The sequence below is a fragment of the Lactuca serriola genome, chromosome 8 (assembly GCF_051521515.1).
Source record: "Lactuca serriola cultivar US96UC23 chromosome 8, Lser_US96UC23_V15, whole genome shotgun sequence".
Lineage (NCBI taxonomy): Eukaryota > Viridiplantae > Streptophyta > Magnoliopsida > Asterales > Asteraceae > Lactuca > Lactuca serriola.
Window position 1 is genome coordinate 268,558,383 of NC_136415.1, and position 72,089 is coordinate 268,630,471.

Sequence of the window (72,089 nt, forward strand, 5' to 3'; positions counted from 1 at the left end):
TACATCTTCTCCTTTTTCAGGATTTCTAGCACTTCACGTAGATGCTTTTCATGCTCCTGCTTGCTTTTCGAATAAATCAAGATGTCGTCTATGAATACTATCACAGATTTATCTAGGAATGGTTTACAAACCCTATTCATCAAATCCATGAAAGCTGCTGGGGCACTGGTTAGTCCGAACGACATAACCAAAAATTCATAGTGTCCATATCTTGTTCTAAACGCAGTCTTTTCGATATCCTACTCTCTCACCTTTAGTTGATGGTATACCGACCTAAGATCGATCTTTGAGAAATAGCTCGAACCCTATAACTGATCGAACAGGTCATCGATCCTTGGCAACGGGTACTTGTTCTTTATCGTCACTTTGTTCAACTCTCTGTAATTGATACACATTCTCATGCTCCCGTCTTTCTTCGTTACAAATAACACAGGGGCTCCCCAGGGCGATGAACTAGGTCGAATGAAACCTTTGTCCAATAATTCCTGAAGTTGTGTCATAAGTTCTTTCATCTCTGTTGGTGCTAATTGATATGGACCTTTTGCTATCGGCGTCATTCCTGGTAATAAGTCGATACGAAATTCTACTTGTCGATCAAGAGGCAATCCAGGAAGATCTTCGGGAAAGACTTCTGGATAATCACACACCACCAGAATATTCTGCACCTCCTTCTTTTCCATCTTAGCATCGATCACGAACGCTAGATATGATGTACATCCCTTGGCCAAACACTTTCTAGCTTTCATTAGGGAAATGATTCCAGAATTTACTCTGCGTTTGTCTCCATACACCATAAACGACTCTTTCCATGGCGGGTTTACTTTTACTATCTTCTTTCTACACAATATTTCGGAATCGTTGGCACCAAGCCAATCCATTCCTCGTGGAACTTGTTCCCATCCAAGTCAATGAGGATGTTTTTCATTCGATGGCTAACAGGTACAAACTTGCCACTAGCAATCTCGACTAATAAGGCATTAACTAGCCTATCAACAGGCAAAGCTAGCTTTCTACCAAATTCATGCGATATAAATGAGTAATTGGCTCCAGAATCAAATAAAATTTGGGCAGGCAATTCGTTTACAAGAAAGGTACCTGAAGCGACGTCGACTTCTTCTTTTGCAGCTTCAAGTGTCATCTGAAAGGCTCTCGCCTTCGGCTTTGGTGGTCGATTGGGCTTTGCTGCATCCTTCCTCTTTGGACAATCTTTAAGAATATGCCCTACTTCATGGCACTCAAAACATACTCTCTTGTCGGACGGAAACACGTTGTCATAATGCCCAGTCTTTCCACATTTGAAACAAGTCACCTCCTCACTACATTTCCCAGAGTGCTTTTTCTTGCACTTTTCACACCATTTCACTTCACCTCCTCCTCCTCCAAACTTCTTGGACTTAGAAAATTTGCTTTTCTTGTTAGAACCTGAAGTTCCTTCAAATTTTCTCTTTTCACCAACTTCTGTTATCTCCAAACCCTTCTCTCTGATCTGAACCTCAACATTCTTAGCAGCCCAGATGGCGGCTTTCAAAGTGGTTGCTTGCTTAACCATAAAACCAAAGTCCTCTGGTAATCCGAGGGCAAACTTGTTGACCTTAGAGAGTTCAGTTGGAACTAGATGAGGAACAAGTTTCATCTTTTCCATAAAACTAGCAGCGTATTCAGTAACGCTCATCTTTCCTTTCTTTGAATTCTGGAACTCATTGTTGATTTCCAGAAGATCCTACTCAGAGCAGTACTGCAATTTCAGTTGTACCACAAAATCTTCCCAAGATATCTTACTAGCTTATCCCTTGGGCATCGAATCAGCTAGTAACTTCCACCAGCTCAACACACCAGACTTTAACAGAGGAATTGCAAGTGCGGTCTTTTGTTTGTTGCTGCACTCGCAACTTTCAAACATCATCTCCATTTCGGAGATCCAATTCAAGACTTCCACCGGTGTCGGACTCCCAGATAGACACGGTGGTTTAGATGCAATGAAATCTTTGTATTTGCATATGCGTCCATCAACTCCTCCATCCTGGTTGTTTTGTCTAACTATCGGTGGGTTGGCTTGACCAAGAGTCCCACTGTAGTTCCCTCCTACTGATTGCCCTTCATTCAATACGGGTTGTTCAGCAGGCATCGTAGTCTCTTCCCTATGTTGTTGTAGTAATCTCCTTGTCTCCTCCATCTGGTGATCTAACATCATCTGCGTCATTGCTTGTACCCCAGCCATCGTCATTGGCTCAAGTGCAGCTCCTACAACAAGTACTTGCTCAACTACTTGAGGTTGAGGTTGTTGATCCCTGTTTCCATTTGCATCTGCAGCTCCACAATGAGTTCTTTCCATTACAATCTATATAACGAATAAGGCGAATTTAGGTCTTTATCCTTGTTAGACATGCAATTCCCTTATCACTCCGGAACGTTTACATGTTAGCTCTAATCTTGTAATCATACGCTTAGAATCCTACACACATAAGGTTTCTAGATCCGGTCGGCAACAGACCATAGATCCGAACAAATAATGGCACACATGGCAAACACATAGCATTTAGCACATAAGCGCATTTTAGGCATCTTTCCGAAAATAAACTAGTGCTCATGTCTAAAATATGGTAGACACTCATCTCACAATCATCACTTAGAATTCTAAGTTTAAGTTTAGAAATCGTAGGATATTTCTTAGTTCGCTTAAACTAATGCTCTGATACTAACTATGACATCCCCTATTTTCTCGGCCAGAAAAGACCGATTTAATTTATGCTTTTTAAAATAAAATTAGAGAAATCTTTTTAAAATATGTTGCGAAATTGGTCCCCAAACAACATATGATAAAAGTTTATCAAAACCCTTCATTAAGAAGGTATATATTTTCCATATATATCAAAACCTCGGGATGTCATGTTCCGATACAGATCGAAAGCATAAACAAGACATTATAAGCCTTTCAACAGTTATTTACAACTACTGGCCTATAATCTAAAAATCTCTCATCGTCCTCCGACTATGCTCGGGGTCCACTACCTGTAACATAAAAAGCTGAGTGGGTCAGGCTTGGGAGCCTGGTGAGCATATAGGGTTTTCAACCCACAATAATAATAAACTTACTAAGTTCATCAATCAACAATAACCTTGATTACCCGTTCCCGTTATCCTCACTTTACGTCCCTAAACATTTATCATAAGGGGCCTAGCCTAAAGAATATCATCGGGATGGACACTACTGCTAAGGGGTTTCCTCAGCCATACATGTCCTAATGGCAACCATGAGGGGGATGGAGTACAGTGAATGAACGCTCTTAGTTCATTAACACCTACAGGTTGCGGACCTGCTAATGTTTCCCACTGGACTGTCTAGAAAGTCCATGGTCATCATCCAAACTCTGCTAGATGACTGGATCTCAAAACACATCGAGGCCTCTCATCACTTTTATTTTATCACACATCACTATCTACCCATGTTTTACCCAACATATTTGTAGATAAAAATACATATACAGTTTAAAACTTGTATAAAACATCAATTCAACAGTCACCTCAGTTAAACAATTAATATAATTACACGTATCACGTATGTCATATAAAATACTTCATATCTAGGTGTAAGATGAAGGTGACTATACACTCACTTGATTTGATGACAATCGGGCATCAATTCATTTCCTAAAACGATCGTTTCTAATAAAACCGAGAGTTTTATTGAGAAACCGGGCTCTGCAAAAATCGGGCTTCGAAACCGAAAAGATAAATTTTCCGGGCTTAATATTGATACCGGGGCTTAGGGGGATGATAATATGAAAGAAATATGGAGAAAGGGGCTAAAAATGACAAGTTTTCAAAACACCCCCGGGAGGTCTCCCACCTCCAATTTATAGGGGCCGAAGCTCCTGATCCAAACGCTGAGAAGAGGCCACTCATCGCAGATCCAAAGCTCGCAGGGGAAGGCTCGCACGTGGGCTGGCATGGCTCGCACCAGCGAGGGGCTCGCTGTCGCCTCCTGATTGGACCGCGGTCTAGTTTGAGGCTTCGGACGTGGCTCCTCCTGCGAAGCTCGGACACGAGGAATAGAACACAGATCGAACCTTCACTGGACCACTTCAGATAAGGCCATGTGCTCGGATGACTCAGCAGCTCGGATGACTCAGTAGGACATGTGGCGCATGCGAGATGAGGGTGACGTGGCAACTCGTGACTATGCGAATTTTCTCGATTTTCGTGCTAAAACTTCTAAACTCCATAACTTTCGCATACGAGCTCCGTTTTTGACATTTTTTATATGCGCGTGTAGCTAAAATTACGCTCTACAACTTCCGTTTAGACTTTGTTGGCTAATTTTGAATTTAATTTTTATATTATTATTTTTAACAAACCGGGACAGGAAATCCGTTAACAATTCATTACTTCTTCATCCGACGTCCGTTTTCGTCAGACTTTTTACCGTTGTGCTACTAATGACGAGACCTTCAATTCTCGGTTAGGTTGTGTCGGCGAAAAACCGCTCTATCTAAAATTCGAGTTTCTAGCTGTCTACTGCTAAGCTGAAACTTCGAAAAATCATAACTTCCTCATACGAAGTCAGATTTGGGTGTTCTTTTTATCGAACTTCTCGGTTTGAAGAATACCATTTATTTCGTTTAGATTACTAAGGCTAAAATGTAGTTTATCAACAACTCACTTTTTACGACATTCAGCACCATGCCGGTTTTGTCGCGAAACTTCGACACGTCATAACTTCTTCGTTATAACTCGGATTTTGGTATTCTTTATATCCCCAAAATCCTTGTTTCGACCACTACAACTTTATGTAAAGATATCGGGCTTATCTCACACTTTGATTTTGACACTTATTTTTATTCTTAATTAATTAAGCCCTAATAATTAAGCATAAAACACATAATTCACATAATATTCACATAATTCCTTTTTCATTTCTTCAAAATGAGTTACAAAGGTTAACCTAGACTATGAACTTAATATAAATGCCTAGGCTAGAAACACGAGTGTTACAATTCTCTCCCCCTTAGGATGATTCCGTCCCCGGAATCACGTATCACCAAACAACTGCGGGTAGCGACTCATCATGTCACTCTCCGTTTCCCAAGTGAGATTTGGTCCATTCGTATGTTTCCAGCGCACAAGCACTAAATCAACCATCTTGCGTCACAACTTTATAGTCTTACGGTCAACGATTGCCTCAGGTTCTTCGAGCAACCTCTTGTTTTCATCCAACCTTAACTCAGAAATTGGAATTATGTCGGGCACATCTCCCGTGAACTTTCTCAAATAACACACATGAAAGGTGTTATGAATACCCTCTAGTTCTTCTGGTAACTCTAGCTTGTAAGCTTGATTCTCGATCTTCTGAAGAACTTTGAACGTTCCAATAAACCTTAGACTTAACTTTCCCCGTTTCCCAAATCTTATAGGTCCCTTCCACGGTGAGACTTTAAGTAAGACCGAATCTTCAACTTCAAAGGTTATCGGTTGTCTTTTCTTGTCAGCATAACTCTTTTGTCGATCTTGAGCAGCTAACATCCTTTCCCTTATCACTTTCAACTTTTCAGCAGTCTGATTGACTATTTCAGGTCTCATAAACTGCTTTTCCCCAACTTCCAGCCAACATGACGGCGTTCGACACTTTTCCCCATACAAAGCGTAATAAGATGCCATCTTAATGCTTGAGTGGAAACTATTATTATAGGAGAATTCCACTAGAGGAAAGTGTTCATCCCAATTACCTTGGAATTCTAGGGTACATGCTCTCAGCATATCCTCCAATGTTTGAATCGTTCATTCTCTCTGACCATCGGTTTGTGGATGGTATGATGTACTCAAACACAACTTGGTACACAATTCCTCTTGTAGACTCCTCCAAAACCTGGAGGTAAAACGGCTGTCACGATCGGGTACAATCATTAACGGAACACCGTGAAGCCTCACAATTTCCTTCACGTAAGAATTCGCAAGTTTATCCATAGACCATTTCTCGTTGGCAGCTATGAAATGCACACTCTTAGTGAAGCGATCAACGACCACCCAAAGCATGTCGTGACCATTCCTTGTTTTGGGCAGTTTAGTCACAAAATCTGTTGGGCTGAAAAGAGTTTTGATGTTGCGTCTTTTGGGCTCGGTAGATTAGCCTTTTATTCTCCGGTTTGGGCCTGTCCAACCGAGAGCCTTTTATGTATAGTATTTAAGTTAATGCTTGCATGCATATTAGGTTAAGATTCTAGAGATTATCGAAATAGCGATTGATCAAGAGTATATTATTTTCCAGTAATCGTTCTTGTAATCTTCCAATCCTTTACAGTTGATGTTCTTAATCGAGCTCTTCTAAGGATTTTATTTAATCATTCGACACGATTGATTCAAGCTGTTTTGTTCTTAATATTGCGTTCTGCTTTGTTTTAATATTGTGTTCTTGCTGTTTCATATTCATATACTTGTTCAAGATCTAATCGATCTTCATAGATTAAAAGTTGTTTTAATCCCATCAATTGGTATCAGAGCAGGAGGCTGTGTAATCGATACACATCTTTTCTGTGAAAAAGATTTCCATTAGGGTTTTCCGCAATCATCGATATTTATTGAGCCGTCATCTTAATTGACGTATCTTAGTATTTATTGTTTTGCCCTAATCTGCTTTATTACAAGTCTGATCTTTGAACAGGTTATTACGATCATAATGGACGCAACGCAATCAAACCCTATTAATATTTCCAATAGCATCGGTTCGACGACAAAGATTCCAATCTTGTACACCCATGACTATGAAGTATGGGCGCATCATTTTGAAGATTACGTGATTGGATCGGAGGACAATGGTTTTCTCATATGGGAAGCCATCATCAATGGACCGTTTTCTCATTCTGCTACATCCAGAATCATTAAGACGCAAAAAGAGTACAACGATCTGCTTAAGGACGTGACGAATATTGCGCAAGATGAAAAAGATAAATTTCAGTGCAATATTAAGGCACTAAGGTTGATCAGATTCGCCCTTCAGTCCGATACATTCAGACTGGTCAGCTCATGCACTACGGCAAAGGAAGTGTGGGACAGACTTCGCGAACTGTATTCCACAGACGAAGATCTTGAACATTCTATTCAAACCTTGCTTCTATCTGAATTTGGTGAATTCAGGCAAGGGGCCGAAGAAACAGTGACCCAGACGTTTGATCGCTTCAATCATCTTCTCAGCAAGATGATCAAACACGACATTGAAAGGAAGCTCATCGAACAAAAGGTTACTTTCTTGAACCGACTGCGATCTGAATGGAGAGCAGTTGTTTCCACAGTCAAAGCCCATGAACAGTTTAAATCTTACTCCTTGGCGAAACTGGTGGGTATTCTAAAGTCCCAAGAGAAGATTGTGGGTCAAGAGAAGAATGTTGTCTCAAGTCTTGGTTCGTTGGCCCTCCTATCCAAAAGTAAAGCCGTGATGGAGGATGAAGAGCTCAACTTGGAAGAATATGACCTCTCAACTGAGGATTATGCCTTGATGGTATCCAATCCTAAGAGGTTCATAAAGAAGAGATTCCCCAGCAACAAAAACCGAAACTGGCAGGGGAGTTACAGTTCTGAAAAGGTGAACAATGAACCGAAAGCTGAGGAGCCCAAAAAGGAACCGAAAGCAGATGGCGATTCCGGAGTAAGCTGCTTCTACTATGGTGGCAAGAACCACTATGCTAAGGACTGTGTTCTTAAGAAGATGGCTGAAAAGGACGATGGAAAGGATGAGGAAGTCGTGCTGCAGAAGAGATTGGATGAGTTGAGAAAGAAAAAGTCTACCGCTAACCCTTCTATTAATGCTCTTATTGTGCAGGGTTCGGTTAATGACGATGAGTTCGGTAGCACCGAAGTTTGGTCTACTGACTCAGAAGACGAAGAAGTGAGGAAGCCTTCTCATGGAAAGGCTTATATGGCTAAGGAGGAAAGCAGTGGTGGAAAATGCTTCATGGTGTCTGGCGTATCTCAGATGAGGGGATACAATACCGATGGAGGAAGCAATGGACCGAAGGTGCAGGAGGATATGTGCTTTACGGCCAAACCACTCAGCCAGCAGTTCAATGAACTCGATGAACTGATAAAGAAGGTACAATCTGCTTTTATTTCATCTAAAGTACCACCATCCTCTTACGAGAAACAACTAAAAAACGTTAACACAAGAATTTCTCATTTAGATAGTAGCTTAACTCAAACTCGAGTCACCAATTCTAACCTGACTGATCAATTAAGCAGGGTGGCGTCGAAGAGTGAGGAGCGGCGTATGTGGATTGAGTTAAAAGAGTCGGAATTAATTAAAGTTAAAGACGAAAACATTTATTTACAGAGAGACAATTTGAAATTGTTGAAACAACGAAATGTTTTTTGTTTAATAGCTAAACGTTTATATTCCAATATTACTCAACTTCACTTGGACTGCGAGATAGGCCAAAAGATCCATCGTATGATTTTGCCCTTCCTAGAATTTAAGGAGGATGAAATCGATGCCGAAGCTTACAATTGTGAGAGTGTGATATCGTCTGATGATGTCAACCCAACTTATAAAATCGGACTGGACAAAATTGAGTCCTTCATTAAATCCAAAGACCACAAGGTCATGCTCAAAAATCTTTTGGATGAAAATGACAGACTTAAACTGAGAACCGAAACTATACAAAAGTTTGACTCTCTAAACGCCAAAGTAAGCTCAGAAAATAAAATCGATGTTGAAAATGCATCTGAGCTTAACGAGGACGAAAACATGAGTGAAATTTCTGTAGAGGATACGGTTGACTGCTCAGAATTTGTTAAAAGCGAAACTGAAAACCACAAAAATCTTATTTCTGAAAATTCTGTGGAATTCGCTAGATTGTCCCAACAAAAGTCCCCGAAATTAGTAGAAAAAGCTGTTGTGTATCAAAAGGTCAGGACCACTCCAAATCAAGTATACAAGGTGACTGGAGTAACCGAACATCAAACAGCTGAACTCACAGCTATTGTTAACGAAGACAATGCTGATGGCTGTGATGAGTATTTCTGGGAAGCTCCTATTGATAATGGAAACGAAACCGTCGGCCTATCTAAAAGAACCTCTTGGATGAAGAAAGGGAGGTACATACCTGAACCCTTGAACAAGCCTGATAATTTCAGTGAACCAAGTACAAGTGGTACAAAAGATATTCCTCAAGAGGTTGATAGTTTAGCAAAAGAAGACATTCCTTCAACACCTACAGCTCGATGCGAAACTTCATCAGATACTCCTTCCACTTCCTCAGGGCATACTGAATCTTCTTCAGATATTCCCTCTGCTCCCTCGGCTCAAAGAAAAACTCCTGAAGTTCAAAAGAAACCAGCCAAGGTGACATCAAAAACGAAAGCGAACGTTCATCATCAACCTAAGCAGATGAGGGATAAAAAGATAGAAAGGAACCTAAGATACAGGAAAAATCTTTCTGAAAGGAAACAATTATGGCACTCACAGAACGCATACTATACACACAAGGACAAGAATCTGAAGTATGAAAACAATCCTGTACGAAAGCCTGAAAGTTCCACTAACCGAAAGTCAAGGTTCGGTTCGCAAGAAGATACCAACCGAAAGTCAAGGTTCGGTTCGCAAGCAGATATCAACCGAAAGTCAAGGTTCGGTTCGCAAGAAAATACCAACCGAAAGCCAAGGTTCGATTCTGAAAAGGACTTCGACCGAAACCAAATGTTCGGTTCCAAGAACAACTCCAACCGAACACAGGGGTTCGGCTCCGAAATAAAAAAGGAACAAGACTCAAAGGTTAACCCCACCAACGATCAAAAGCAAAAGGGTCACCTAGAGTCATCAGCAAGGAAGACTTCTCCATCCAAATCCAAATCCTCTCTTTCTAATTCTTCTCGTTCTTCTACTTCCAACCATTCATCTCCATCTTGCTCTAACGCTAATTCCGTTGGTTCTCAAAAACCTCATCCATCTGCTGAACAGAAGGGAAAGCAAAAGATCAATGAATCCAAACCTGAGTCCAAAGCAAACAAACCCAATCTTAACAAAATAAAAGTCTACACCATTAAAAAGAAAGATGAAACAACTCTAATTAAAAGAACATATCTAGTTGACATCTCTCTTACTATTCCCGTTCCCATGAAAATCTCACATGGACCCAAGAAACTTTGGGTTCCTAAATCTGCTTAATTTTTGCAGGTTATAAGTGACGAGCAGTTTGACGAAGAATGGTACATCGACAGTGGCTGCTCGCGTCACATGACAGGGAGGAAAGAGGAGCTCAGGGAATACAGATCTCTTGCCAATGGTGGCAACGTTAAGTTTGGAAATAACTCTTTCGGCACCATAAAGGGATATGGGATGATAACGAATGGTGATTTTACCATAAGGAAGGTGGCCTATGTGGAAGGACTTCAACACAACCTCATCAGTGTATCTCAGCTTGTCGGAGGTACAGGTCTCAAAGTTTCATTCGATGATGAAGGTTCTGAAATCATAGAGAAAAAGACAAAGAAAGTGATTCTGAAGTCAGAGCGAAAGGGTGAAATGTTTCCTATGAACATGAAACCCATCAAAGGAAACCCAGCCATATGTCTGCTATCAAAAGCTCAATCCGACGAAAGCTGGTTGTGGCACAGAAGACTCTCTCATCTCAATTTCAAAGATATCAACCGACTTGTCACTGGAGCTCATGTTAGGGGTCTTCCATTGCTCAAGTTTGACAGAGAGCATTTATGTGCTGCATGCGAAATGGGAAAGCAGAGTCGTCAAAGTCACCCATCCGTAATTAATACAAAAGTTGTTGAACCACTCGAATTGCTTCATATCGATTTGTGTGGTCCTTCATCTATTGAAAGCATCGGTGGTAGCAAGTACATTCTTGTTATCATTGATGACTTCTCTCGATTTACATGGGTGTTCTTTCTAAAGCTCAAATCTGAAGCGACTCAAAAGCTGAAAGTGTTTATCAAGCAAATTGAAGTCCAGCTCAAGAAGGTCGTTCGCAACATCAGGAGCGACAATGGTCTCGAATTCAAGAACAGGGAGTTTGAAGATTTTCTTGCAGAAAAGGGAATTAGCCATAATTTCTCAGCTCCCTACACACCACAGCAGAACGGGATAGTCGAAAGACGAAACCGATCTCTGTGTGAAGCTGCCCGAACTATGTTAAGTTTCGCTTCCTTACCTCTTTATTTTTGGGCTGACGGTATTTCTGCTGCTTGTTATACACAAAACAGGTCCTATCTCAACAAGCGATTCACGCTCACACCATATGAGATATTAAACAACAGGAAGCCCAATGTGAAATTTTTCCACGTTTTTGGCTCAAGGTGTTTCATCTTTAACTCTAAAGAGCACCGCAACAAGTTTGATGTCAAAGCCGACGAGGGAATTTTTCTGGGTTACTCTCTCACATCCAAGGCGTACAGGGTCCTAAACAAACGATCAAGAAGGATTGAAGAGACATACTATGTGACCTTCGACGATAACTACGTCAAGAAGCTACAGGCCATAGATGACACTGTCGGGGAAATATTTCCTCAAACTGGCCAAGTCACAGTCTCAATCGCCAATTTGTACAAGAAATTTCTGGAACTCTTTGATGAACCGGAAAAAGCTTCTCTCTCCGAAGCAGGTGCAGCTGACAACAAAATAGATCATATGAAGCAGATTGTCGAAGATGCTGCAAGAAGAATGCATGAAGGAGAATCACCCACTGATGACTCTCCAACCAAAAATGCTTCAGTCGAGGGGGAGCCAAGTTCTCATGTTGAGGGGGAGCAAAGCTCTACCACTTCACCCGAAGGTCCTTCTCCAACCGAAGGTGCCCCTCCAAACGAAGGTGCTTCAATGCCTGAAAGTCCAGCACCGCAAGAAACCCCTGAACCTCATGTTTCTCAAGACTCATCAATTGAGGGGGAGCATGATGATATGATGCTTGATTTTGATAGTCAATCTGAGCCAGAAGAGTTGATCAACGCTGAACTAGATCCAACCTTCGATCCGAATTACCCTCCTCTTACAAAATGGACCAGAGATCATCCTATCTCTCAAGTAGTTGGTGATGTATCTGAAAAGGTTCTGACCCGATCTCAACTGAAGGCAAAACAGACATCCTTATTCTCAAAGGTTGAGTTTTGTATGTTTAACTCATTTGTATCGAAAGTTGAACCGAAGACAGTGAACACTGCCCTCGATCACTCTGATTGGGTTCAAGCAATGCAAGACGAACTGAACGAGTTTGAAAGGAACAAAGTCTGGCGCCTCATTCCAACTCCTCCAGATGCTTCGGTTGTTGGTCTCAAATGGGTTTTTAGAAACAAAATGGACAAGGAAGGTAATGTCATAAGGAACAAGGCTCGTCTGGTTGTCAAGGGATACTGTCAGGAGGAAGGGATAGATTACGAAGAGACGTTCGCTCCAGTAGCTAGGCTAGAATCGGTTAGAATATTTCTGGCCTATGCTGCTCACAAAAACTTTGAGGTCTTCCAAATGGACGTCAAGTGTGCATTTCTCAATGGAGAACTTGAAGAAACTGTGTATGTGGAGCAACCTCCTGGGTTCGTGAACGAAAAGTATCCAAATCATTGCTATATTCTGGATAAAGCTGTGTACGGCCTCAAACAAGCTCCGAGGGCCTGGTATGAAACGCTTACAAAATTTTTAAAGATGTCCAAATTCAAACAAGGTTCGGTTGACCCAACCTTCTTTCGCAAAAAGGAAGGTAACCACCTTATGATAGTTCAAATTTATGTCGATGACATCATCTTTGGCTCTACGAATCCCAACTTAACAGCTGAATTCAGAAAGTTGATGGAGACTAAGTTTGAAATGAGCTCAATGGGTCCTATTAATTTTTTCCTTGGTTTAAATATAAGACAGGGACCTGAAGGCATCTTTATCAATCAGGAAGCTTACACGAAGACTCTCTTAGCAAAGTTTGGCATGATGGGAGACTCAAAAGTCAAAGTCCCAATGGCATTCGGCACCAAGCTTACCCCTTCTCTAGACAAACCGGCTGTCGACATCACGCTCTATCGTCAAATGATAGGCTCACTGATGTATCTAACTGCTAGCAGGCCTGATATCATGTTTTCTGTGTGTTATTGTGCTCGATTTCAGGCTAACCCACGCGAACCTCACATGCTGGCAGTGAAGAACATCCTACGCTATCTCAAGCGAACCGCCTCCTTAGGTCTATGGTATCCATCCAATTCAGGCTTCTTCGTTCAAGCCTATTCTGATGCTGACCTTGGAGGATGTGGACTCGACCGCAAAAGCACAACTGGTGGCTGTCAATTTCTTGATGGGAAGTTGGTCAGCTGGCAATCCAAGAAACAAACATGTGTGTCGCTGTCTACTGCTGAAGCGGAATACATTGTCGCTGCATCCTGCACATCACAAGTGATTTGGATCCAGAGTCAACTTCGAGACTATGGACTCAATATGAAGAAGATCCCTCTATATTGTGACTCTGAAAGTGCAATTAGGATCTGTCATAACCCGGTGCAACACTCTAAAACCAAACACATAGCACTGAGGTATCACTTCATCAAAGATCATGTGGAAGATGGAAATGTCGAAGTTCACTTCGTAAGAACCACTGATCAACTGGCTGACGTCTTTACCAAAGCTCTTCCAGAAGCATCGTTCAATAAAATATTGCAAGGGCTAGGAATGATGGAATCAGAGTCAGTACCTCACACTACCTCTCAATCTCAAACGTAAGAAGCGAAACCAACCGAACGTTCGGGTTCGGTTCAACCATTTCACTCGCTCATTACTTCAAAGGTAGTTTTTCTATGTTGTATATTTCTTGTGCAAAATTTGTTTTTCTTTATGTAAAAAGTTTTTTCATATTGCATATCTAAACTCCTTGGTTTCTTAAAAAATTTTCCAAAACCGAAACCTCCAGAAGGTTCGGGTTCGGTTTTTCAAAATTTTCAAGAATCGAAACCAACCGAAGGTTCGGGTTCGGTTTTTCAAAATTTTCCTGAACCGAAACCAACCGAAGGTTCGGGTTCGGTTTTTCAAAATTTTGTGCAACCGAAACCAACCGAACGTTCGGGTTCGGTTTCCCAAAATTTTCTACACCCAATTCCAACCGAACGTTCGGGTTCGGTTTTTCTTTTTCACCAAAATTTTTTTTCTTTTCGTATTTTTTTTTATTTTCACTCTTTTATTTTTATTATCTATCACAAATCCAAAAATATTTTTTTCTAATAATATCAAAGATCCAAATTTTTTTTTTTATTGTGTGCTAATTTGTTTATGGGAATATATTCGATGCCTTACTTAAGTGTCCCTAGAAGCATGCTGCTGTATGTGTCCCAAGCCTCATAAGATTTTGAATAATAGCCTTCATGACCTGGTATACACAAACCTTGTCTTCCCAATAAGGCTAACTCATTTATTCTAATCGTGAGCTACCTCACTCTTTTCTCACATGAGTTCAGAGTCTCCTGCTTGGTCCTTTTGTTCGCAGCAGAGGTACTATGTCATCTTACACCATCCCCATTACACTTCTCCATAACATTCGTTTCATCACAGTAACCCTTGAGACTCTCAGAAACTACCACTGAGGTTTATGGTTACACAACATCTGTGTTTATGATCTTAGCTTCGTGCCACTACGAGCTGAGTGAAACCCAAAATTCAACACCAACGAATTGACGGTGACCAATTAACTTGATCAAGTTTTCACCAATGGATTGACGAATGTACCTTCATGAAATCTCAATTTCTTTTCTTTTTGCGTGGTTCCAATGAAATTGTTACACACCATGACATTTCTTCCCTAGGGATCCAGTTTTAAATTTTTATCTGAGATTTCATATTAATCCAAGCCACTACAAAATCAACTCAACCCTACTTGTTCAACAGACTACACCGGTCTCACAAGTACTTTGTTCACATTCGTTCTTATATCAAGAATTGCATTGTTGAATCAAAGTGAAACCACCATTAATTAGCCTAATTAAAAGAAGCCTTTCAACATTTCTTAATAAATGTTTGATCGTAATTCAACGGGATTCCACACTAACACTTTGAGGTTCTTCTGGACCTTGAAGGAAGAGATTCGTGCCCGGGATCATCAGTTTCGTGTCCTTATGGACATCACAGATTATCCTAAAAAGAGTTGCTTTACTTCTTTATTTTTTTTTACACTCTTTGCACGAAAATCCAAGATTTTCAAAAATTCCGTTACTAATTATTTTACAGGCTGGATATTTACTGGATGGTTACAAATGAAGTTGTGGTCAAAAATAAGCCACGTGGATCATTAATTGGAAACAACTGATTAAAAAGGGGAAAAGACAAAAAGTTGCTGACTCGGCGGGAGTTAAATGGATAGAAATTCAAACGACGGTAATAAGGAGGGCGCGTGAATTTGAAACGGCCGCGCTTTTTCTAACACTTGAGGACGCGTGTGCAATATCGAAGCGTCATATCTCTGAAGTTACAGGCGCGTGTGGAAATGGAAACGATTTCTTTCTCTGAACCGGCGCTTACCGGGCGGCGTGATCCTAGGAATCTGACACTCTCTCTCCTACGTGATCATCGCACGTCCCAACTGTCACCAATCAGTCACTCCAAAAAACCCGTTTCGTATTTCCATAAGAGATTTGAAACGATTTTTCTCTCTCCTATCACCTACTATAAAAACCCATCAACACCACCTTTTACCTCTTTACTGCCCCATAATTTCCAAAGCAAAAATACTTCCAAACTCTCTCCCGGTTATCTTCTTCTCCAAACCTGCAACAATGGCTGAATCCTCTTCCGTCCATGCTACTTCTCAGATTCTTCCAATCCGTCCTCAGCAATGCCTCGTGATTGATCTCAACCCACTGGCGTATGATTCTTATATGTCGCCGGTCATCGAATGTCTCAAATACTCCCAGCTTGCTCCTGCACTGTCACGGATTGAAACGGTGCCAATGGTGGCCTTATCTTAGGTCTACGCAACGGCTTACTACGACAAGGCCGTCGACAGGGTCTTTTTCGAAGTGGCGGAACACAAGACGTCGATTTCTCGTCCCCGCTTTTGCACCATGCTTGGGTTTGCTGCTGACCCATCGGGTGTTCACCCGGAGACGATTCCGGTTGGTATGCTCTACAACATGTTCTACAACATGGGCTACACGGAAGTTCTTACCTCCGTCGCAAGGTTCAAGAAGTCCTGCCTACCGCCCCAGTGGAATGGGTTATTCACAGTTCTCTTCAAGGGACTGTCAGAAAGGAGCTTAGGATCGGATGGAGCCAGTCGTCTTTTCCTGTCAATTATGTATGGGGTGTACAACGGGATCAATCTGGACTATGGATTTGTCCTTTGGCAACAACTGATTCAGAGCCTCTCTTCCTCTTCCCGACACTCCGAGGTGTCGCTGGCCCGGTTCTGGATCTTGATCACCAGATGGGCTATGGACAAGTTTAACGTTCCCACAGCCGACGGTGCACCGATGTCTTCTATTGGTACCTTTCATACCAAGAAGATCATCGTATCCGATGCATCGAAATTCTCCTTCATTGGCTCTATCCCGGAGTCGATGTATGCTGATGTGCCAGCAGATAGCAGATTGATCAGAACGATCAAGGATTTTCGCCAAACTGGTCCGAGGGAACTGACACCGGACATGCTGCGATCAATTCATGATGCTGACAAACCGGTGGCCAGGGGCAAAAAGGGTGACAAGGGAAAGCAAGTGTCCAAAGCTCCAAAGGGATCTTCTCCAAAGAAGCGTAAACAACAGAAACCTGCTTCATCCCACAACCGAAAAGGAGGAAGACCCAACCGAAACGAAAGTTCCTCATACCCTCCTCTTCAAGCGAATCTGAAGGTGGGAGTTCGGACTCTGAGGGCTCACAAGGAGACGAATCTCCACAACGAGGCAACACACCCCCTCGGTCCCCAACCCCGGAGATGGAACTTCCCCAATCCCCAGTTCCTTCCCCTCCACCCACAATACCTATTTCCATTCCCACCATAAACCCTTCTATACCACCAACCTCATTCCCTATACCTCCACCCATATTCACCACATCAACCGAATCACCACCTGTAACCGAAACCCCTCCCGTAACCGAACCTCCACAAACCGAAACCCATACACCACCACCACCCGAAACTAACCCCCCACCCACCCAACCTGAACCAACCAAACCCACAACACCCCCAGCTTCACCACCACCTCAATCTCCAGAAGACGCCGATGGCGATGATCAATACCTTGGTGGTGATCACATGAACTTTGATTCGGTCTACTATAGTCCGTTTCAAGTTCAGAGTGATGAGGAGGATGATGCTCCAGTGACAAAGAAGCATCTCCGCGAGCTTAACAAGAAGGTTGATCAACTTCTCGCCTCCTCTTCCAACCAGCAGTCATCCTTATCTGAAGCTGCCCTTCAGAAGATAGTTGATGCCTTCTCCAGGGCTCAACATGACTCAGTGGCCTCAGCTACTGCTGCTATAGACGCCTCCACCCGAGCCTGTGAGGCAGCGACCGAAAAAGTTGATAAACTATTCTCCGACGCTTCTGACCTGCTGAAGTCTCTGCAGGAAAGCGCCAATGCCACAAAGACAACTCTGGAACCGATTGTTCAGCAATTGGCCAAGTTCGTCTCGACGGAGTTGACTTCGTTCGCTACCCTCCGACAAAATATCAGCGACGACAACTCGGCACTCCGTGCCTCCATCGATGCCCGTCTGGCAAAACTACAAGAGGATCTTGCGGCAGAGAACTCTCTGATGGACGTTCTGGCGAGTAAAACAACTGCCCTAAAGGTCAAGAGCACGCAGCTTTCCAACTCCGAACAACAATTGGAAGCTCTTCGATCCGAGAGGGAAGTCATAAAGACGTGTGTTTCGGATGTCCACGCCGCTCTATCCAACATCCTGGAAGCACACGACCCCATCCTTAATCATTCGGTGAGGCGCACCCTCGCTGAAAAGCTCTCCCCGGCCATGGACCTCTTAAGCAAAATTGAAGGCCTTCCGAGTTTCGTGTCCATTCCGAAACAAGGGGGAGAAGAGAAGAAAGGATCGAAACCTCCTCCGTCCTCCAAAGCTACTCACACAACCGAACCAACCCCAACTGGTCATGCCTCGGGTTCGGGTGTGAAGAACAAGGGCAAAAACATAGCAGAGGGTGGAGATGAAGATGAAGATGAAGATGAAGACAAGGAGACCATTGCCGACTTGTTGAAACGGAAAAACAGTCGCAATGCTGAAGGTGATGCCAGTCGTGTGGCGCGTGAGGCTGAAGAAGCCGAACGAAAGCAAAAAGAAGCCCACGATCTCCTTGAGAGCCGAAAGTTGCTCTTCCCTGCCTGGACCAGGGATCGTTTGATAAAAGAGGCCATAGAGACTCCAAGCATACTATGGCTCGAGCCGGTGATATCGTTCGACTGCAACAACACCATCGATTCGCAGTTCGATATGCCACTAACTCGAAAGGCGTTCATCTTCCACGCCTTCTCTAATATTTTTGAAGTCCCGCATCCGAACGATGAGCTTGACAGGGAGCTCATTGACTTCTACCTGGAGGCCGCTCGCCCTCAATACCTTACATGGAGCGCCCAGAAGATTGTCAATGTTCGGGTGATGAAGCCTTTTGTCGTGGGGAGATTCACAAACGTCAAGTTCAAGCTTATCCGAGGATCTGCAAGAACTGCTCACATGATCTCTCTGGCGGATCTGCCCAATCTGAACCCTCACGATTGGATAGTCTTGTACAATATCCTGCTGACAAACGAAGCCGAATATGGTCCCATCCTAGACTATGTCAAAAGGATGCTGGCATGCTATATCATGGAGGTGGCCCTAATGGATCAGGAGGTTGCCACAGTTTTTAAGAAGAAACCGAAAGTCAAGCCTGTGGGATCGGCCAGTGATCTGAATCAAATGCAAATGGGCAAGATAGATTCGAGGCGAAACTCTGTGATGTTCACTAGAGCCGAAGGACAGAAATGTCTCTTCGCTTTAGCTGACAAACATCTTTACACTACAACTTGCTTGGAGCACATCTTATTCATCATCAAACAGTGAAAAGACAATTCGGCTGATGATATCAAGTACTTCAATGATATGATCAATTGGTACATCCGGTTTAGACAGACCATCCTTTCCATAACCAAGTGTCTGTTTAGTACCGTGAAGAAGAAGGTACCAGCTTCAGCCGCCGGCCCAAGTAGGAAGTGAAGGTCTCGCTCCAAATTGACGCAAAGGGGGAGATTGTTGGGCTGAAAAGAGTTTTGATGTTGCGTCTTTTGGGCTCGGTAGATTAGCCTTTTATTCTCCGGTTTGGGCCTGTCCAACCGAGAGCCTTTTATGTATAGTATTTAAGTTAATGCTTGCATGCATATTAGGTTAAGATTCTAGAGATTATCGAAATAGCGATTGATCAAGAGTATATTATTTTCCAGTAATCGTTCTTGTAATCTTCCAATCCTTTACAGTTGATGTTCTTAATCGAGCTCTTCTAAGAATTTTATTTAATCATTCGACACAATTGATTCAAGCTGTTTTGTTCTTAATATTGCGTTCTGCTTTGTTTTAATATTGTGTTCTTGCTGTTTCATATTCATATACTTGTTCAAGATCTAATCGATCTTCATAGATTAAAAGTTGTTTTAATCCCATCAAAATCCATGGTGATGTCTTCCTATTTACCCATGGGTACGGGTAAAGGTTCTAAACTCCCATACGGTTTCTGATGTTGTGCCTAAACCCTAGCATAAGTTACACACTCAGCCACATACTTAGGAACATCGAGTTTCATCGTCGGCCAACAATAATAGGGTTTTAGATCCCTATACATTTTTGTACTGCCAGGATGAATCGAGTACATGGTCTTGTGAGCTTCTTCCATCAGAAGATCTCTTACTCCGCCCGTCTTAGGTACCCAAATCCTCTCTTGGAATACATTCAACCCTTGGTTGTTTGTACCGAACACTAACGTTTTGCCCAAACGTTCTTCCTTTCGGTCATTTTTCTCTAAAGCTTCCTCTTGAGCTTTCTTTATACTTTCCACAATTGTCGAGACAACTTCAATTCTCAATGCTCTTGGCCTTTTCTTTTCAAGGTTTACTTTCTGACTGAGAGCATCAGCAACAACATTTTCTTTACCAGGGTGGTAAAGTATCTCACAATCGTAGTCCTTGAGTAACTCTAGGCAACGTCGTTGCCTCATGTTCAATTCCTTCTGATTAAAGAGATATTGGACACTCTTATGATCAGTGAAAAGTTTACACTTTGTGCCATAAAGATAATGCCTCCATATCTTTAGGGCGAATACTACCGCTGCCAACTCCAAATCGTGAGTGGGGTAGTTCTTTTCATGTTCCTTCAATTGCCTCGATGCATACGCTACGAATTTATCCCTTTGGGTTAGAACACAACCTAACCTAACTCCGGATGCATCGCTATAAACAGCGAAGTCATCAACTCCTTCAGGCAACGAAAGAATCGGTGCTTCACACAATCTCTTCTTTAACCTCTCAAAGGCTTCCTTATACTTCTCATTCCAATCATAAGTAGCTCCTTTGTTGGTCAAAGCTGTTAATGGAGTAGCAATTGAAGAAAAGCCTTGGATAAACCTTCTTTAATATCCAGCTAATCATAAAAAGCTTCGAATCTCCGTAGGGCTCTTTGGTTGTTCCCACTTCATCACAACTTCAATCTTTGCTGGGTCAACCATTATTCCTTCTTGGTTAACCACATAACCTAAAAATTGGACTTCTTGAATCCAAAATTCACATTTGGAGAATTTTGCATACATCTTCTCCTTTTTCAGGACTTCTAGCACTTCACGTAGATGCTTTTCATGCTCCTGCTTGCTTTTCGAATAAATCAAGATGTCGTCTATGAATACTATCACGGATTTATATAGGAATGGTTTACAAACCCTATTCATCAAATCCATGAAAGCTGTTGGGGCACTGGTTAGTCCGAACGACATAACCAAAAATTCATAGTGTCCATATCTTGTTCTAAACGCAGTCTTTTCGATATCCTACTCTCTCACCTTTAGTTGATGGTATACCGACCTAAGATCGATCTTTGAGAAATAGCTCGAATCCTGTAACTGATCGAACAGGTCATCGATCCTTGTCAACGGGTACTTGTTCTTTATCGTCACTTTGTTCAACTCTCTGTAATTGATACACACTCTCATGCTCCCGTCTTTCTTCGTTACAAATAACACAGGGGCTCCCCAGGGCGATGAACTAGGTCGAATGAAACCTTTGTCCAATAATTCCTGAAGTTGTGTCATAAGTTCTTTCATCTCTGTTGGTGCTAATTGATATGGACCTTTTGCTATCGGCGTCATTCCTGGTAATAAGTCGATACGAAATTCTACTTGTCGATCAAGGGGCAATCCAGGAAGATCTTCGGGAAAGACTTCTGGATAATCACACACCACCAGAATATTCTGCACCTCCTTCTTTTCCATCTTAGCATCGATCACGAACGCTAGATATGATGTATATCCCTTGGCCAAACACTTTGTAGCTTTCATTAGGGAAATGATTCCAGAATTTACTCTGCGTTTGTCTCCATACACCATAAACGACTCTTTCCCTGGCGGGTTTACTTTTACTATCTTCTTTCTACACAATATTTCGGAATCATTGGCACTAAGCCAATCCATTCCTAAAACTATGTCGAATCCATTTAACTCGATAGGCAATAATTCCTCGTAGAACTTGTTCCCATCCAAGTCAATGAGGATGTTTTTCATTCGATGGCTAACAGGTACAAACTTGCCACTAGCAATCTCGAATAATAAGGCATTAACTAGCCTATCTACAGGCAAAGCTAGCTTTCTACCAAATTCATGCGATATAAATGAGTAATTGGCTCCAGAATCAAATAAAATTTGGGCAGGCAATTCGTTTACAAGAAAGGTACCTGAAGCGACGTCGACTTCTTCTTTTGCAGCTTCAAGTGTCATCTGAAAGGCTCTCGCCTTCGGCTTTGGTGGTAGATTGGGCTTTGCTGCATCCTTCCTCTTTGGACAGTCTTTAAGAATATGCCCTACTTCATGGCACTCAAAACATACTCTCTTGTCGGACGGAAACACGTTGTCATAATGCCCAGTCTTTCCACATTTGAAACAAGTCACCTCCTCACTACATTTCCCAGAGTGCTTTTTCTTGCACTTTTCACACCATTTCACTTCACCTCCTCCTCCTCCAAACTTCTTGGACTTAGAAAATTTGCTTTTCTTGTTAGAACCTGAAGTTCCTTCAAATTTTCTCTTTTCACCAACTTCTGTTATCTCCAGACCCTTCTCTCTGATCTGAACCTCAACATTCTTAGCAGCCCAGATGGCGGCTTTCAAAGTGGTTGCTTGCTTAACCATAAAACCAAAGTCCGCTGGTAATCCGAGGGCAAACTTGTTGACCTTAGAGAGTTCAGTTGGAACTAGATGAGGAACAAGTTTCATCTTTTCCATAAAACCAGCAGCGTATTCAGTAACGCTCATCTTTCCTTTCTTTGAATTCTGGAACTCATTGTTGATTTCCAGAAGATCCTACTCAGAGCAGTACTGCAATTTCAGTTGTACCACAAAATCTTCCCAAGATATCTTACTAGCTTATCCCTTGGGCATCGAATCAGCTAGTAACTTCCACCAGCTCAACACACCAGACTTTAACAGAGGAATTGCAAGTGCGGTCTTTTGTTTGTTGCTGCACTCGCAACTTTCAAACATCATCTCCATTTCGGAGATCCAATTCAAGACTTCCACCGGTGTCGGACTCCCAGATAGACACGGCGGTTTAGATGCAATGAAATCTTTGTATTTGCATATGCATCCATCAACTCCTCCATCCTGGTTGTTTTGTCTAACTATCGGTGGGTTGGCTTGACCAAGAGTCCCACTATAGTTCCCTCCTACTGATTGCCCTTCATTCAATACGGGTTGTTCAGCAGGCATCGTAGTCTCTTCCCTATGTTGTTGTAGTAATCGCCTTGTCTCCTCCATCTGGTGATCTAACATCATCTGCATCATTGCTTGTACCCCAGCCATCGTCATTGGCTCAGGTGCAGCTCTTACAACAAGTACTTGCTCAACTACTTGAGGTTGAGGTTGTTGATCCCTGTTTCTGTTTGCATCTGCAGCTCCACTATGAGTTCTTTCCATTACAATCTATATAACGAATAAGGCGAATTTAGGTCTTTATCCTTGTTAGACATGCAATTCCCTTATCACTCCGGAACGTTTACATGTTAGCTCTAATCTTGTAATCATACGCTTAGAATCCTACACACATAAGGTTTCCAGATCCGGTCGGCAACAGACCATAGATCCGAACAAATAATGGCACACATGGCAAACACATAGCATTTAGCACATAAGGGCATTTTAAGCATCTTTCCGAAAATAAACTAGTGCTCGTGTCTAAAATATGGTAGACACTCATCTCACAATCATCACTTAGCATTCTAAGTTTAAGTTTAGAAATCGTAGGATATTTCTTAGTTCGCTTAAACTAATGCTTTGATACTAACTATGACATCCCCTATTTTCTCGGCCAGAAAAGACCGATTTAATTTATGCTTTTTAAAATAAAATCAGAGAAATCTTTTTAAAAGATGTTGCGAAATTGGTCCCCAAACAACATATGATAAAAGTTTATCAAAACCCTTCATTAAGAAGGTATATATTTTCCATATATATCAAAACCTCGGGATGTCATGTTCCGATACAGATCAAAAGCATAAACAAGACATTATAAGCCTTTCAACAGTTATTTACAACTACTGGCCTATAATCTAAAAATCTCTCATCGTCCTCCGACTATGCTCGGGGTCCACTACCTGTAACATAAAAAGCTGAGTGGGTCAGGCTTGGGAGCCTGGTGAGCATATAGGGTTTTCAACCCACAATAATAATAAACTTACTAAGTTCATCAATCAACAATAACCTTGATTAGCCGTTCCCGTTATCCTCACTTTACGTCCCTAAACACTTATCATAAGGGACCTAGCCTAAAGAATATCATCGGGATGGACACTACTGCTAAGGGGTTTCCTCAGCCATACATGTCCTAATGGCAACCATGAGGGGGATGGAGTATAGTGAATGAACACTCTTAGTTCATTAACACCTACAGGTTGCGGACCTGCTAATGTTTCCCACTGGACTGTCTAGAAAGTCCATGGTCATCATCCAAACTCTGCTAGATGACTGGATCTCAAAACACATCGAGGCCTCTCATCACTTTTATTTTATCACACATCACTATCTACCCATGTTTTACCCAACATATTTGTAGATAAAAATACATATACAGTTTAAAACTTGTATAAAACATCAATTCAACTGTCACCTCAGTTAATCAATTAATATAATTACACGTATCACGTATTTCATATAAAATACTTCATATTTAGGTGTAAGATGAAGGTGACTATACACTCACTTGATTTGATGACAATCGGGCAGCAATTCATTTCCTAAACGATCGTTTCTAATAAAACCGAGAGTTTTATTGAGAAATCGGGCTCTGCAAAAATCGGGCTTCGAAACCAAAAAGATAAATTTTCCGGGCTTAATATTGATACCGGGGCTTAGGGGGATGATAATATGAAAGAAATATGGAGAAAGGGGCTAAAAATGACGAGTTTTCAAAATACCCCCGGCAGGTCTCGCACCCCCTATTTATAGGGGCCGAAGCTCCTGATCCAAACGCTGAGAAGAGGCCACTCGTCGCAGATCCAAAGCTCGCAGGGGAAGGCTTTCACGTGGGCTGGCATGGCTCGCACCTGCGAGGGGCTCGCTGTCGCCTCCTGATTGGACCGCGGTCTAGTCTGAGGCTTCGGACATGGCTCCTCCTGCGAAGCTCGGACACGAGGAATAGAACACAGATCGAACCTTCACTGGACCACTTCAGATAAGGCCATGTGCTCGGACGACTCACAGCTCGGATGACTCATTAGGACATGTGGCGCATGCGAGATGAGGGTGACGTGGCAACCCGTGACTATGCGAATTTTCTCGATTTTCGTGCTAAAACTTCTAAAATCCATAACTTTCGCATACGAGCTCCGTTTTTGATGTTTTTTATACGCACGTGTAGCTAAAATTACGCTCTACAACTTCCGTTTAGACTTTGTTGGCTAATTTTGAATTTAATTTTTATATTATTATTTTTAACAGACCGGGACAGGAAATTCGTTAACAATTCATAACTTCTTCATCCGACATCCGTTTTCGTCGGACTTTTTACCGTTGTGCTACTAATGACGAGACCTTCAATTCTCGTTTAGGTTGTGTCGGCGAAAAACCGCTCTATCTAAAATTCGAGTTTCTAGTTGTCTACTGCTAAGCTGAAACTTCGAAAAATCATAACTTCCTCATACGAAGTCAGATTTGGGTGTTCTTTTAATCGGACTTCTCGGTTTGACGAATACCACGAATTTCGTTTAGATTACTAAGGCTAAAAAGTAGTTTATCAAAAACTCACTTTTTACGACAATCAGCACCGTGCCGGTTTTGTGGCGAAACTTCGACAGGTCATAACTTCTTTGTTATAACTCGGATTTTGTTATTCTTTATATCCCCGAAATCCTTGTTTCGACAACTACAACTTTATGTAAAGATATCGGGCTTATCTCAAACTTTAATTTTGACGCTTATTTTTATTCTTAATTAATTAAGCCCTAATAATTAAGCATAAAACACATAATTCACATAATATTCACATAATTCCTTTTTCATTTCTTCAAAATGAGTTACAAAGGTTAACCTAGACTATCACCTCAATATAAATGCCTAGTCTAGAAACACGAGTGTTACACCTTAACACTCTTGTCAACCCTTTTCCTTTTCATTTTCTTTTCATTATTTCTAGAATCCATCTTATTTTTCCTCTCAACAAAATCATCATCACTTGTTGTTGGATAAGGTGTCTAAGTCCGTAACTTATTTGGTATATGCTTGACCCGACCCGGCATGGTCCATTTGGGTTACACTTCACCCAAACTATTTATGGATAATTTTATGAGAGTTGTATACTTACGATTTATTAATATATTATAAGTTATAATACATTAATATAAAGTCATGTTACTTAATTAGTTTTAATCTTGAATTAATTATGAATTAATTTAGTGATTAAAAGGAAGACTAATTAAATCATGGGCTATTATATTTATATGGTGTGGGCTAACACTCATTAGGGAATGGACTAAGCTTATATGGAAGTCCATGGATGATCCATTGAGCTTTTAACAAATGGGTCCTTGCAAGAGGAAAAGACATGGGCTATTAGGGTTTCACCCTAACCATGCATAATATATAAACAAGCTTATGTTGCATGAAAAGACCCTAGTGTGTGTGTAATAGTGGTGGCCGATTTCTAAGTGTTAGGATACTCTCTCATACATTTTCCAAGTTTGTGGTGATTTGTGATTTCCATTTGAGGCATTCACATTATTGCTGCTTGGCTCTCAAACTCCAAGGAATCAACAATCAACAAAAGGTTTGTAATTCATCTAGTTCTTTTATGTTTAAAAGTACCCCATGCCATGCTAGATAGGTTATAAACCTTGGAAAATAATATTTTGCATGTAGACAAACATAGATCCAAGGTTTATTAGGGTTGCATGTACACTTAGGAAGTGTTAGAATGCTCAAAACCCAATACTTGTATCATTATTATATGATTTTCCATTGTTTGTCTTTCTGGGTAATTCTAGTTTTCATCTCGTACTAGCTACCCCTTTCTTCCCTGCATTCATCATAGAATTCTTTCCTTCAACTACACGTATGCTAGATGACCGTGCACATTGTTATCAAAATAATCATTCTTACATTTTACAAATTTTATGAACAGATTTATCCATGAATTATTTTAATCATAACAGAATAAACATTAACTTACTCACATATTAAGAAATGAATACACATTCATAACAAATTAATCAATACAATTTGTATACACCCAATTTATCCATGCATTCGTGTAATAATTGTTGGATTAGTGTCTAAGTCCATAACTATTTTGTTATGTACTTGACTCGATTGAGCATGGTCCTTTTGGGTTGCCTTCACCAAAGCAACTTGATAGGATGAATTATGGAGAGAGAGGATTAATTATGATTTATTAATATATTATGAAAATAATATATTAAAGAAGAAATCATATTGTTTAATTAATATTAGTCAATAATTAATTAAGAATTAATTTTGTGGCTAAAATATATTAATTAAATAAAGGGGACTGGAACTGTCAATTGTGTGATAGTTGAATATTAGGCTAATGAACTCCATATTAGAGGAGTTAACGAATTCTATGGGGAAACCTATTAGAAATCGTCCAAGACCTCTAAGGAGGGAGTCCATGGGCTGCTTAGGGCCTAAGCAGTCAAATTAGGGTTTCGTTGTTAGATAACCCTAATAGCCTCACTATTTAAGGACCCCTAGGGCACCAAAAACGTGGCTAACTGATTTCCTTAGGGTTTCTAGACGTTTTGGGTGCCTCTCCTCTTCTCCCTCTTCATCTTTATTGCTTATGGTGTTTGTGACTCCATTAGAGGTGCAACACTTGAGGCACTAAGCTTTCAGAAGCCAATTACATGAAGGAATAGATTGCTATTGCTACATAACAGACAAAGGTAATATCTAAACCCTAATTTCGTTCATAGTATGCTAGACCTAGGGTTTGACAGCTTTGGATGATTATTGCATGTACAATTAGATAAACCTAGATCCAAAGTTTAGGGTTTCGCATTTGCACCATAGGATTGATGTAGTGCTCATAACCCATCAATCATAACACACTAGACAATCACTTAATCATTCTTACATTTTACAAATTTTATGAGCAGATTAATCCATGAATTGTTGTAATCATAACATAATAAACATTAACTTACTCACATATTCAGAAATGAATACACACTCATAACAAATTAATCAATACAATTTGTATACACCCAATTTATCCATGAATTCATGTAATCATAACACACTAGACAATCACTTACTCACATATTCACAAATGAATACACATTCAGTATAGATTTCTCATTCACTTCCACATTCATTAAGTCACCATAAAAAAACAACAAATATCATATTCACCACTACTCCTGCACCCATTCATACACGCATATACATTGCTTAACTTATTAATTTGCAATATCAAACTATGGCCCTAGAAGTAATACCATACACTCCTACATTGATTTAATGTTGATTTTTTTTGCATGATTACACACATTCGACCAAGAATACACATTCATTAAAGCATCAACATAACTCCACAAATTAAGTATTACCATCATTAAACAACACAAATTACTAACCCCTACATAACAATTACATAAACGCATCTATATTATTACAATTTTTATTTTCCAATACAGAGGTATGCGCGTAACAGAAATACAAATTTCAATATAAATCATGTAAAATAATTTATAAATTTGAAGCAATTTAGAGTTAACGTATACCATTTAAGGTTTTATGTACTCTTTTTTTCAAGCTTAAATCACACTAATGTTTAGAGTTTAATCAAACACTCTATCATATACTCTTGATTCACATTCAAATACGCATTCAAACAAAACAGAACCTTAGCTTATATCACAAAACAGCAAAATAATGTTTCCAGAAAAGTAAACCTACTTTCACAACCCAAAATACATTTAGTACCAACTACTTGTTCCACAAAAAAACTTCTAATTTACCGACAAACAACGAAAACATCCTAATCCCTCAGAAAACCCTAAAACAAAAACCCTAATTCTGATCGTAGATCAAAAACCAAAAAATTAATCTTTATCTTACCTGATTCAATGTACAAGACTTCTTCTTCTTCTTCAAGATCGATAGCATTGTTAGCCGTATTTGTAAACTTTGATTGAAAACCCGCTTCCATCATTCTTGGACTTTTTCTCTAGCTATGTGCTCTCGTCCACCTTATATCGCTTAACTTTTATAAGATAAAACAATTAACCTAATATCTTGGCAATTATTTTGAATATACTGTGACGATCAATTCACCCAAATGGAAACGATTTGGATAGATTTTTCCGCAAGGGTTTATCGGGAACAGTTGGCAATTTAATAGTATTACCTTTTTTATGAATATCGGATGTTACATATATCTGATTAAAGAGCTAAATCACTGTTGAATATTACCTTTATTAACAAAACACGTTAGAATATATATAAATTAGGAATACTTAATCTTGACCCTTAAATACAACAAATCTAATAGCTAAAATTAGTCTTCATGTTCTCACATAAAAAAGTGTTCTCAATTTTACCTAACCATATATATATATATATATATATATATATATATATATATATATATATATATATATTGGAGATAGTTCAAATAAAAACAGTAAACAGTGTGAGAACGTAAAAACACTATTTTATGTTATTATTCTACAATGATATTTCTATCCACAACTTTATATCATTATTCAACAATGAATAAATGAATATTCGCATGTTAAAACTAAAATTAGAATTTACTATAAAAATACACATACATAAATTTATAATAAAATAATAACATTATAATGAATATATGAATAATCAAATATTAATATTCATAATATAATTACTTCAACAATACATAATACAATATTTATTACAGAATAATAACATAAGCATAGTAATTTTACGTTCTCACACTATTTACTGTTTTAATATATATATATATATATATATATATATATATATATATATATATATATATATATATATATATATATATATATATATATATATATATAATTTTATGACATTAAAAAAAGAATTTACCATGGTTCATTTAGAGGAACCTGATATTACTAATCATCAATAATTCACCTATAGAATTATTACAATTATTGTATGATGCAGATGAAAAAATACATAAATTTAATCAATCAGTATACATGGTTTCTCATCCAATAAACTGCGTCGATGTGTATACTAATGTCAAAATAGCAGAATACTAGACATTGAATATGATCCATGTAATCAATGTTCATATAACGACAATCAATATCCAAAGAGGGTTGTGATTGATATCTCCATGAAGACCCTCGGATCGAAAGAGGGAAAGTCGCCCGAGATCCTGGATCTCAGCCTGGATAATTTGGTGGCAGAGGAAGTCATTAAGAAGTTGATATCTTTCTCGCAAGTTGTTAGCAGTTGTAAATTTCTTTCTTTCTTTTTTGATTTGTAATTTACTAAATGCACTCTTTCTCATGTGATGGATCATGTTACTCTCTTGCACCATTCGGTTAATAGTTTTATTTTAATAAATAGTTTTATTTCGGCAATTATGGTTTAGGGTGTTGAGTTTAGGTTTAGTTTGTTGGTTCAAGAAATTGAAACCAATTATTGTTCAATTTACTTGGTTTGTTATAATTGGTTTTCCATTCATTGTTCAGTTAAACAAATAATCGTTTTTCCATTCTTAATTTGATTAAACAATTTAACATATTGCTTAAATATATGTATGAAGTTGTTGAGTTATCTTGTATGCTCTTCTTTGTGAGATTCTTTCTTTTTATTGATGAAAATAGTCCTAACCTTTTCAAGCATACTAAAAATTCAATAGTTAATAAATTCTCGTTTATACACTTCATCTTTTTCTTCTAGGATGTCGAAATGTACAAGAAAGATAGTTTTGCATATATGATTATCTATAAGACATTAGATGAAGGGTTTGGCTCGCCATTTCCACTATTTGACTCAATATCAACCTAACTACAGCCACGGGGACCATTATTGTAATTTTTTTCTGTCAACCAATCTAATTACTAAAGTAGATGACCATTTCATAAAAGTAAAATCACATATTGCCATTTCATGAATATTTGAGAAACAAAATCATTTTTCTTTAAAACCCGCATCAGACCTGATATTAATAAACATAAAAAAACAATTTTTGAAAATGCAATACTATTAAAACTGACATTTTAGAAAGTATGTTGCTACAAATAAACATCAAAAATAATTTTTTTAAAAGTACAATATTATAAAAACTTCCATTTTAAAAAATATGTTGCTATTACTACTTCAAATATTAAAATAATTGAAATAACTTTAAAAGGAATTTTTAAAATATGTTTCTGTTTAAAGAGTCAATTTAGAAAGTACATTCCTATTTCAGAGAACTTTTTGACTTTACATTATACTTCACCACACATCAGAGATCAAACATGGTATTTGTTTTTTTTACCTTGGAACCAGACCTAATTTTTTTAACCTCACATTAGACATTTAGACTTGCTATATTTTTCTAAACCAGTATTCTTTTTTTTTTTGTCCCCATTGAATCTTGCATTACACACATCAAAGTAAAATATTATTGATAATATTAGAGACCTTTTATATTTATAAGCAGTTATTAGCTTAATTACTTTATCAATTATCTAAAATTATAAATATAAACAATAAATATGATAAACATAAAACATAGACAATGCTATTATAGCATATACCTTGATTAGTTAATGACTTCTCATGAGGCTAGATCTGAGGTGCACCCCCACCCAAACCTTTTTGTTTGCTGGAACCTCCAGGAAGATCTTGATTAGTGACTTCTCTGGTTCTCCCTTCTCTAATGTAGAACCTACTCTAAGAAAAATTTAAAGAACTCATCACTTATTATGTTTTTTTTATTGTTGTAGGGATCAAAACGTTGAAAGTGCGGAATCGAAATAATATAAGTGTGTAAGGAGTCGAGATCCAAATGATTTTGACTCTGTATATATTTACAAGGCACTGTTTGTATTCGATGCTAGAATGTATAGTCTTTGTATTTTTTTTGTTGAGTCTCATGTACCCTATAAATAGGGTAAGTACTAGAGTTGAGAGTAACTTTTGTGCTCTTCAGTTTGTAAACACTCTCAAAATCTTTGTACTTTCTTCAGACTAATACGAGCCAATCAGATCATATGATGTGTTCTTACTGCTCTCTTTGATTATTTTCGTGTTCGTTTATCGATTCTAACTCACAGGAATTGGTATTTGTAATGCCCCAAATTTCAAATACCAATATTAACTTAACATGGTCTCAAAACTTCTAAAATTCGAAAATTTAATTACTAATGTCATTATTAATAATAATAGCGGAAGCAAATAGAAAATTTAAGTAAACACTTGGTGCGCTACGTCGTCCTCAAAACTTGCCGCCTTCTTCAAGTCTGAGCCTTATGCGTTCCATTCCTGCTGTCACTTGCTACATTATTCCATGGGTTGCGTGCATTTAAAGATTCTAATGGGTAAGCCTAGAGCCTAGTGAGTTCGTGATTTTCATGCATATTGGCGCCAGTAAAATAAAAACAATGCAACAATTTATAAAATATAATTTTTTTCATTTCTTTCCACCCTTGGTGACGCATTAGGGAACTACCGTCATTTCCAGGGAACAAGTCCCTCCGTCGGGCACAAAAAATATGCGTACGACTAATTAATCAGAGCGTAAGCTCTTCGCCGCATACTGACACCCTGTACGACGACTAATAATAAGACCATGTAGTTAATACACCTGTTCCCTATATATGTCACCCACCATTTTCACCCTTTTATATGAAATAATTCATAAAAATTCACACAAATATTCATAGCAATAACAACAGTAACATGTAGTTGCAAATAATTTAGAATCAACGTTTCATGCAAACAACCACAAAATTCACACGAAACTCACATTGTTGTCTGTTAGGACTTAACCAGAGCTTGTCGCGCTACCACACCCTACATTCCACCACAAGTATTTTCTAAGGCTATAATCCTGTAAAACATCCTATGTTTTTATTTTGGTTCAACCATCAACATGTATCATTCGACGACTCAATAGTTAGAAATTTATGTTAATTATGACATGCGTAATAACCATTTCAGAAAATATACTTTAGATATTATAATACTTCCCTTCACAAAATAAATACTCCAAAATGATTAATAAATAAATAAGTAAGCGACGTTAAAACATTTGAAAACATCATTTGTAATATCCAAAATTATTTTTAACTATATATTATCAAAGTGCAGGGCTAAAGCCGAACTATGTTAAACTATGTAACTTCAAAAGAATCGGCAAGTTTATAAAACTCAGGGGTTCTATCTGAAAATTTCAGTTTCCTATATGATAGTGTAAAATAAATAGTTTTAAAAGTTGAGGGGCTAATATATACCTTTTGCAAACAAGTAAATAAAAAGAAGTGTGCAGTTGCTTCGCTATCATTACTGACCTTTTTTTTCTAACCACTAACGAAGAAAAATAAATAAATTATAAATAATAATAAACTCTTTTTTTTTCTAAAGGTACGGCACACGTTGACTCACTTATGTACCATACCGAACTAGCTTTCTTCCTCGAGAAAATGACTCTTGAGGGTAATTAACTTTTGTGTTTGTACTCATTTGGTCTCTTTTTTTTTTTGTATTCAATATACCATCGAACTTGTTGTTGGTGTTTACCATAGCCCTTTTGACCGGCTTTTGACCTGTGATAGTCGGTTAAAGGGTTATGGTGAACACAAACAACAAGTTCGATGGTATATTGAGTACAAAAAAAAAGGAAAGGGACCAAATGAGAACAAACGCAACAGTTGGTTATCCTCCTGATTCATTTTCCCTTTACTCATTTACAACAAATCCCACATCATCTCCTACTGATATTAATGACTTTATGAGATTCATTTTTGCTTCTCTTCAAAACATAACCTACGAAAGGACATTATTCATACATGTACAACTTTGTAATGCACTTGAATATTTATTAGGGGAATCTTGACTAAGCAGATGCATTTCATGACTACATTTACATTTCCAATCAAATGATTTATCGTATCATGGATTCTAGACAAGTCTAGAAACGAGTGGAATCACAAGTGCTGTGATTTTTGAGTTTCCTTAGCTTTAAGATCGAACTCATGGGATAAGATACAACATCAATATGTACAATATCATGCTGCTTTTGTAGACACATCACCATAATATTGTACATATTGATGTTGTATCTTATCCCATGAGTTTGATCTTAAAGCTAAGTAAACTCAAAAATCATAGCACTTGTGATTCCACTCGTTTGTAGACTTGTCTAGAATCCATGATACGATAAATCATTTGATTGGAAATGTAAATGTAGTCATGAAATGCGTCTGCTTAGTCAAGATTCCCCTAATAAATATTCAAGTGCATTACAAAGTTGTACATGTATGAATAATGTCCTTTCGTAGGTTATGTTTTGAAGAGAAGCAAGAATGAATCTCATAAAGTCATTAATATCAGTAGGAGATGATGTGGGATTTGTTTTAAATGAGTAAAGGGAAAATGAATCAGGAGGGTAACCAATTGTTGCGTTTGTTCTCATTTGGTCCCTTTCCTTTTTTTGTACTCAATATACCATCGAACTTGTTGTTTGTGTTCACCATAACCCTTTGACCGGCTATCACAGGTCAAAAGTCGGTCAAAAGGGCTATGGTAAACACCAACAACAAGTTCGATGGTATATTGAATACAAAAAAAAAAGAAAAGGGACCAAATGAGTACAAACGCAAAAGTTAATTTCCCTCAAGAGTCATTTTCCCTTCTTCCTCACCCGACACTTCTTCTTTTTTTTTTATCTTTCTTTTCTGCCATTTTTATAAAACTGGAAAGCTTTGAAAAATCTTGTAAAATATAATTGTAAAATCACCATTAAGTATCACCACTTCTTGTTGACACATTATCATTAAAATTTAACAAATAAAGTCACAACCATACGAATTTCAGGGTTCATTGTACCAAAAGATTCACTCTCAAGATGTTTATCAAATTGCTATTGGTTTGATCGAATTGAGACAGCAGGTTGAACCAAAATATGTTTACCATGAATATACATCTATCTAAGCTTTTATATTAAGCTTAATTTGAGTAACCATACCTTAATTTCACGAGGAACTCCGAAAATCTTCAATAAATTTCACACCCGATTTCTCATTCAAATCTCAATCGTTTCTTGCAATTCTAGTGGGGTTTCCACCAGAAATTTCGAGCTTTATATATTGCCTGAGGTTTCATCGGTTACTATCCCCCAGTTGCTCGAATTTATGGCGTAATTAAGGATGGCGGTTTCTAGACATAATACCTCATAATTAACATCTAATTAACCCAATAATTTTGAAGTAATCATTCTTTATATATAATCTGATTATATGCATTATATATTTTTATTTGACACGAGTTATTACAAACTTCCCCCCTTAGAAAAATCTCGTCCTCGAAATTTTGAATTAAGCAAATAAATGAAGATATTTAGTCTTCATATCCCGCTCGGTTTCCCATGTCGCATCTGAACCTTTATGATACCTCCACTGAACTTTCACTTGTGGTATCTCCACATTCCTTAACTTTCTGACCTTTTGATCTATAATTGCGACGGGTTCTTCGCTATATCGTAACTTCTCATCAACCTTAATTTCTTGAAGTGGTACTTCCATGGTGGCATCTACTAAACACTTCTTTATATTAGAGACGTGGAACGTGCTATGAATGCCCTGCATTTCCCTTGGTAGCTCCAATCGATAGGCCACATCTCTAACCTGTTCCTTAATTACGAAGGGTCGAACATAGCGGGGACTTAAATTCCCTTGCTTACCAAAACGCACAACGCCCTTCCATGGGGATACTTTTCAGCATGACTTTATCACCAACCTGGAACAGTATTGGCTTTCTCCATTTATCTGCATAAGTTTTCTGCTGATCCTGAGCAACCTTAATGTTATCCCTAATCGTTTGGATTTTATCGGTAGTTTGCTAAATGAGTTCAGGTCCGGCCAATTGTTTCTCCCCGACCTCATTCCAGCATACACTTCCTACCATATAGAGCCTCATATGGTGCGACTTTTATACTTGTGTGATAGCTATTGTTGTATGCAAACTCAATTAGCGGCAAATGAGTTTCCCACAACCCTCCAAAATCAATAACACAAGACCGTAACATATCTTCCAAGGTCTGTATTGTCCATTCACATTGCCCATCTGTTTGCGGATGGTATGTCGTGCTGAATTTCACTCGAGTACCCATTTCTCGTTGGAAACTACCCCAAAATGTCAACGTAAAGAGGCTATCCCGATCCGAAACAATAGACAATGGAACTCCATGTAGTTTCACTATCTCCTCAACATACAACTTAGCTAACCTTTCCAACGGGTATGTCTCCTTAATCGGAAGGGAGTGCGCTGATTTGTTTAATCTATCCACAACTACCCAAATCACGTCATGACCTTTCGGTGTCCTTGGTAACTTAGTCACAAAGTCCATTATGATGTGGTCCCATTTCCACATTGGAATATCCATTGTCTATAGCTGACTGTAAGGCCTTTGGTGCTCAGCCTTCACCTTCAAGCACATCAAACACCTTTCAACAAAATAGGTTATATCCTTCTTCATCCCTGGACACTAGTAAGATCTTCGTAGGTTTTGATACATCTTTTCTTCTCCCGGATGGATTGAGTACTTTGACGTGTGCGCTTCCTTGAGAAGTAAGTCATGCACATCACCCACTCGTGGTACCCAAACCCTTCCTTGGAAGCATTTCAAGCCATGATTATCCTTTTCCAATGATTGTATTACCCCTACCACACCTTCACTTTTCCACTTCTCTTCTTTCGAGGCCTCCTCCTGACTCTTTCTCAAATCATCTAGTAAGCTGGTGGTTACACTAATCTTCATCATTCGAATTCTAGGTGGTTCTCTTCTTTCCTTACGACTTAGTGCATCAACTACAACATTTGCCTTCCCTGGATGGTACAATATCTCACAGTCATAATCTTTTAATAGCTCCATCCACCATTGTCGTCTCATGTTCAAATATTTCTGATCAAACAAGTATTTCAAACTCTTGTGATCTATGAAGATCTGACACCTTCTCCCATACAAATAGTGCCTCCAAATCTTTGAAGCGAACACTACGGTGGCCAAATCCATATCATGTGTTGGGTATTTACGCTCGTGCACCTTCAATTATCGTAAGGTATAAGCAATCACCTTACCGTGTTGCATTAAGACACACCCAAGCCTAACATGGATTCATCACTATAAACAACAAAGCCATCATTTCCTTCTGGTAACGATAATACTGGTGCACTGCTAAGCTTTTCCTTTAAGACGTTAAATGCATTATCTTGCTCTGGCTTCCACTCAAACTTTACATTTTTCCTTGTCAAGGTAATTAGCGGTGCAACTATCCATGAGAAGTCTTGTATAAACCTTCAATAGTATCCCGCCAACCCAAGAAAACTTCAAACCTCTGATGGGGTCCTTGTTGGTTCCCATTTTTCAATCGCCTCAATCATTGTTGGTTCCACCTTGATACCATTCCGTTTACAACATGTCCCAAAAACTGGACTTCCCAAAGCCAAAACTCGCACTTCAAAAATTTGGCAACTAATTTTTCCTTCCTCAATAAGCTAAGTGTTAGCCGTGGATGTTGCTCATGGTCCTCTTTACTTTTAGAGTATATCAAGATGTCATCGACAAATACAATTACAAACTTGTCTAAGTATGGCTTGCACACCAGGTTCATCAGATCCGTGAACGCAGCTGGTGCATTGGTCAAACCAAATTGCATTACTAGAAACTCATAATGATCATACCTAGTTCGAAAGGCTGTTTTCGACACATCTTCTTCCCTAACCTTCAATTGGTGATACCCCGACCGCAAATCGATCTTTGAGAAGTAACTTGCCCCCTGAAGTTGATCAAATAATCATCAATTATCAGTAACAGATATCGGTTCTTTATAGTCTCCTTGTTTAACTACCTATAATCAATGAACATTCGCATTGTCCTATCCTTCTTCTTAACGAATAGTACTAGTGCACCCCACGGTGAGGTGATGGGCCGAATAAGACCCTTGTTGAGCAGATTTTGAAACTGAGCCATCCATTCCTTCATTTCTGTTAGTGCTAACCTATAGGCACACGAGCTATCGATGCTACTCTTGGAATAAGATTGATTCGAAACTCCACTTGCCTATCTTGTGGCAAGTTAGTTAGGTCGTCAGGGAACACATCTTGGAACTCGCGTATAGCTGGTATATGTGTTATTTCAGGCTTGTCCTGCTTAGCATCAAGAACATATGCCTAATAACTTCGGCACCCTTTCTTTAGATAACGAGTTGCCTTAGCCACTGATATCAAAAGAGAGTCCTTAACTCGTCGGTCACCATAAATCTTTACCATTCCTTTTCCTGGCACCCAAACTTGAACAATCCTATTTTCACAATCTATGATCGCTTGGTTTTTCAACAACCAATCCATCCCTATGATGTCAAAATCACCTAGGTTATAGGTAATAATTTTAACGGTACTATGCAACCGTCTATTTCGATAGAGGAATCATCATATTCCTCCCTTACTACTACCTAATGATCATCAGCAATTTCTATTTCTAAGGCATGTTCTAGAGTCTTTGCATTCCTACTGTAACAACCCGAATTTCCAGGTATCTTTTATGCTTATGATTTTGATGTTTTGTGAGGAGACTCGGTGAGTTGGAGCTCAGACTCGCCAAGTAGGATCACGGTTCTGGACGCGGGTTTGCGCCTGGACTCGGCGAGTCCAAGGTATGGACTCGGCGAGTCCGCATTGTTTAATGAAACCCTAATTTCTCGGGTTTGGGACCTATTTAAAGGGCCTTTAGGCCGTCATTTGTGCTCAACAGTCCCTTGAGTGAAACCCTAGCGAGTGTGAGCGTTTGGAGCAAAGTAGGAAGCCATTATTGACCTTGGAGGTGTCATCTTGCAAGGGAAAGGAAGACTTAGCTAAGGGAAAACAAGAGGAGCCATTTCCTGAAGGTTTGAGGTCCAGAACATCACATTTGAGGTACTATCTTCGAGCTATTTTCAGTTATGTTGATGTTTATATTGATTGAGGGCTTATTGAGCCTTTTGTGGCTAGATCTAGTGCTTCCTTGGTCCCTTAAGCGAATTAGACTATAGATCTGGACCCTTGGAGGTCCAGAGTGTCCCTTTGCCCAAGCTTTTTATGAATCCATGGGGGTTTTGGATTGAGATCCTTATGCCTAAGGTCAAAACACCATTTATGAGTCATGGGGTGTATTATGAACACCAAGATAAGGACTTTACGTGATGAATAAGCTTAGGGAGGCCAGATCTATGAATTGTTGGAGCGGATCTGACCTCAGAAGCAAGTTTGAGTTGATGCATGGCATGGACTCGCCGAGTCCGATGAATAGACTCGACGAGTAGCATGAAGATTGTCCTAAACCACTCAGTGAGTGGTCCTGCCGAGTTATAGGTTGACTCAGCGAGTCAGGGCGAGTTAGAAGTTGACAGGTGGACTGATTCGAACTGGAACTCGCCGAGTTGTTCTTGAGACTCGGCGAGTTGAGTTGGGGTGGCCCCACGATTCTTACCAGGTGGAACTCGTCGAGTCAGGGGAATACTCGACGTTTTGAAAAGGGAATCCTAGAGAGTTGGCGAAGACGTCTATACTCGCTGAGTCGCCCTAGTGCACTCACCGAGTCCGGTCAAAGTTGACCGTTGACCGTTGACCAGAGCTGACTGGTGTTGACTTGATAGGGGTAGTCAACCTTAGTGGTAAAAGTGTTAATTAGAGACATATGATTGTTATAGGGGGTTTGTAGCTCGGAGGATCGAGCGAGTGATTCCAGGATTTGCGAGCTATCGAGATTCACGAGGTAAGTCTTCTCACTATACTATACCCGGAAGGGTTGACTGTGTGACCGGAAGGTCAGATATGATATGAGATATATGTGTTATGTTTGATAAGTTAACCGTTATATGTTTCATGTATGATATGCTTGATATGGGCCGGAAGGCATTATGTTATGGGCCGGAAGGCGAATATGTTATGGGCCGGAAGGCATTGTATTGTGGACCGTAAGGTTGGTGTGGGTAGGACCAGAAGGTTTATCCAGTTGGGACGGAAGTCCCCTAAGACACATGGACCGGAAGGTCAGGGCCTAGAAAGGCGTATGTGTGTAGGTGGTATTTTGGGGAACTCACTAAGCATTTATGCTTACAGTTGTTGTGTATGTGTTTCAGGTACTAGCGAGGACCGTGGGAAGGCGCCGGCGTGATCTGTACACACTGATGGAGGATTTATGATCTTGGGATTTATATGATCTGTATTATGACATGATACATTGGATTTTTATGCCTTATTTTAATGGAAATACATTTTTAAGAAATGAAAAAATTTGTTTTAAAATTTCCGTTGTTACAAGTAGGTATCAGAGCCTTGGTTTGAGGGATTCGGGTACACCTTCGGATGTAACTGAACTCAAACCGAGGATTTGGTGTGGGTAGGACCGGAAGGTTTACCCAGTTGGGACGGAAGTCCCCTGAGACACATGGACCGGAAGGTCAGGGCCTGGAAAGGAGTATGTGTGTAGGTGGTATTTTGGGGAACTCACTAAGCATTTATGCTTACAGTTGTTGTGTATGTGTTTCAGGTACTAGCGAGGACCGTGGGAAGGCGCCGGCGTGATCTGTACACACTGATGGAGGATTTATGATCTTGGGATTTATATGATTTGTATTATGACATGATACATTGGATTTTTATGCCTTATTTTAACGGAAATACATTTTTAAGAAATGAAAAAATTTGTTTTAAAATTTCCGTTGTTACAAGTTGGTATCAGAGCCTTGGTTTGAGGGATTCGGGTACACCTTCGGGCATAACTGAACTCAAACCGAGGATTTGAGGAAAACTTTTAAAAAACAGAGGCATAATATTTTTATAAAGGATTTTGTGGTAAACAAGAATGAAGCAGTGTATACGATCAGCCAGCGCCCGAACGGTAAAAATCCCCAAAATACCCTTACAATGTTGTGTTATGAAATATGATATGATATGCATGCTAGAAGACTAGGTATTCATATTAGGACTAGAGTGGCCTGATTTGTGATGCCTTAGTCTAGGGAAATCTGTTACTATGAGATGCTTCGAGAGCGAGCGGATAGTAGTGCATGGCAAGAGTAGAGTACTCAGGATCCGAGGTTTGGGGAGGAGGACTTGGGATGAATACTGATGCGGTGTAGTCGGTAGTATTGGGCCCGTACTACCGAAGGCACCGGGTCAGTGGGCGACCTAAGTAAGAATCCCAGGGTATCGGAGACTGAGTAGGGTTGCGTTATCGAGTGCGATTATGCTCGATAGAGTCTCTGATATTTCTATGTTGTATTTCAGAGACATCATGGTTGGACCACGCCACAGACCTAGTACGAGCAGTGTGAGCGACGAGGAGATTCGTCAGATGATTCATGAGGAGGTGGCTGCAGCGATCCGGGCTGAGATTCCAGAGATGTTTGGGTCTATTAAGACCACTCTGATGGAGACCTTTGATGAGCGGTACGCCGCGTTGACTGAGGCTGCAGCCGCTGCAGCTACCGCAGTTGTGGCCGCTGCCAGACCACAAGGAGGTGACTCGTTGCTATTTCGGGAGTTCAACAACACGAAGCCACCTGAGTTTGACGGGACGCAGGATCCGATCGCTGCGATGAGATGGATTGCTGATATTGAGGGATGCTTCTACACTTGTTCATGTCCGGAGCATCTGAGGGTACGGTTCGCCTTGAACCAGCTCCGCTTGGGAGCAAAGGATTGGTGGAAGTTCGTGACGGCGAACTTCACTCTGGCAGAGGTTTCAGCTGTGACATGGGAGAGGTTTACCACTATGTTCAGGGACGAGTACGTTCCCCCGGTGGAGAGGGAACGGTTGGTTCAGGAGTTCTTGACCCTCAAGCAGGGTAATGATTCTATCACGGTGATCACGCGGAAGTTTCATGAGAGGGCGATGTTTTGCCCCGAGCAGGTGTCCACGGAGCAGGTTCGGATGAGCCGGTATTTGGGTGTGTTGAGGAGGGATATCCGGGAGTTCGTATCGAACTCGACATATCATACTTTTGCTGAGCTTCAGGCGAATGCCAGGAAGCGCGAGATCGAGTTGGAGACCCAGCCAGGGAGGAGGCCGAGTCTCAACGGGTGGATCGGCGGCCGGCTCAGTCTCAGCCGGCAGCCAAGCGGACTAAGTCCGTCGATTCGAGGACGGGAGGTCAGAAGGGCCGCACTTGCGGAAAGTGCGGCAAGGGTCACGCGGGGACATGTCGATCAGGTGCTTGCTACAAGTGTGGCAAGGAGGGGAACATTGCTAGGGATTTCCCCAAGGGGTTTATGGTTTGCTTTCATTGCAACCAGACCGGCCATCGGAAGGCCGAGTGCCCTCAGCTTCTCCAGGGATCTACACCTGCTGCTAGGGCTGCTGAGACTCGACCAGTGAAGGCCGAGGCCCCAAGGGCTCGCGGGAGAGCTTTCCAGTTGACCGCGGAGGAGGTCCACGCGGCGCCTGACGTTGTGGCTGGTATGTATTCTTTCATGTAATTATTATTCTTTATGGGATGTTACGCTTATTTAATGTTTATGCGTAGGTACTTTTCTTGTGAATTCTGTACCTGCTTTAGTGTTATTTGACTCGGGTGCGAGTCGGTCTTTTGTATCTCTGGCCTTTAGTCAGCATATCAGTGTTAGTCGTGAGGCGTTGAGTCGGCCTCTGAGGGTTTCCATAGCTGACGAGAGAGTGATTTGTGCCACGGAGATACTCCGGGGATGTGTGTTAGAGATTTTCGGGGTTGAGTTTCCGATTGATCTGGTCCCTATTGCGATGGGTGATGTCTGTGTCATTGTGGGCATGGACTGGTTGAGCAGATTCAATGCAGTTATCGACTGCGAGCGTAAGCTGGTGACCATACGAGACCCTAGTGGGGGAGTTCTTTCGGTGTACGGCGAGGGTACACGTTCGGGATTAGCTTTTTGTTCGGCCGCTAGGGCGAGGCAGTGTCTACAGCAGGGCTGTAAGGATTTTGTGGCGTATGTGATGGATACACGGGTGGCTTCCGTGAGGCCGAGTTCAGTTGAGGAGGTTCCGGTGGTGCGTGAGTTTCCAGATGTTTTTCCCGAGGAGTTGCCGGGTGTGCCTCCTGTGAGGCAAGTAGAGTTCAGTATTGACTTGGTTCCGGGGTCCGCGCCTATTGCTAAGGTGTCTTATCGTCTTGCACCTCCAGAGATGCAAGAGTTATCCTCGCAGCTTCAGGAGTTGCTGGGGAAGGGGTTTATTCGGCCGAGCAGCTCGCCGTGGGGAGCGCCTATCCTGTTCGTCAAGAAGAAGGATGGTTCACACCGGATGTGCATTGATTACCGGGAGTTGAACAAGCTGACGGTCAAGAACCGTTACCCATTATCGAGGATCGACGATTTGTTCGATCAGTTGCAGGGAGCATCTTGGTTCTCCAAGATCGATTTGAGGTCTGGATATCAACAGGTGAGAGTGCGGGATGAGGACGTCCAAAAGATAGCGTTCAGGACGCGTTATGGGCATTATGAGCTTATGGTGATGCCTTTTGGGCTCACCAATGCCCCGGCTGTGTTCATGGATCTCATGAACCGAGTATGTAGGCCGATGTTGGATCGGTCGGTGATTGTATTTATCGATGACATTCTGATATATTCGAGATCTAGGGAGCAGCATGAGGAGCATTTGAGGGAGGTCCTTGGGGTTCTGAGATCGGAGAAGCTTTATGCAAAGTTCTCCAAGTGTGATTTCTGGTTGCGGGAGGTCCAGTTCTTAGGACATCTTGTTAACCAGGAAGGGATACTGGTCGATCCGGCCAAGGTTGAGGCGGTGATGAGTTGGGAGGTGCCGAAGTCACCCTCTGAGATCAGGAGTTTCCTAGGGTTGGCAGGGTATTATCGGAGATTTATCAAGGATTTCTCCAAGATCGTAGTGCCACTCACTAGATTGACCCGGAAGGGTGTTGCTTTTTCGTGGGGACCGGAGCAGCAGTCCTCATTCGAGACACTTCGCCAAAGGTTATGCAAAGCCCCGGTATTGGCTCTCCCGGAAGGGATGGAGGACTTTGTGGTATATTGTGATGCATCGATTTTGGGGGTAGGAGCAGTGCTGATGCAGAGAGGACATGTGATAGCATATGCATCGAGGCAGCTGAAGCCTCATGAGACGAGATATCCCACCCATGATCTTGAGTTAGGGGCAGTAGTGTTCGCCCTCAAGATTTGGCATCACTACTTGTATGGGGTTCGGTGTACGATTTACACGGACCATAAGAGTTTGAGGTACTTGATGGATCAGCCCAACCTAAATATGCGACAGAGAAGGTGGTTGGATGTGGTCAAGGATTATGATTGTGAGATCCTGTACCACCCAGGCAAGGCTAATGTGGTAGCCGATGCGTTGAGCCGCAGGGCGGAGAGCACTCCACTGCAGGATGTATGTTTGAGATTGACCGTGATGACTCCGGTATTGGATGCCATTCGTGGGGCACAGGCCGAGGCTGTGCAACCTGAGATACAGAAGAGGGAACGACTTGTTGGTTTGGTATCAGGATTCGTTACGGATGGTAGAGGGCTTATGACTTTTCAGGGTAGGATTTGGGTACCGTTTGTGGGCGGTACGCGTACTATTTTGATGGAGGAAGCGCATCGATCGAAATTCTCGATTCATCCTGGGGCTACGAAGATGTATTTGGATTTGAGAAAGGAGTATTGGTGGCCCTGTATGAAGAGGGACATCGCGTGGTTTGTTGAGAGGTGCTTGACCTGCCGTAGGGTTAAGGCCGAGCACCAGAGGCCGCATGACAAGTTGCAGCCATTGGAGGTTCCCGAGTGGAAGTGGGAACAGATCACTATGGATTTCATCACCAAATTGCCGAGGACTGCCAGAGGAGTTGATGCAATTTGGGTGATTGTAGACAGGTTGACGAAGAGCGCTCACTTCCTTGCCATCAGTGAGAGTTCTTCGGCAGAGAAATTGGCGGAGGTGTATGTGAGGGAAGTAGTATCTCGGCACGGGGTGCCGATCTCGATTGTTTCAGACCGTGACGTGCGTTTCACTTCCAGATTTTGGAAGAAATTTCATGAGGAGTTGGGTACTAAACTGCATTTTAGTACCGCATATCATCCCCAGACAGACGGTCAGAGTGAGCGGACAATTCAGACGCTTGAAGACATGCTTCGAGCATGTGTGTTGGATTTCAGGGGTAGTTGGGATGCGTATTTACCCTTGGCAGAGTTTTCCTACAACAACAACCATCATTCGAGCATTGGTATGCCACCCTTTGAGCTGTTGTATGGGAGGAGGTGTCGGACCCCCATTTGTTGGGGAGAGGTTGGGCAGAGAGTGATAGGCAGTACAGAGATCGTGCTTCAGACGTCAGAGCAGATTCAGCAGGTCAGACAGAGATTGTTGACCGCTCAGAGCCGAAAGAAGAGTTATGCAGACAGACGTCGGTCCGAGCTTGAGTTCCAGGTCGGCGACCTTGTTCTCCTGAAGGTCTCTCCTTGGAAGGGAGTGATTCGATTCAGGAAGAGGGGCAAGTTAGGGCCCCGATATATTGGTCCATTCCGTGTGATCGCGAGGGTAGGTCGGGTAGCCTATCGTTTGGATTTGCCAGCAGAGTTGGGGCAGATTCACGACACTTTTCATGTGTCGCAGCTGAGGAAGTGTATAGCCGATGAATCGGCAGTGGTTCCATTAGAGGATATTCAGGTGGATGCGAGCCTGAATTATGCTGAGAGACTAGTGGCCATCAGAGATCGGAAGATCAAGGTTCTGAGGAACAAGGAGGTACCCCTGGTGTTGGTTTAGTGGCAACATCAGAAGGGATCAGAGATGACCTGGGAGCCGGAGTGTGAGATGCGTGAGCACCATCTGGAGCTATTTTTAGAGCGAGACTTCGAGGGTGAAGTCTAGTTCTAGTGGGGGAGAGTTGTAACGGCCCGGATTTCCAGGTATCTTTTATGCTTATGATTTTGATGTTTTGTGAGGAGACTCGGCGAGTTGGAGCTCAGACTCGCCAAGTAGGATCGCGGTTCTGGACGCGGGTTCGCGCCTGGACTCGGCGAGTCCAAGGTATGGACTCGGCGAGTCCGCACTGTTTAATGAAACCCTAATTTCTCGGGTTTGGGACCTATTTAAAGGGCCTTTAGGCCGTCATTTGTGCTCACCAGTCCCTTGAGTGAAACCCTAGCGAGTGTGAGCGTTTGGAGCAAAGTAGGAAGCCATTATTGACCTTGGAGGTGTCATATTGCAAGGGAAAGGAAGACTTAGCTAAGGGAAAACAAGAGGAGCCATTTCCTGAAGGTTTGAGGTCCAGAACATCACATTTGAGGTATTATCTTCGATCTATTTTCTATTATGTTGATGTTTATATTGATTTAGGGCTTATTGAGCCTTTTGTGGCTAGATCTAGTGCTTCCTTGGTCCCTTAAGCGAATTAGACTATAGATCTGGACCCTTGGAGGTCCAGAGTGTCCCTTTGCCCAAGCTTTTTATGAATCCATGGGGGTTTTGGATTGAGATCCTTATGCCTAAGGTCAAAACACCATTTATGAGTCATGGGGTGTATTATGAACACCAAGATAAGGACTTTACGTGATGAATAAGCTTAGGGAGGCCAGATCTATGAATTGTTGGAGCGGATCTGACCTCAGAAGCAAGTTTGAGTTGATGCATAGCATGGACTCGCCGAGTCCGACGAACAGACTCGGCGAGTAGCATGAAGATTGTCCTAAACCACTCAGTGAGTGGTCCTGCCGAGTTATAGGTTGACTCAGTGAGTTAGGGCGAGTTAGAAGTTAACAGGTGGACTGATTCGAACTGGAACTCGCCGAGTTGTTCTTGAGACTCGGCGAGTTGAGTCGGGGTGGCCCCGCGATTCTTACCAGGTGGAACTTATCGAGCCAGGGGAATACTCGACGTGTCGAAAAGGGAATCCTAGAGAGTTGGTGAAAACGTCTAGACTCGCCGAGTCGCCCTAGTGCACTCGCCGAGTCCGGTCAAAGTTGACCGTTGACCGTTGACCAGAGCTGACTGGTGTTGACTTGATAGGGGTAGTCAACCTTAGTGGTAAAAGTGTTAATTAGAGACATATGATTGTTATAGGGGGTTTGTAGCTCGGAGGATCGAGCGAGTGATTCCAGGATTTGCGAGCTATTGAGATTCACGAGGTGAGTCTTCTCACTATACTATACCCGGAAGGGTTGACTGTGTGACCGGAAGGTCGGATATGATATGAGATATATGTGTTATGTTTGATAAGTTAACCGTTATATGTTTCATGTATGATAGCTTGATATGGGCCGGAAGGCATTATGTTATGGGCCGGAAGGCGAATATGTTATGGGTCGGAAGGCGTTGTATTGTGGACCGTAAGGTTGGTGTGGGTAGGACCGGAAGGTTTATCCAGTCGGGACGGAAGTACCCTGAGACACATGGACCGGAAGGTCAGGGCCTGGAAAGGCATATGTGTATAGGTGGTATTTTGGGGAAATCACTAAGCATTTATGCTTACAGTTGTTGTGTATGTGTTTCAGGTACTAGCGAGGACCGTGGGAAGGCGCTGGCATGATCTGTACACACTGATGGAGGATTTATGATCTTGGGATTTATATGATTTGTATTATGACATGATACATTGGATTTTTATGCTTTATTTTAATGGAAATACATTTTTAAGAAATGAAAAAATTTGTTTTCAAATTTCCGTTGTTACACCTACCCAGGCATTTGCAAAAAGTAGTAGACATAAAATATCTATTTGCACGAGAATCAAATAATACCCTAGCATGTATTCAGTTTACTAGGAATGTACCTATCACCCCCATCCAGTGTCTCCTGAGCCTCCTGAGCCGTCATGCGAAAAGCTCTAGCTTTTGGTCTACTAGTGTCAGCCTTTTTATCTGCCGACTGATTGTCTATTATTTTGCCTTGATTGTTTCTACCTTTACTCTGGGGACATTCCGACTTGATGTGGTTGGGGGAACAACACCTGTAACATACCCTTCCTGTCTTACATTCTGTAGCTATGTGCCCTGGCTTCCCACACTTGTAGCAAACTTTTTGATTCATGTTACACTCCCCCTTATGATAATAGTTGCATTTCGGGCATTGCTTTACTCCGGACCCTTAATCAACCTTATGTTCTTGACCTGAATTCTTACTTTTCTTGGAATCATTATTCGTACCATCCCATTTTCTTTTCCCTAAAGCCCTGTCTTCAATTTGACGATTCTTCTGACGTTCACGACCTTCTGCAGCATCTACTGCCGACAGGAAAGTACCCGGTTTCTGAATTTGCACAAATTCACGAATAGCTGTTCTCAATCCCCATATATGGCATTCCACCCTTCTTTCTTCTGTAGATACGTAGAATTCAGCAAACCTAGCTTTCTTCGTGAACTTAGTGATGGGTTTTAGTATACTACAACATCCTATGGTACACATACAACCCTAAATACCTTGGATCTATTATTTCACTAATTATACATGCAAAAGGAGTTTCCAAGGCATTAAACCTATAACTAGCATGCAATTTGTCATAAACAATACAAGATACTAGTTAGAGTAACATACCTTTTATGTGGCTTGAAGTCTTGATGTATTTGGTGTTGCTTGAAACACTTTGGCCTTTAAGAACATAGTGCCCCAAGTGTTGCACCTCAAATGGAATCACAACTCACCTATGACAAAGGTGACTCTTGAGAGAGAAACTCCATGCACCAAAAACACTATCATTCTCTAAGAACTTCATGTAGAACTATAAGTGGCGATTTTGCGCAATGCACTACATAGTTATATGTGGGATTTCAAGGGTCATGGGTATAACCCAAATCCATGCCCATGGGTTTTATGATCCATGGTTGATGTGACATCCCCAAAATCTCAGCCAGAGAAGACCGTTTTTCATTTATGCTTTAAAAATATTTTTAGAGTAAATCCTTTTGAATTGAAAGAGTTGTGGAATTTGTTCCCAAAAACAAAACATGATAAAACAATGTTTACCAAAGCATTTCATAAAAGAAATGTATTTTTCATTATATAATCAAAACTCGGGGTGTCATGTTCCGATACAGACCAATAAGCATAAACGATAGCATTACAAGTCATTCAACAAATATATACATATACAGACTTGTAAACAAAACAACTGATGATTCATCCATCTCATGCCCTCGCGCCACTTCCTGTAATACAAATAAAACTGAGTGGGTCAGGCTTGGGAGCCTGGTGAGCATATAGGGTTTTCAACCCACAATAAATAATCATATTTAATTTTCACCAACCAACAATAACCCAATTACCCATTCCCGTTATTCTCACTTATGTCCCTAAAACAACTAACACAAGGGACCTAGTCTAAGAATATTTCATCAGGGCGACAACACATGCTTCGGGGGTACCTCAGCAATATAAGTCAAATAAGGCAACCATGAGGGGGATGGAGTACAGCAAATGAACACCCAAGTTCATTAACACCTACAGGTGGCGAACCTGCTAATGTTCCACAAGACTGTCTAGAATAGCCAGTGGTCGTCATCTAAACTCCGCTAGATGACTAAATCAAACAACAACGAGGCCTCTCATCTGTTTATTACACACCAACTATCTACCCATGTTCTACCCAACATATTAGTAGATAAAAATATACATTTTTATACATAGTTTCAAAACCTGTATAGCATGCTCGATCAATACATTTTCCACATAACAAATGAGGCACACACACATAACACGTATTTCATAGAGAAAATAATCATATCTATAAGATAGAAGAGAGTGAATACACATTCACACATAACACAACCAAATATATAAACATAGCACATATTTATTTAAAATACTTTATATTATTGTATTTGGAAGAAAATAACTACACACTCACTTGATCAGAAGGTGATCCGACAGCACTACGCCTTATAGAAGCAGCGTCTCTCCGTAGATCTGGAAGATCTTCACAAAAACCGGGCTCCTCGCGGGCAGGGCTTCGGCTCGGGAATAACGCTCTTCGGGATTCTCGGGGCTTCGGATCTTGCTTCGGGGCTCGGGAATAATACTGGGGCTTCGGGGTACAATCGGCATGCAAAATGAGGCAAAGGACTAGAGAGAAGGAAGAAATTTTGAATGAGAAATGAGCTGCCTTCGGATCCCCTTTTATAGTGTTGGACCCTCGCACGTACGCGGGGCGTATGAGGCTACGCAGAGCGTACGCCTCGGCGGTCGTCAGCGCTTACGTCATCGGCCCTCATACGTCATCTTCGTTATAAAATCATAACTTCTTCGTCTGACGTCCGTTCTCGCCTATCCTTTCATCGTTTCGCTACTAACAACGAGATCTTCGATTCTCATTTAGATTGTTTCGGCTAAAAACCGCTCGATCTCAAATCGAGTATTCGGGCTGCATACTGCCACGTCGAAACTTCAGAAAATCATAACTTCCTCATACGAAGTCAGATTTGGGCGATGCTTTTATGCACGATCTCGGTTTAACGAAATCTACGACATTCGTTTAGATTGCTAAGGCTAAATATCGCTCTATCTTAAATTCATATTTTACGTCACTCGGCGTCGTGCCGGTTCTGTCGCGAAACTTCGACAGGTCATAACTTCTTCGTTATAACTCGGATTTTGGCATTCCTTATATCTCGGAAATCCTTGTTTCAACCACTACAACTTTATGCAAAGATATCGGGCATATCTAATACTTTAATTTTGACGCTTATTTTATTCTTAATTCATTATATTATGATAATTAAGAACACACACATAAATCACATAATTCACATAATTCACAAATAATACATTTTTATTATTTCAAATTGGGGTTACAAAGGTTAACCTAGACTATTACATTGCTAAAAATGGCAAGCCTAGAAACACAGGCGTTACAATTCTCTGAATGCTCGATTGGAAACTATTATTATAGGAAAATTCTACCAAAGGTAAGTGTTCATCCCAATTACCTAGGAATTCCAAGGTACATGCTCTCAGCATATCATCAAGTGTTTGTATCGTTCTTTCACTCTGACCATCAGTCTGCGGATGGTAAGTTGTGCTTAAACACAACTTGGTACCCATTTCCTCTTGTAGACTTTTCCAAAACCTTGAGGTGAAACGGCTATCACGATCCGATACAATCGTTAACGGAACACCATGAAGCCTCACAATTTCCTTCACGTAAGAATTCGCAAGCTTTTCCATAGACCACTTCTCCTTGGCCGCTATGAAGTGCGCACTCTTAGTGAATCGATCAACGACCACCCAAATCATGTCGTGACCATTCTTTGTTCTGGGCAGTTTAGTGACAAAATCCATAGCAATGTCTTCCCAGTTACCCATAGGAACAGGCAATGGTTCTAAACTCCCGTAAGGTTTCTGATGTTGTGTCTTGACTCTCGCACAAGTCACACACTCAACCACATACTTTGCAACATCCAGCTTCATCGTCGGCCACCAGTAGTAGGGTTTCAGGTCCCTATACATTTTAGTGCTACCAGGATGAATTGAGTACATGGTCTTGTGAGCTTCTTCCATCAGAAGATCCCTAATTCCTCCTGACTTAGGTACCCAAATACGATCTTGGAATACCTTCAGTCCATGACCGTTAGTACCAAACACCAACGTTTTACCCAAACGTTCCTCCTTTCGATCATTTTTCTAAGAAGCTTCCTCTTGAGCTTTCTTTATACTCTCCACAATTGTCGAGACAACTTCTATTCTCAACGCTCTTGGCCTTTTCCTTCCAAGATCGACTTTCCGACTGAGAGCATCAGCAACAACATTAGCCTTACCGGGGTGGTAAAGTATCTCACAGTCATAGTCTTTAAGTAATTCCAGCCAGCGTCGTTGCCTCATATTCAATTCCTTCTGATTAAAGAGATATTGGAGACTCTTATGATCGGTGAAAAGTTTGCACTCTGTGCCATAGAGGTAATGCCTCCATATTTTCAGAGCGAAAAGTACCGCTGCCAACTCCAAATCATGAGTCGGGTAATTCTTTTCATGCTCTCTCAGCTGTCGAGACGCATATGCTATCACCTTTTCTCTTTAGGTCAAAACACAACCCAATCCAACCCCAGATGCATCGCTATAAACGGCGAAGTCTTCAACTCCATCGGGTAGAGAAAGTATCGGTGCCTCGCATAGCTTCTTCTTTAACTTCTCGAATGCTTCTTTATGCTTATCACTCCAAGCATAGGTAGCTCCTTTGTGGGTCAAAGCTGTTAATGGACTAGCGATCGAAGAAAAGCCTTGGATAAACCTGCGGTAATATCCGGCTAATCCTAAAAAGCTTCGAATCTCCGTGGGACTTTTCGGTTGTTCCCACTTCGTCACAGCTTCGATCTTCGTTGGATCAACCATTATCCCCTCTTGGTTGACCACGTGACCCAAGAATTGGACTTCACGAATCCAAAAATCACAATTGGAGAACTTCGCATACAGCTTCTCCTGCTTCAAAACTTCTAACACTTCTCGCAAGTGTCTGCCATGCTCCTCCTGGCTTTTCGAGTAAATCAGAATGTCGTCTATGAACACTATCACGGATTTATCAAGGAACGGATTACAAACCCTATTCATCAAATCCATGAATGCTGCCGGAGCATTGGTTAGTCCAAACGACATAACCAAGAACTCGTAGTGTCCATATCTAGTCCTGAATGCAGTCTTCTCGATATCTTGCTCTCTTACTTTCAGCTGATGATATCCTGACCTTAGATCGATCTTCGAGAAATAGCTCGAACCTTGCAATTGATCAAATAGGTCATCAATCCTCGGCAACGGATATCTATTCTTTATTGTTGCCTTGTTCAGCTATCTGTAATCGATGCACATTCTCATACTTCCATCTTTCTTCTTCACAAATAACACCGGAGCTCCCCAGGGCGATGAACTAGGTCTAATGAAACCTTTGTCCAATAACTCCTGAAGTTGTATCATCAGCTCCTTCATCTCCGTCGGTGCTAATCGATAAGGTGCTTTTGCTATTGGCGTGGTTGCTGGTAACAAGTCTATTCTGAACTCTACTTGTCTATCAGGTGGTAATCCAGGAAGATCTTCCGGAAATACTTCCGCATAATCACACACCACTGGAATACTCTGCATCATCTTCTTTTCCTTCTTAGCATCAATCACGAATGCTAAATATGATGTACATCCCTTGGTCAAACACTTTCTGGCTTTCATTAGAGAAATGATTCCAGAATTCACTCTGCGTTTGTCCCCATACACCATAAATGAATCCTTCCCAGGTGGGTTTACTTTAACTATCTTCTTCTTGCACAAAATTTCGGCATCATTGGCGCTAAGCCAATCCATTCCCAAAACGATGTCGAAACCATTAAGATCGATGGGCAATAATTTCTCGTGAAACTTATTCCCATTAAGGTCGATTAAGATGTCTTTCATACGATGGCTAACAGGTACAAACTTTCCACTAGCTACTTCGACTAATAAAGCATCATCTAGTCTATCAATAGGCAAAGCTAGCTTTCTACCAAACTCATGCGAAATAAAGGAGTAGTTGGCTCTAGAATCAAACAATATTTGAGCAGGTAATTCATTTACAAGAAAGGTACCTGAAGCGACATCAGCTTCATCTTTCGCAGCCTCAAGTGTCATCTGGAAGGCTCTCGCCTTCGGCTTTGATGGGATGTTGGGCCTAGCTGCTTCCTTCTTCTTCGGACAGTCTTTCAAAATATGCCCCTCTTCATTGCAACCAAAACACATCCTTTTGTTGTTCGGACATTCATTGGCAAAATGTCCAACCTTCCCATACTTGTAGCAGGTCACATCCTCGCTACATTTCCCAAAGTGCTTTTTCTTACACTTTTCAGACCACTTCGCTTCACCTCCTCTTCCTCCAAACTTTTTCGAATTAGATTTCGAAAATTTGGTTTTCTTACCGGAACCAGATGTTCCCTCAAACTTCCTTTTCTCACCAACCTCAACCTTGACGGTGGTTCTTCCCTTAATCATGTTCTCAACAGACTTGGCAGCCCAGATAGCTGCCTCTAGAGTAAATGCCTGACGTACTGGCACCTCGTACTCCCATGGGAGTCCCTTCGCATACCGGTCCACCTTTGTCAGCTCATCTGGAACGATGCGCAAAGAAAACTCCATCTTATTGGTGAAGTTATTGGTGTATTCATCGACTGACATGCTGCCTTTCGTCAATGCCAAAAACTTATTCTCCAACTCCAACAAATTTTGGGCTGAACAGAACTTGCGCTTGAACTGCGCCAAGAACTCTGCCCATGACAATTGCAGTGGCTCATTAGGGCTCAACGTCTTCCCTAGAGTGTTCCACCAACGAACGGCTCCACCTCGGAATTGTCGCACTGCATAGATAGTCTACAACTTGCCTCTGCAGCCACAACTCATAAAGGCCAATTCCATTTCGGAGATCCAATCCATAACCCCAATCGGATCCTCCTTTCCATTGAAGGTCGATGGTTTGCAAGTTAGAAAGTCCTTGTACTTGCATCCCATTCCATCATTCCTTCCATCATGGTTGTTTTGCCTAACTATCGGTGGGTTGACTTGACCAATAGACCCACTGAAGTTTCCACCTTCCGAGTGCCCTTCATTTAATTCAGGCTCCTCCACACGAATTGACAGTTCTTCATGATGCTGCTGAAGCAACCGTCTAGTTTCATCCATCTGACGATCCAACATCGTCTGAATCATCATTTGCACACCAGCCATGGTTATTGGCTCAGGTGCTGCTGCTACGATAGGTACTTGTTCAATCACTGGTGGTTGATTCTTGTTTTCGTCAGCATTTCCAACTCCACTTCTGGTTCTCACCATTTTGATCTACACACCGAATAAGGTGAAATTAGATCCTCACTCACGATAGATATTCAAATCATCCTTATCGCTCCGAAACGTTTACATGCTAGTTCTAATACCGTAGACGTACGCTTAGAATCCTACACACATAAAGTTTCTAGATCCGGTCGGCAACAGACCATAGATCCGAACAAATAATATCATATATGGCAACATATAACATTTAGCACATAAAGCCTTTTAGGCAACTTTCCTAAAATAAACCAGTGCTCGTGTCTAAAATATAACAGACACACATCTCAAAACTTCACTTAGCATTCTAAGTTTAAGTCTAGAAATCCTACAAATTCCTAGTTCGCTTAAACTAATGCTCTGATACCAACTGTGACATCCCCAAAATCTCGGCCAGAAAAGACCGTTTTTCATTTATGCTTTAAAAATATTTTCAGAGTAAATCCTTTTGATTTGAAAGAGTTGCGGAATTTGTTCCCAAAAACAAAACATGATAAAACAATGTTTACCAAAGCATTTCATAAAAGAAATGTATTTTTCATTATATAATCAAAACTCGGGGTGTCATGTTCCGATACAGACCAATAAACATAAATGATAGCATTACAAGTCATTCAACAAATATATACATATATAGACTTGTAAACAAAACAACTGATGGTTCATCCATCTCATGCCCTCGCGCCACTTCCTGTAATACAAATAAAACTGAGTGGGTCAGGCTTGGGAGCCTGGTGAGCATATAGGGTTTTCAACCCACAATAAATAATCATATTTAATTTTCACCAACCAACAATAACCTAATTACCCATTCCCGATATTCTCACTTATGTCCCTAAAACAACTAACACAAGGGACCTAGTCTAAGAATATTTCATCGGGGCGACAATACATGCTTCGGGGGTACCTCAGCAATATAAGTCAAATAAGGCAACCATGAGGGGGATGGAGTACAGCAAATGAACACCCAAGTTCATTACCACCTACAGGTGGCGAACCTGCTAATGTTCCACAAGACTGTCTAGAATAGCCAGTGGTCGTCATCTAAACTCCGCTAGATGACTAAATCAAACAACAACGAGGCCTCTCATCTGTTTATTACACACCAACTATCTACCCATGTTCTACCCAACATATTAGTAGATAAAAATATACATTTTTATACATAGTTTCAAAACCTGTATAGCATGCTCGATCAATACATTTTCCACATAACAAATGAGGCACACACACATAACACGTATTTCATAGAGAAAATAATCATATCTATAAGATAGAAGAGAGTGAATACACATTCACACATAACACAACCAAATATATACACATAGCACGTATTTATTTAAAATACTTCATATTATTGTATTTGGAAGAAAATAACTACACACTCACTTGATCAGAAGGTGATCCGACAGCACTACGGCTTATAAAAGCAGCGTCTCTCCGTAGATTTGGAAGATCTTCACAAAAACCGGGCTCCTCGCGGGCAGGGCTTCGGCTCGGGAATAACGCTCTTTGGGATTCTCGGGGCTTCGGATCTCGCTTCGGGGCTCGGGAATAATACCGGGGCTTCGGGGTACAATCGGTACCCAAAACGACGCAAAGGACTAGAGAGAAGGAACAAATTTTGAATGAGAAATGAGCTGCCTTTGGATCCCCTTTTATAGTGCTGGACCCTCGCACGTACGCGGGGCGTACGCCTCGGGGGTCGTCAGCGCATACATCATCGGCCCTCATACGTCATTGCATACGACTTCGGAATACTCGAGTGCCCTTCGCTGTACGCGGGGCGTACAGCAGTACGCGGCGCGTACTTCGGATAGACCGCCTAACCCTTCTTCGGATAATATCGGAGGATAAATAAAAATAAATATTAAATATTTATTAAACTTCAAAAATTCATATCTCCTTCATACGAACTCCGTTTTCGATGTTCTTTATATCCACGCGAAGGTGAGACTACGCTCTACAATTTTCGTTTAGACTCTGTCGGCTCATTTTGAATTTTATTTTTATTAATTATTTTTAGGAGGCTCAGACAGGAAATCTTCGTTATAAAATCATAACTTCTTCGTCCGACGTCCGTTCTCGCCTATCCTTTCATCGTTTCGCTACTAACAACGAGATCTTCGATTCTCATTTTGATTGTTTCGGCTAAAAACCGCTCGATCTCAAATTGAGTATTCGGGCTGCACACTGCCACGTCGAAACTTCAGAAAATCATAACTTCCTCATACGAAGTCAGATTTGGGCGTTCCTTTTATGCACGCTCTCAGTTTAACGAAATCTATGACTTTCATTTAGATCGCTAAGGCTAAATATCGCTTTATCTTAAATTCATATTTTACGTCACTCAGCGTCGTGCTGGTTCTGTCGCGAAACTTCGACAGGTCATAACTTCTTCGTTATAACTCGGATTTTGGCATTCCTTATATCTCCGGAATCCTTGTTTCAACCACTACAACTTTATGCAAAGATATCGGGCATATCTAATACTTTAATTTTGACGCTTATTTTATTTTTAATTCATTATATTATGATAATTAAGAACACACACATAAATCACATAATTCACATAATTCACAAATAATACATTTTTATTATTTCAAATTGGGGTTACAAAGGTTAACCTAGACTATTACATTGCTAAAAATGGCAAGCCTAGAAACACAGGCGTTACAGTTGATGTGGACCAACTCTTTATGTATCCATACATAAACTTGGTCCAACATGGACCATAAGCCCAACACATATAAATATAACTAATTACCATAATTAGTCCCCATAGATTTAATTAGTCATTTTTATTACTAAATTAATTCCAAATTAATTCTCGATCAATACTAATTAAAACATATGATTTCATATTAATATATTAGAATTTATAATATATTAATAAATCATATATAACCTTCTCTAAAGAGTCCAACCTAACAAATTGTCCTGGTGTTATGCAAACCAAATGGACCATGCTACTCTCAGGTCGACTACATACCAATAATAGTTTTGGGCTTAGACATCTAATCCAACAGTCTCCTACTTGGATAAGTCTAAAACTATTATTGCGCATGACTCCAAGATCCCGACTAGCAATCGTAGCTCTTAAAAGTCGCTGTCAAACTCTGACCTAGTCAATGACGTGTCCATTAGATAATGGATCATATATTCCTCCATTCTAGATATCATATGTACTGAGACATGGATTATAATCATTCTCTCTGTCCATTTTGTTGTTTCCCAATTTCTGATTTATAACGACTTACTAATTGAACGAATCAAATCAGTCCAGGCCCAGCCGAGCACTTACATTTGTCATCACCAAATCATCGAGGGCCCCATAGATATCGCTTTTATCCCTCCAAGGTTAAAAGGAATGGATAAACTTCGACTCATATGCTTGTTCTACTACTTGTTGAATCATACACAAAGGCACGTTTTATAACATCGAGTTACGAATGCATTTTCGTACAATCAATGTATAACCAACTCACAGTCAACAACTCATATCTCTAGGTTTGAAAAATATAAGATATTATCGTCTCATGATCACTCGTGATAAAATCCATGAAGTGAGTCAAATGAGCGTGGGTTTAATCCAATACTCGAATCTCATTCCAGGAGCACTCATGAATGTTGCAGCAACTTTTGCTATGTCTAAACACTTTAGACATCTACAAACCCAATTCATGAAAGTCTTGCCTTAATACCTATTTCCAACGTATTATCGACTGTGTATGGTTTGAATAACTTAGTCATTCGGGTAGAATGACCTAGTTATTCTGAAAGTGAAAACATGCAAAGTGAAACACAAGAATAATCGAATCCAATATGGTCTCAGAACTTATGAATATAAATAAAAAAACCTTTTATTTATCACCATATTGATTACACATTATTCATTGTAAATGTTTCGATTTATCAACCTAATACTTGAATTAAAACAACAGTCATGCCATGCTCCAAGCATGCACACTATGTTTGTCCAAACAATAGCTATGCTATACTCCAAGTATGCACACTATGTTTTCCTGTGATCCTTTCTATGTGAAAGAGAGTAATTGAACATGATTTCAATGATACTTATTTCACAATCCCAAATCCTTATCATAAATGTATGAATTCCAAATTCATGCCATTCACGAAATCTGTTAGATTCTAAACTTATATGCATTGATCCTCTCGTAATGACTACGCATAAAGTTACAAAGATTTGTCAATAGACATTACAGAGTATTCCAATGGAGATCAATTCCATGGAAACGAAGTCTCAAATTCAATGTACATTCCTTTGAACCTCCTTCTTGCATTAGGTTTATCTAATCTTACACAGATTTAACGAATATCTTCCTCCTATGGAAACATTTCCACATTCCCATTTTGACTATCACTTCTCAACAAGAGTTACCTCTTTTCAAAATATGTCATTATGGTCCTTTCCAAAATTTTACACCATATTTCCAACTGTCCATGAGCAACCAATCTTTGGTAAACCTCATTTTATCATCGACAATTGCTTAATCATTTTAGTCATATCCAATTCTAGACCTTTTTCCTTCTTAATACCCTAGACATTTGGAAAATTTAGAAAGGATGAATATTATAGCACATGTAATCGGTCCTATACCCGAAGCATATGGGACATGATTCATGAAGTCTCACATAAAGACATGATCCTAGACCAGTCTTTTGCTACAATATTTTTATTTTCCATGTTTTCATAATTCGACTATGAAGAGGGATGTCGTAATCATAATCAAATTTTGTGAACGCAATATATATAGAACTTCCTTATGTTGAACCATTCCAACATAAAATTTATATATATATATATATATATATATATATATATATATATATATATATATATATATATATATATATCCTTGACTAAAGATGAATAAAATCTCAATCTAAGCTTTTAGAATTGAAATGAAGTATAATTTCTTCTCCCTTAATTATAGCAAAACAACTTTTTCCAATTGAAACTTTTGTTTTCTATAATTAACATTGCTAACCTGCAACACTTATTATAATTGATTATGCCCCCACTAGCATAATAATTACCAACATAACAATTATGCTCCCACTAGCTTTGACATGTATCCAGAAATCAGTTGGACTTCTAGAAATCAATACTTTATTGACTTTCTTTTCAAAGTTCAGATTTTTGATACGAGATAGTTTGATAAAACATTATCAAAATCATACACCTTTCCTTAGATAGCTCACATGTGTGGCTAAAAAATTTTTAGAACTATGAAAATCATAGTCTCAATTGTTTAGACCTTTTTCATTTCTCACAAGTCCATGTTAGTGTGTCGGTTAACCACACACGCTCCACTAACGACTTTGAGAATGCAAATATCACAATTGCTATCTACTTAAATATACTTAGTGAAAGCGTTTCATCACCATCATTTTCATGAATCGCAGAGAAACCTTATGACACTTAGATTTCTATGGTGTATGTGTTCCTATCCATGTAAATTTTTCATAACCATAACCACAAGACAATGTTAGTGACAAATCCAAACTCATATGGACTTAACTTTATCAATATTAACTTCTTGCCACCGAGCAGCACAAGGGCCTACCATTGCTTCCAAGTAGTTATGCAAACAACTGAGAACTCACAGAACTCACATATATAGTCAACTTTTAACTGGAATGGGCACAGAAATAAGAATATGTCAGCGTGATAGGTTACATGCCTCAAGTCGTGTGCTAGTGATAAACAATACCCTTGATTAGTTCTTGAAACTTTTCAAGATCTTTAAGACTCCCACTGAACTCTTGACATATAAGATTCTCTTGTCAAGAACCATTCCTTGATAAAAACAAATATTCAAGAGTTAGTGCGGATTCTTATCAAGATAAACACTTACTCAATTAGTCTTAGATGGTCTTTGTTTTATCCAAAACATCACAACTTACCAATTTCAAATGTACAAGAGTAAGAAAAAAATTTACTCTACATTTGACAAGTGTTATAAACCTTCTAAGGATTATGTCACTCAAGTTACAATCATGGAGTATGACTCTAAGACTTAATTTTGGAACGAAGTATGACTTATCTTTTTGATCTAACCAATTCAACAATTCTTGATTCCTCTTCTTAGTAAAAAAAATGCACTAAGATGTCCTTAGACAATCAATTGTGATATGGTTTCATAACCACTAAGATAAACATAAAACAAGATACTTAAGTACTCTCCCATCATTTCAGATTGGAGAAACTTTTATCTTTCTGCCTAATTTGATTCTTCTTGTTCGTTCTGCCTTACATTGAAACTTTTCCAATGTTTCAGAATTACACTTAAACCTGTAAGTATAACCATATTCACTAAACTTTGCTAAATCATGACGAATAGTCATATAGATCTTCGTGGTGGACATTGAACAGTGTACAAGAATGTGTACTCGATCCCTTAGTCCTTCACTTGACTCACATATACATGTGATCAAGGAATTAGTCTTAATTTCCCAAAGATGAAAATCTTCATTCATCATACAATACAAGTTGCATGATTCCAAGTTTCTATCCAACTGAAACTTGGGTGATGAGAATCTTTCCTTATTTGGTAAATTATGACACTACCACAAACCATAGAATCAAATCTATTTTCCAATATTGCTATCAAAGGACACATATAAACAACAATTTTTCACAAATGCCATTGTAAGGATACTTAAATTAAATATAATAAAAAATTTACTATTATTTTAAAACTTGCGGAAAAACGTATCCTTACAATGCAAATGCATATGAAAAACTATGTTGTTATGAATTCCTAAGCAATTTATCACAACTATTTAAGCAACAACTCAAAATTCTGATCACCGAACCATGCGATTGAAATCCATCTCTTCACGATCATAATCAACTTACTCTTCCTTTAAGTTTCCTCCCTTTTCTTTGATTCTACAAAACATCAAAATGTGACTGTCACGCCCAGAAACCGAAGGCGGAAACATTCCGGGGCGGAGGACGTCATGAAGTATCGCAACCAATGTACATAGTAAGCGTAGTAAACCCAAAACATTACATTACATATCAATAATTACATTTGTTTGAAAGCAAAGTGTTACAAAAGTTATACATATATATCATATGCACAAAAGTTAAGACGAGTCTTCTATACACTCCGTCTTCTCCAAAAGATCGTTGTGTACCTGTCTAATGTGGACCTGAGAATACAAGCAGTTTGAAAATCAGCATAAAGTTGGTGAGTTCATAAGAGGTTTGTTTTCTGAAAATGCACAAGTTTCCTTTAGTTTTTCGAAAAAGTTTGTTATCCAAGAAAATCCCGTATTTTCTTATAAGTAAAGTTTACTTGTCGGTTTGTTATACGACCCGGTTACGTACAGTTTGTTATCCCAGGAAAAACCCTTATTTTCCTAAAAGTTAAGTTTAGTTATTGGTTCTAAAAGTAATGTACAAGTGTCTAACATACTTTATGTGTTCGTGTGATGTTTCCTGAAAACCTGATTATCCTAGAAAAGTACATTAGTTTTAACACGTATATCAAACTAATATGTAACTATAAAGGTATTCATAATCTAAGTTGCGAGTTCCATAACCATACTATAGACTGGGTAAGGCTCGAAACAGGGGCCAGTATCTTTTTATGACTTTTGTCACCCTTGAACCTTTCGGTTCGACTGTAGCTAGCAGCCAGGTGCGGGGTTGTCAATCTCGTATAGATCTATATACTCAAGTCACATTCTCCTTCCAAGAGATTCTGGTTACGGGGATAGTCCTACACTCTCGTAACTAGGGGGAGTGTTACAAGGACGTAACTCCAATCTTAAGATTAATGAATTAAAAGACAATAAAATGGAAAATTCTGATTAATTAGTCCTTCACTCTCGTAACTAGGGGGAGTGTTATCAAGGACTTGTCTAAAGTTCTAAGTTTAATGTTACTATTCCTCCACTCTCGTAACTATGGGGAGTGGTAAGGTTCTAAGTTTAATGTTATTATTCCTTCACTCTCGTATCTACGGGGAGTGGTAAAGTTCTAAGTTTAATGTTATTATTCCTTCACTCTCGTATCTACGGGGAGTGGTAAAGTTCTAAGTCTAATGTTATTAGTCCTGCACTCTCGTATCTACGGGGAGTGATATCAAGAACGTTTTAATGTTTTAAGATTCATGCTTTTAACAATAATGATATGGAAATTCATTTGTGAAATATAAAATATAACATTTTTAAAACGAGTTTCACAAATAATATGACGGTTTACTCTACAAGTTGAACGATTGGTTAATACAGTTTTCTAGTGTTAACAGCATACGCCATATGAAACATTTTAAATGAAATCATAAGTTTGAGTACAAGATTTCATTGTACTTTTGCCTGTATTCCCCCCTGAATACATTGAAAACATGGAAAAACGTAGGGGTATTAACTCACCAGTCGCGGAACGCGTGCGAGGTTCCTATGTAATATGAAAAGATACACATTTGTATCTTATTAGACCCTAAACCACTAATCAAATATGAATAAACACTTCGAGACGCGAAAACACTTCGATACAAGTGTTTGGAATGACCCGGGTGGCATCTATGGATGTGTATGGCTTGGATATGGAGTTTACTCTTCAAGAGTAAACTCCTAGTGGAGTTTACGGCCCTAAGGCCAACTCCCCATGATTTTACGGCCGTAAACTCATGGTGGGGGTGTTTTAGGGTGTTAAATGGTCTTACAACTCTTGTGGGTTAATGTTAGGCTTGGTTTTAAGGCATTGGAAGGCAATTTAGACATTCTAAGGACCATTTGAGGAGTTTACGGCAGTAAACTAGGAGTTTACGGCCGTAAACACTTATATACCCAACCTTAAAGTGTTTTGGTGGTCCTAGGTCAATTACAATGCACAAAGGAAGGTTCTAGGGTTGATTCCATGGCTTAGGAAGTGATTGGGCCTTGAATTGACCTTGGAAAGGAGTTTATGGTCTATGAAGATGTTCTTGGTGAGTTTACTACCTTAAACACATGAGTTTACGGCAGTAAACTCATGTTTGTCCATGATTCATGTGAATTAGTGGTTGAAGGTTAAGCATGCTAAGTTCTAGACCCATTTCTAAGCCATACAAGGTGTTAAGGGCACTTTAACACCCATTGGAGGAGTTTAAGGTCTAAGAAGAGGTGTTTACGGTCCAAGAATGTTCTTGGGCTGTAAAATCAAGTTTGACTCATTTGTGTATGTTTTGGTGCATCTCTTGAAGGATTATAAGGTTCTATACTCTCATGGAAGCTTCTTGGAGGTGTTTAGGGGCAAAATAACACCTTAAATTGTGTTTATGGTCCATGAATGAGGGTTTACGGTCCAAGTATGTTCTTGGGCCGTAATCTCATGTCCATTACTCAAATGGTAAGATTTTGGGGTCCTAAGCTCATGCATGCAAGTTTCTAAGCCATATCTAAGCACTAGAAGGGGTTTGAAGGGGTTTTGGGGCTTCAAAACCCTCTTTAGGGGTGTTCACGGTTTTGGGAGGGTTCCCAAACCATAAACACTTGTTTATGGGTGTTTTGAGTAGTTTAAACACAAACTTGAAGGATAAACAAGCTTAGAAACATGCTAGGATAGATTACTTACCAAAATGAAGCTTCAAAGGGATGATTTTGGCTCAATTTCGAGTTTTAGAGAGAGAGAGAGAGAGTAGTGAGAGCAAGTTATGAGGTGGTGGTAAAAAGCTAAATTGAAGTTCACTCATCCTTTATATAAGGCTTGAGTTTGTGGCCCAGTGGAAATCTACCCGATATTGACGTTAAACGGGGCTTTTGGTCGTACCCGATTTAATTGTTGTAACCTGACTTAGTTAAAAATAAAAATTTTCCAAATAAATAACGAGATTATTTTTACGCATTTCTAATGGGTTTGGACACTCACGAGGTCAAAATAAAACTCTTAATTTAAATTACCTAATCCAAAATGCTAACGGAAAATTGAAAGATTGACGGGTTTTACTGAGGGGAACGGGTTATCGTGACGGAAAAATTTTTGGGTTGTCACATTATCCCCCCGTTAGAGGGAATTTCGTCCTGAAATTTGGATGTAAGTCACAATCATGGGTTTGGATAGAGACGCGGTTACTTCCGTTTCATCGAGTCTTCGTGTATCCAAGTGAATTCAGGTTCTCGCACGGTATTCCAGCAAACCTTCACTTATCGGGATACGGCTTCGTTTCGTACCTTTAATCTCTCGATCTATAATTTCAGTTGGTTCTTCCACAAAGTTCAGACTTTCGTTGGTTTCGGTCCCATCAAAGGGATTACTAGGGTTTCATCGGATAGGCACTTCTCAAGAATAGAGACGTGAAAGATAGGGTGGATGTTGTTAAGTTCTGAAGGTAGTCAGAGTTTGTAGGTTATGGGATCGATCCTAACGAGGATCTCGAAAGGTCCTATGTACCTCGTGTTAAGTTTTCTGTGCTCGAAACTTGACTTGACGTTCGGAAGAAATTTCCGGGAGCTCTTCGGAAAGGACATCATGAAAAATTGCGAACTTCGGGGATGCTCTCGAGGTCTTTAGTTTCCTGTTTCTCGTTGATTACATAGGCTAGGAATTCATGGCACTCCTTTCGGGGAAACTTTTGAGCTTCGGCACACAAAATGATGCGAAGATTGAAACTAAGTTTATCGTCGTAAATTATGAGGGTTTGACCAGAGGAAGGGTTGAGATGGATAGATTTCTCGTAACAAAGGACATCAGAACAATTGAGGCTCAACCAATCCATGTCAATGGTAACTTCAACACTCTTTATGGAAACTGGCATTAGGTCAATAGGAAAAGAATGATCGTTCAAGGTAAGGGTACAGCGTTCTCTTTCTCACCGTTAGTCGTCTCGATGGTAAACGTTTCGGTTACTAGCTGAGGACTACATTTATGAAAATGTTCGAATGAATAGCTACATATTTTCTTTTAGTACTAGAATTGAAAAGCATTGCAAGCATAAGGGTTGTCGAAGAGGAATATACCTGTGGCAACGGTGGGATCGACAGCTGCCTCATCTTGTCCCATAGCTAGTACTCTTCCAGTATTGCCAGTTGTTGCTGTCTTGGGTCAGTTTCGCTTGAAATGCCTGACTTTGTCGCAACCGTAGCAGGCCGGACTGATAAACGCTCCAGAAGCATGATTGGTTGATTGGATTGGTGTCTTGCAATTTTTCGCTGTGTGACCCTTTTTGCCACAATTGTTGCAAAACACCTCTCGACATGGGCTGGAAGTGAGGTGATGATAGTCGCACTTGTTAAACATAGGGAGGGTACCAGCATACCTGCTGGTAGGAGTTTGAGCTGTGGATCCGATGGCAGAGACAGCAGCAGGGGCAGTAGCAGCGCAGACTGCCACCGTTTGCTGCTTCTTCGAGGACTCCTAAGAAGGCTGACTCTTCTTCTTTTTCAAAGATTTTCTTTTCTCACCACTTCTCTCTGTCGGCTCCGGAGTGGTGGCTGCTTCCTCTAGGTCATCACTATGGTCGATCAGGATTTGCGCTAGAAATTTGGCGCTGTCGTATGTGTCTGGCTTTGCAGCCAAGACATTACCCTTGGTTGGCTGGGTCGATCCCCAAATGAATCTCTCAATCTTTTTACTCTCCGGGGTAACCATTCCCGGACAAAGTAGCGCCAAATCATCAAATCTGGAAGTGTACGCGGCGATATCGGAACCTTTCATCTTCAGGTTCCAGAGTTCATGCTCCAGCTTCTGCATTTCGCCCCGAGGGCAGTATTCCGCAAGTAGGAGTTCCTTCATGGCCTCCCAACCCATAGCATTGACTATAGGTAGAGTTAAGGATTTGACTCGGCCATTCCACCAAGTCAAGGCTTTATCAGTGAAAGTGCAGGCAGCGAACTTCACCTTATCCGCTTCAGAGCAGGCACAAAGTTCAAGAATAGATTTGATTTTCTCGAACCATCAGGTTAAGGAAATGACACCTCCAGTGCCATCGAAAGATGTGGGTTTCGTGCTCATAAAATCTTTATATGAACACTCCTTCCAGTGTCCCTGGCTACCTTCCTGGTTTTGGGGTTGGGTACCACCTCCTGAACCACCGGGGTTCATTTGAGACATGGCGGCTGCCACTGCGGCAGTAACAGCTGCCTAGAACATTACATGATCAAATTGAGGAGGGGGTGGTGGTGGCGGAGGGTTCTTGTTCTTTGAGCTGGGTCTCTTTCTTAGAGGCATCTTGATCTATAATAGTCAGGAAAGAGAGGATGGTAAGTCCTCTGAATTGAATCAAGAGATATGATACAAGGGATATCTCATTATGACAGATATAGAATTCTATTAAGCGATAAAGCAGGAAAGAGTTATCAAAGCAGATAAACTATCGCTAAAGGAATGATTGTGGAGCAACACTAGAATGAGGATTTCTATAACGAAGTTGGCTCTAGAAATACTCCTATAGTATTTCATGTTTTGCTGCGACGACGGCTCGTTGTTCGGGTATTGGGTAAGTTTTAGGCATGTTGAACACTACAGTCACTCCCAAGCACATGCTGGCCGTGTCTCGAATTAATATAGTTGATCAGGCTATATTGACCCTAGACACAACTACATAACTGTCCAGGTTTAACCGCAACGTTCAACACCCATTTACTTATGTTTTGTTCTACTTATAATTATGGAATCCGGCGGTTAGGTATACTTGTATACTTTTGAAAATACTTATATTTTAAAGTATACTTTTAGTTCAAAGCACTTCGGCCCCTTAGTGTTTATAGTCTTATACCATGTAAGGTCTGGTATACTAGTTCACTATAAACAGGGGCTCTGATACCAATCTGTCACACCCCAAAACCGAAGGCGGAAACGTTCCGGGGCGGAGGACGTCATGAAGTATCACCACCAATGTACATAGTAAGCATAGTAATCACAAAACATTACATTACATATCAATAATTACATTTGTTTGAAAGCAAAGTGTTACAAAAGTTATACATATATATCATATGCACAAAAGTTAAGACGAGTCTTCTATATGCTCCGTCTTCTCCAAAAGATCGTTGGGTACCTGTCTAATGTGGACCTAGGAATAGAAGCAGTTTGAAAATCAGCATAAAGCTGGTGAGTTCATAAGAGGTTTGTTTTCTGAAAATGCACAAGTTTCCTTTAGTTTTCCGAAAAAGTTTGTTATCCAAGAAAATTCCATATTTTCTTATAAGTAAAGTTTAGTTATTCGTTTGTTATACGATCCGGTTATGTACAGTTTGTTATCCAAGGAAAAACCCTTATTTTCCTAAAAGTTAAGTTTAGTTATCGGTTCTGAAAGTAATGTACAAGTATCTAACATACTTTATGTGTTCGTGTGATGTTTCCTGAAAACCTGATTATCCTAGAAAAGTACATTAGTTTTAACACATATATCAAACTAATATGTAACTATAAAGTTATTCATAATCTAAGTTGCGAGTTCCATAACCATACTATTGACTGGATAAGGCTCGAAACAGGGGCCAATATCTTTTTATGACTTTTGTCACCCTTGAACCTTTCAGTTCGACTGTAGCTAGCAGCCAGGTGCGGGGTTGTCAATCCCGTATAGATCTATACACTCAAGTCACGTTCTCCCTCCAAGAGATTCTAGTTACGGGGATAGTCCTACACTCTCGTAACTAGGGGGAGTGTTACAAGGACGTAAGTCCAATCTTAAGATTAATGAATTAAAAGACAATAAAATGGGAAATTCTGATTAATTAGTCCTTCACTCTCGTAACTAGGGGGAGTGTTGTCAAGGACTTGTCTAAAGTTCTGAGTTTAATGTTACTATTCCTCCACTCTTGTAACTAGGGGGAGTGGTAAGGTTCTAAGTTTAATGTTATTATTCCTTCACTCTCGTATCTACGGGGAGTGGTAAAGTTCTAAGTTTAATGTTATTATTCCTTCACTCTCGTATCTACGGGGAGTGGTAAAGTTCTAAGTTTAATGTTATTAGTCCTGCACTCTCGTATCTACGGGGAGTGATATCAAGAACGTTTTAAAGTTTTAAGATTCATGCTTTTAACAATAATGATATGGAAATTCATTTGTGAAATATAAAATATAACATTTTTAAAACGAGTTTCACAAATAATATGACGGTTTACTCTATAAGTTGAACGATTGGTTAATATAGTTTTCTAGTGTTAACAGCATACAAAATATGAAACATTTTAAATGAAATCATAAGTTTGAGTACAAGATTTCATTGTACTTTTGCCTTTATTCCCCCTGAATACATTGAAAACATGGAAAAATGTAGGGCTATGAACTCACCAGTCGCGGAATGTGTCGGTTTGGATGCTAAACGTCAGTTCAGGGCTTGAACGCATGTGAGGTTCCTATGTAATATGAAAAGGTACACATTTGTATCTTATTAGACCCTGAACCACTAATCAAATATAAATAAACACTTCGGCCGTAAACTCATGGTGGGGGTGTTCTTGGGTGTTAAATGGTCTTACAACTCTTGTGGGTTAATGCTAGGATTGGTTTTAAGGCATTGGAAGGCAATTTAGACATTCTAAGGACCATTTGAGGAGTTTACGGTAGTAAACTAGGAGTTTACGGCCATAAACTCTTATGTACCCAACCTTAAAGTGTTTTGGTGGTCCTAGGTTAATTACAATGCACAAAGGAAGGTTCTAGTGTTGATTCCATGGCTTAGGAAGTGATTGGGACTTGAATTGACCTTGGAAAGGAGTTTACGGTCTATGAAGATGTTGTTGGTGAGTTTACTACCTTAAACACATGAGTTTACGGCAGTAAACTCATGTTTTTCCATGATTCATGTGAATTGGTGGTTGAAGGTTAAGCATGCTAAGTTCTAGACCCATTTCTAAGCCATACAAGGTGTTAAGGGAACTTTAACACCCATTGGAGGAGTTTAAGGTCTAAGAAGAGGTGTTTACGGTCCAAGAATGTTCTTGGGCCATAAACTCAAGTTTGACTCATTTGTGTATGTTTTGGTGCATCTCTTGAAGGATTATAAGGTTCTATACTCTCATGGAAGCTTCTTGGAGGTGTTTAGGGGCAAAATAACACCTTAAATTGTGTTTATGGTCCATGAATGAGGGTTTATGGTTCAAGAATGTTCTTGGGCCATAAACTCATGTCCATTCCTCAAATGGTAAGATTTCGGGGTCCTAAGCTCATGCATGCAAGTTTCTAAGCCATATCTAAGCACTAGAAGGGGTTTGGAGGGGTTTTGGGGCTTTATAACCCTCTTTAGGGGTGTTCACGGTTTTGGGAGGGTTCCCAAACCATAAAAACTTGTTCATGGGTGTTTTGAGTAGTTTAAAAACAAACTTGAATGATAAACAAGCTTAGAAACATGTTAGGATAGAGTACTTACCAAAATGAAGCTTGAAAGGGATGATTTTGGCTCAATTTCCAGTTTTAGAGAGAGAGAGAGTAGTGAGAGAAGGTTATGAGGTGGTGGTAAAAAGCTAAATTGAAGTTCACTCATCCTTTATATAAGGCTTGAGTTTGTGGCCCGGTCGAAATCTACCCGATACTGACGTTAAACGGGGCTTTTGGGCATACCCGATTTAATTGTTGTAACCCGACTTAGTTAAAAATAAAACTTTTCCAAATAAATAACGAGATTATTTTTACGCGTTTCTAATGGGTATGGACACTCACGAGGTCAAAATAAAAATCTTAATTTAAATGACCTAATCCAAAATGCTAACGGAAAATTGAAAGATTGACGGGTTTTCCTGAGGGGAACGGGTTATCGTGACGGCAAAATTTTCGGGTTGTCACAGTGACCTAGTCACATCATGTAATAAGAATCTCAAAATAGGAACTTTATAGAGTTAGATAGTGGACTTTACCCGAAGCATAGTCAAACACTCTGACTTTACCACCCTTATGATCTTTCAAGGAAATAGGGCAGCTTCGCAACCAATGTCCCTTCCTTTAGAAATAGAAACTTATGGACTGTTTAGTAATGGTACACGAGACTATCTCAGACTTAGCCTTTCTCTTTACCATTTGGTCAACTGATTTTACTATGGTCGATCCCTTTCCATTGCGAAGAGAAAGCATTTCTGGATTTCCAATGTTACCATTGTCAATGTCCATGGAAGTTTGGGAAGTCGATCTTCTAATCAAATTTTCTTTATAGGTGCTCCAAATCATTGATGATTCAGCAGCATTAAGCAAATAGGTAAGATCATTACGGTTCATATCATAGTCTGTTACATAGTAGTCCTTAATGAACTAACTATGTGACTTAGAAAGTGATTTGAAGAACCTCATCAATAACCAACTTCCTCAAGACTTTGATACCCAATTCTCCCGGCTTGTCAATATGTGACTTCATCTCCAAGATGTGAGCATACATAGACTTTGCTTGCCAATAGGACTTGAGTGACCTTGAACTATTCAAGAACTTGTGGGATAGAGAGAATAATTGAAGGAGGTGGAGGAAGAGAAGTATGATTTCCATGAACCAACCATGGGACATCATGTTCATTAGGAAAGCTTGTTTCAAGAGATTTGGGAAGCTTATAGTTGTCTGAACCAGATATCTATAATGGGAGAAATTCAAGTTAGTTGATTTAAGTCCTTAATATAACACCCAATATGAAATATTAAGGCTAGGACCCAACACAATGTTTTATAACTTGGAAGAGGGATGTCGTAATCCAAGCTATAAAATATTTAAAGGTAGGCGAATGAGGATTCGCCAATTTCCAACATGAAAAATGAAATAAATATTAGGTTTTAATTGGACTTGAAACTCCTAGATATTTTGAGATTCATTGAACTTTTCAATGGCATGTTTCAATCTCGATGGTGCCCTTCAAGTTTTGTGACTGGGATGCCGAGGATCACAAACAAGGTGCGAATAACCATGCAAATATACTTGGTACTCTTTATTTTTATCACCTAATCGATGTGTGGGTTAACCACACGTGCTCCACCGATCAATGATAAACCTTAAGCCGCCCTTTTCAAACCTTGTTAAATCCAATTTAATGTTTCGGTGAACCACACGCGCTCCACTAACGACTTAAGCAAGATCCAATGTGTAATTTCATGGGCTAGCACCAAATTCACATTTTCCTAAGTAACTAAGATTGGGAATTTATAAGTGTTTAGTTACTTAGTATTTATCATTATACTTTTAATGAAGGGAGAATTATAGTCATGTCCTACCCGTTCGGTTAACAACCCTCCACCAGTCAAGGAAGCAGTGGGTGAGAGTGGATACCTATTAAACTACTATTTTATATGTAGTAACCTTATACCCCCCTTATAGACCGGCTTCGTGAATGAGGCCCACTAACAGTAAGACTGACTTTGTTCTTATACATACATATACATACATATATATATATATATATATATATATATATATATATATAACTGTTAACTATTAACATTATAATAGTATAAGGGTTGAATTTTAACTTTTACAATTCTAAGGGTTTAACTTGGAATTAAAGTATTCATGCGGGCTAACTTTACAAA